General features: G+C 41.1%; 3 long non-coding RNA genes and 1 pseudogene across 3 annotated transcripts; 2 read left to right on the top strand and 2 right to left on the bottom strand.

Annotated features, from left to right (window-relative positions):
- The first annotated feature begins 16,314 nt into the window (after nucleotides 1–16,314).
- LOC106098424 (uncharacterized) lies at nucleotides 16,315–25,895 on the top strand. The gene is made up of 3 exons (XR_002063459.2): nucleotides 16,315–17,007; nucleotides 21,591–21,794; nucleotides 21,884–25,895. It is a non-coding gene; the product is annotated as an uncharacterized LOC106098424 (long non-coding RNA).
- A 7,225-nt stretch (nucleotides 25,896–33,120) lies between these two features.
- LOC109203040 (piggyBac transposable element-derived protein 4-like) lies at nucleotides 33,121–33,945 on the bottom strand (annotated as a pseudogene).
- A 9,100-nt stretch (nucleotides 33,946–43,045) lies between these two features.
- LOC109203693 (uncharacterized) lies at nucleotides 43,046–46,097 on the bottom strand. The gene is made up of 4 exons (XR_002063458.2): nucleotides 45,999–46,097; nucleotides 45,546–45,907; nucleotides 43,311–43,480; nucleotides 43,046–43,163 (listed from the first exon to the last, which is right to left on the bottom strand). It is a non-coding gene; the product is annotated as an uncharacterized LOC109203693 (long non-coding RNA).
- LOC102079788 (uncharacterized) lies at nucleotides 43,392–47,827 on the top strand. The gene is made up of 3 exons (XR_266356.4): nucleotides 43,392–43,539; nucleotides 46,024–46,187; nucleotides 47,015–47,827. It is a non-coding gene; the product is annotated as an uncharacterized LOC102079788 (long non-coding RNA).
- The last annotated feature ends 24,262 nt before the right edge of the window (nucleotides 47,828–72,089 follow it).

Raw genomic sequence — 72,089 nt, 5'->3', positions numbered from 1 at the left:
ATTCATCTTTGAACTTGGCTTTATTTTGATCTCGGCTGCAAGCTTGTAAAGTTTCCTGCAGGGTTGTCTGTCCACTGACAGCCTTATATAAAAAACAAACAAAGTGCTGCTTCAAAATAAACCCCACCACAAAGCTTTTTATTGAAGTAGCAGGTAAGCACGTCCGCGGCCTTCACTATAATTATTATTCCAGCTAACACTGCCACCACCGCTGCGTCCCCAGAGGAAAGTACTCCAGTGTTTTGTTTTTCCGCCTACACAGTGAGCTCGGAGCTCAGAGGTCGGGAGCGCTGTGCTGGTGGGAATCTCTGCGTTGCTCAAGGACACTTTAGTGAGTGGCAGGATGGTTGGTGTCAGTGCATTATCTCCTCCCATCAGGGTGACAAACCCAGCGAGTCTGCGGCTGCTGTTTCCGAACAAACTGCGGCGACACACAGCCTCGCTCTTTGATGAATCATTGGGAACAAAAAGGCCAAATCTGATCTCCTTTCATCTCTCCGCCTCCCTCTTCTTCTCTCTTTCCATCTTTCCACAAGTGTTTTCCCAACACGAAATAATTGGCACAGCTCAGCATCCCGTGGGAACAAGCTCATTTATATTCTCCCACATAAACACACAATCACACTGGGCGTCCCCACTCAGTACCCAAAAAAGCCTTCCCCTTCTTCGTCTTCTCTGTCTTCTTCTTCTTTTCCCAGAGAAACTTCCTTTCGACCTTGCCGTCAGCAGCTGGCCACCAACCCTCAGAGCACTGGAAAAATATCTGAACATTTTTTCCCATAATTCTCTTCTCCCAAGAGCATTCTGGGATCATTCCCAGCAGGTTGCAGCTCCTGGAGGTCCCATTGCTCATCATGGATCTCTTTTGTTCTTCACGCTAAAAAAGAAACGCCTCCCAGATGGCCTCTTGTAAAGGAAGTGTACTGGCAGCGCAGAGTCACATGTCTGCTTCTACACTGCAAAAATAAAAAGGCAGAAAAGTTTAATCTTCTCTGGAACATTCACTGTAGCTGCACAATAACCCATCGTGAGGCTGGGACTGATTTCACAGTATAAAAGGTGGGATTTTAACAGTTCATGATGGTCATGAAAAATACATTTGTTCCTGTTGTGGATTCCTTTCAGAGTTTGTAAATCCTACCTCAGACCATCATCCAGGGCTCAAAAAAAGAGCGATGAAGTGCCAAAGAATCCAGCTGTCACTCTTTAGCACAGGTGGCTGTAGCAGCTAGCTGTTGAAGTCACTCACTGGGGGAACAAATCAAAGATGTTTGAGGTACGTTTTAGAGGAAGCAGACATGGTCCCATACAGGGCTGTTTTGTTGTGGGTGTAGCTGCTGAAGAGCTCTTCATTCTAACACTCACTGCCTCAGCTCATTCCTCTGGGCCTCCAGATCTCACCAGCCTGTAAGACTTAATCCAGGGTGGATTCCCTCAGTGGAGGCTGCCTGTACGCGACTTTGTTTCACATGGAGAAATCAAGGTCAAGAACCAAGTGGTATGGAGGCTACTTTGAGGTCTTGTTTGGAAACCTTAGTACAATGGGTAACCTACCAGATCTTGGGATCTCAAGGCCATGCAAGCTTCTCCACAAAACAAGGCGACAATCCACAGAGAAGATGAAATGATATTCAGCTACTGTGTGAGGACTGGAGGTGGCTGTTGATTTTATGTCTATCCTCAGCTAAACACTCTATCCCGCTCTCTTGGTGGCCACAGTACCAGGATGCCACAGCATCCTCAGGATGAGAAGGAGACAGATGTTAATGTCGAGTCCAAAATCAATGGATGACATCACCATGGCCACATGTCGGATACAGTAGGCTGTGAAGCCTGAAGCTCAGCATCTTTTGGCATTTCACCATCTTTGCTGTTCAAAACTAGATGAGTGTGCGTCGGATGTGACTGTGGAACCGAGAGACATCCACCCAGCATACTCTGCTTTATCAGACTATAATTTCCAAAGTGAACATTCAGGTTATATTCAGTGTGTACTGAGCTCATAGCTCAGTGAACTGTAGGATTTGTTTACAACCAGAGGAGTCGCCCTCCTGGGCTTACAAAAAAGATGAAGTTTCCATATCGGCTTCATTAGAACCTACTTCCATCCTTTTTATGCAGTCTATTGGAGGCACCTGCAGGTCTGAGGTGATGAAATGATTTTTGATTCAAGTAATCATAAATCACACAATTCCAACAGGGAACATTTGTGAGCTGCTTTTTCTTCTCTTTTCAATTTTCCAGGTTTTTCTTGTGATGGCAGAAAGAAGCAGCGGTCGGCTGCAGAGACAGATGATCAGCTCCGTTCGTCCTGTCTGAGGCTCCTGAACGCCTCATGGGAATGAATGCCTCATTCATGAACTGCGAGCAGGAAAGCCCAGGTGGTGATATCGAAAAATAAAAACAACTGTGACTAACGAAGGAAACTTTTCACCTGTGTCGACGGGCCTCCTGAGCGCCGAGCGCCATCCATCCAGAGCGGGACGTTACCGGGACAAATAAGACGGAGAGGCATGCTTCAGCTGCTGCGTGACAAGCATGGCTCAGGACGGACGAGTGGACGCTCTGCACATCCAGATTCTCATTTTTACCCCTGACAAACACAACCTGCTCTCCTCTGTTTCTGCAGCGGCGGCGGATGTAATTCATTGGAAAACATTACAAAAAGTTGCTGAGGAAAGTTGTCAGAGTGTGAAGCGCCGCAGGAATTACTCTTCTACCTTTTTGCGCACAGGGTTTTTTGAGCTGCCAGTCGAGACAGAGCTGCAGGTGTTTGGTTTGTATCCAACACAAACAACAACACCTCTCCATACATCCAAGTGCGTCTCTGGGGAAACGGAGCTGGGTGCCGGAGCCCTTCGGCCCCATGAAGAAACAAACGCTGAATCAACATTCGCAGGACACACAAAACCAGATTTGAGACTCTCTGAAGTCCCCGTGTGCCTCCCCCTGCAGGTGTTTACATCCTGGATCACAGGCTGTGGTTGTGGGTATAAGGAAGCTGCATTGAGCTGTTTTCTTACCTGCAGATGTCTGTCTTTACATCAGTGTGTGCACCAACTGTTTCTCTATGAGTCAATCATGGAAACAAGTTGCTTTGCTCGTCTTTTTTTAAGATCTTATTTTCCTGCTTTCACACTATAGAAAACAACAACAGCAGCTGCCACCGCAGGATTTAACAAACAGCAAGTTTTTACCGTTACTCTGAGAGTTTCTGTGGAAACAAATGTTTTTCCTTTCACATCTACACATCCAACAGATCAGCAGCAGCTCGTCTACAGTCAGGCTGCCGGTGCTCCAGCAGTGGATGTGCTTTAATAAACATGAAGTTTAAAATAATCAGCTCGGTGTTCGTAAATATCTCCATCAACTTTAGATATTCCACCATTCCATCACACTCAAACATACATTCACAGCCAAAAGCTTCTCCTTGTTCACCTGCTCTTGACCTCAGAGTTTTGGTTGGATTGAGATGGGCGAGTTTGCTGGCCATGGATCCAAATGTTACTTTGGTCATCCTCAAGCTACAAAATGTTTCATGGTGCGCCATCATAATGGGAAATGTACAGATTATCACCAAATTGCTCCTGGATTGTTGGAAAGAGTTGGTCTTTAACATTTCAGTTCTTAAAAAGCAAACGACAAATAGAAGTCCACAAACTGATCAAGTTGGATAGCGGGGAATGATCGCCATCCATCAGGATTTAGAAGCTGCAAATACCAACTGGTTTATTTGCTAGTAAAAGTATTTGAAACTTATTCTGATGACTGTTCTTCACTATATCACAGAAACATTTAAAATTATCTGCACAAATTACAAAAACTTTTAGCCACAATATAAACAAGCTAAACTCATACAGATTAGCGTTCGGGTTTGGGTGAAAATACAGCACAAATTGCTTTAAGTCTGTTAAAGCTTTGCTACCTTTGTTGCCATGGTGAGACCTACCCATATTCTCTGGACGAGAACATCTGCTGCAGACACGGAATAAACTTCTTGTTGTGCTAAAAAATACATTATACTTAATATTATATAATACATTACTTGTAAATTCATCCCCTGACACAAAAACACTTGACAGTTTGTGTCCATGAACATGAAAACATGGACTGCTTTTCATGACTATTTCACTGCTGTGAGACTGGGCTGTGTCTTTAGCGCTCTCATGTACATTACCTTGTCATGAGTTTCGCCACAGCTTCGTACATGACCGTGTCCTGTCTACTTGCTTTGACTTTTTGCAGTGAGAATCTCCTTTTCATTAAAATATACAGCACTGCAGTACTGAACTATTTGTAACTTTTTTATTTCTCATTGTGTGTATGTTACTCCATGTGAGCCTCTGGACACTCAGATCCACACAGAACCATTAGTGTTAAGTCTTTAGATTGAGCACATTTATTGTCTCAAATAAACATTTTTCCAGCTCTTATCCTGCTCTCGAAGGATAAGAGTCCATGATCACTTTTTATGTCTGTAATAGACGTAAATGAGTCTGATTCTATGGGAAATACTGTAGTTATATATGCTAAAAGTGAATCTATTCAATTCAATTCAATTCAATTTTATTTATAAAGCGCCCAATCACAACAAAAGTTGCCTCAAGGCGCTTTATGTATACATATATATATATATATATATTACATATATATATATATGTATATGTATAGTTTAGTTTCTTTATTCCCTGCCATATATTTGATGATGTTCATGTTAAATATGACAGAAGTTGCTAATACTGAGGCCAGCGTATGTTTAATGATTCTTTTGAGCCAAAAGCTCAGAATGCAGACTCATCAAAACCCTCAGTTTACCACAGTTTTTCCACTCTTGGATCTGTATGATGTCACAGAGAGAGGTCCAATATGGTCATGTTAGGCACAGAAGCTCCACCCACCTGCTTCTGTTTGAGAGGGAGAGCCAATCAGAAAAAAAGAAAGACAGCTTGCTTCATGCAGATGAAATGGGGGAGTGGACCAAAGCCGAGAACAAGCCAAAGAAGGATTATTGTGATGTGCAATTCATGCAAAGCTACTCTAGCAAAGTCCAGGAATATAAAAATACTTGGATCTAGAGCAGGGCGATATGACCAAAAATATTTATCACGATATACATTTGAAAATTTGCGATAACGATATAACTGACGATATAATTGACACTAGACAAAATACTTTACAACTCCACAACTTTATTAGTGCAAAAAACCCCATCAATGTATTTTCACTTAAACAAGCAGCTGTTTTTTATGTGCATTAAAGTTATATAAAAATTCAACAGTGCAAATTCCTTGCTGACAGTTTAACCAAAAGGCATTTCCAGTGGAAACTGGCCGACATATCCTCAGCATAACCATGTATAATATCCACAAAACTTAAAAAGAGGTTATACACACACAATACGGTAATATTATGTTGAAGCACAGTACGTATCACTCCGCGAGGTGCCTGCCTACGATAGCTGTAATGCTCTGACAATCCATCAAGCGGTGCAGGTTCGTAGCTTAGCAAAGTCATACTAAAACGTTTGACAGATTTTCGGGTGCCGTGTACCACATAAAATCGTTTCGAGGTCAGTAAACACAACCAGAATTCATACATAAGGCACGCGGGATTATAAGGGGCACTGTCGATTTTCAGAAAAATCAAAGGATTGATTTTAAGTGTGCCGTATTTTCCAAACAACACGGTAATGACGACGGCCCGCTAGCATGGGCTACCAAAAATAGTGCTTTGTTGTGTATCTGACGGACGAAAGCTAAACCATTTCCACACCACTGAAGTTGCAGCATTTTTACAAACCAATTCTGGTTCATCCGTTTCATTTAACGATCCGCTTTCGTCCTTCTCATTCTGCGTCGCCGCCATGTGCGTATGTAAACATAGGTTTACATACGTAAAATGCGCATGCGCGTTTTACCCATATTCTATCACGATATTTCATTTTCCTATCGTTGCCCAAAATTACACCGGTATTACCGTGAACGGTATGATATAGCCCAGCCCTACTTGGATCCCCTTTAACTTTAACTAATCTCTGTCTCAGGTACCACAGCAACACCACTAACAACTCTCATTTCTATTTACAATAATGTACAGTATCACTTTTATTCCCAACTATACTTTTTTGACAAAGTTTTTAACATTACGTCGATTCTTTCTGTTTATTTCTCCAGGTTGAACTGCATTAGCTGTCCACCACCCAATCAGACTGTAGTTTATTTACTTATAGTCTTTTAGAATCCAGTAATGCTCCTGTACAATTCACCAAGTCCCAGGTGTGAGCCTTGAAACTTCACCACAGAAGCCTGCAGCTTAGAAACTCTTTTATTGATGGTCTGTTGTGTTTGAAGATGCAGTTGAGAACAATAAGTTTTATTTTTGCAGATGGCGCAAAAAGAAAGAAAGAAAACCTTCTCACACACACACACACACACACACACACACACACACACACACACACACACACAGGTAAAGCAGAAAAGTGCTTGCTGCCATTGTTTCACCTTCAGCTTGTCACGGTCTCATCACGCCTCATTGTGTGGAAGACAAAACCATCGAGCCCATTGATCGGTAAATCAGATTTCTGTACCGCACGCCACAAACACAGATCCATTGTTTGTTGGAACAATATGGCAGTGAATGATGAGCTGTGTTACTGATAGCAACAGCACTGATAAACAACAGTCTGCATAACAATGGCCTCGCAGTCACAGCAGATTTAATAAAAAATAAAAGCTCCTCAGTCACATAACAAAAATGCTGGAAAGTTTCTGAGCAGAAATTAGCAGTCAGAGTGCAACATCATAATTAACTAAATACTCCGAGGCCATAAAAATTCCATTCTCAACCTCTGCAAAAATAATTGCGGTATTATTTTCAGCCTTAATTAAGTGGCTCAGGCTTCTTACAAGTGTAAAAATTTAATCCCTTTTCGAAATCCTATATAATTTAATGTGAGTGAAATCAAATAAATAAGAAGCTGCAGCTCTTCTGTGAGAGGGTTTGATATGGGTGATTAGGTGAGCGCGGCGTGAAGAAGCCCATTAGGATTGTATGGTGTCATCATAGCAGCTCCGGGCGGTGGCCCTAATCCACTCCTCAACCCACACCACCACCGCTGCCGCCGCAATGCCGTTGCTGCTGCCACCGCTCGCCATTTTCTCTCCAACTGCAGCAGCAGCAGCAGCGCTGCAGAGACAAGCGCCCATTGATTGATTCTTATCCCGTTAAGGAGACGGGAGGCAGATAAATGGGGAGGTAATGAGAGGCAATTATGAGCCATGAAGAGCTTTATTATAGAGTGAAAGTGTCCTCATGTCAGGGACACGACAGTGAGAGCAGAAAAGCTGAGCGAGTTTTTGGGATAATGAGCGATCGTGGTGTGACTGTACAGGTCAGGCCTCATAAATATATTTACTGTTAAGAAACGCCGCTGCAGAGTGGGTGCACAGTGTTTCCAGCGTTAATGAACATTAGCACTGATGAAAGTTTCAGCTGGGGGGCAATGAGGCGAGTTTTTCTGTTGTTGGTAGCAGGCGGCGTCACAAGTATGCTTCGTTAACTTCTTACGTTCCTCGAATTCAGATAGTGACAGCTCCACAGCTGTGAAGCCAAAGATGGCAACCTTTAAGTGTGAGAGCGATAATCCCATGATCCTTATGGGAATTTTTCATTTTAGCCTCAGTCGTTGCTCGAAAACTCAAACTGTCAGTTTGTGAAAGTGAAAATACCCACAAGGTGTCTGTCACTGTCGATGTCGTAACCCGCCAGGTTTACGGCTATGTCTTTTAAATTTAGGACAGAGAGTGGACGAGAAGCAGACTTGAAGCCACACTCCTGCGGTTTTTGGCCCGTTGTTTACCTGTTTAACCAGGTGAGCTGTCGCTGCTCCTCACATCAGATTTAAACACTGCTGCAGTTCCTTAAATGTCCACCGGAGGCCAGCTCTGCAAGTGAGTCAGGGATATTGGTTTGTAATATCGCTGCTTATTTGAAACTTTTTTGTTTGTAGTGAAGTTTGTCTTAGCTCCTCTTAGTTTTTATGTCTCACGTTTTCCAGAGCAGCTTTGCATGATTCAGAGTTTAAAATAATCTTTCTTTTTCTGATACTGGACCCTGATGCCACCTTTCAGTTCATCCTGAGAGACTGAAACAAGCTGTTTAACCCCTCCCCCTTAAGCCAACTTTCTTGTGATTGGCTGTGTCTGTGAGTACCGTAAAATAATATCCTCTTTCTATGATTTCATGCAGAGTGTGTGGATGTTTAGAGCAGCCTCAGCTGTGCATACACTGACCTCAGGAACAGCAGATATGTGACAGGAAATAAGGAAAAGTTTCGCTTTGCTTCAATTATTAAAAATTTAGCCCAAAGAGCAAAAAAAAAAACCAGAACAAAAACCTAAAAATACAAACGCAAAGATGCTTTAATTTGCATCCTAAAAGTATAAGAATTTATATTTAAGTTTGACTTTTTTTTTTTTTTCACAAAGAAGCTCATCTCAATTACTGGAAGGCCACAGTAAACATGAAGACTTGGAGCTCTGGTTTAAATGAGCTGGCAGCTTCAGCAGACCCCTGGTATTCACAACCTGAGGAGCACAGGAAATAAAAGCTGCTTAGTTCTGATCCTTAGATGACCCGAGGGGCCTGGATGCTTTGAAATGCACAAGAAAGCAGGGATTTGTTTCAGTCAGGACTTCTATAGTCAAAAGAAGATTGATAATTCCATCTGCAGTCACTTATATGTAGCTGCATACCTCCCAGCACCTTTTATAGTGACACGAAGAAGGTGGAAAGAGAGACAAATACGACATTGGGTCATAAAGAACCCTAAAAAGAGGAGATGGAGTGGAGGTGGGTTGTAAAGTGGCTTGCAGAGATGTAACTTTAGGAGACCAGAGGAGCTTAAATACTGGAACCTGTATAAGAATGAAGCAGTTTAAACACAAACTACAGTAACTACAGTAACTACCAGCTCATGCTGGCTAGCTCTGTGAGAAGCTGCATCCATTGAGTGTACAGGTGCATCATAACACAGGAGGACAGAAATGCATAGACGTGGAGACAAACTCAGAAGACCTGAAAGTGAAAGTTTATTAAATGTTTAAAAAAGTCCAAAATGGGAAAATGGAAAACTACAGAACCAAAAAAGTGGAAAAACACACTGAGGCAAGAGGAAGACCCAAAGGTCTGATGAGAGAACAGAACTATATAAACCCACAGGAGGAAAATCAGGAAAGTGGAAACAGTTGGAGAGACACAGCTGAACTAAATCACAGATGATGAGACTCGGCATGCAAAACTAAAAGCAAAGCAAGGAACAACTAACTATCAAAATAATACAAAATAAGAGAGGAATCACTGCATTACTTTTAAGAAAAGCAACAAAAGTTTAATATATTACTTTGTTGAGTACTGATGCGCCTTTGGAGCCTCAAGTGGATGTTAGAGGAACTGCAATTGTTGGTATTTTTGACATGGCTTTATTTTCTGGCCTGTGAGGTAGTTAAGAAGTGATTTTGTCCAATCAAATCTTTTAGTTTAAACTGTTTTATAACTGAAGAAGAACATGTTTGGTTGGGTTTTTATCTTAAAATCAGCTTTACACAGAATAAAATATCTAGAACACATTTTTTATGAGGGCGCTTCAACTTTATTTCTCAGCTTGTGCACGTTGGAGTTCTCCGCCTTTGCAGGGCAGCACTGATCTATGTATTCATTCAGGCCGGGTATTTCCACAGCACTCCCCACTGACGCTGTGTTTGTAAGCCTCGTCTCTGGAGCGGCTCACTCTTTGGACCGCCTGCAGCTGTGCACACAGACAGCAGTCGGTGCAGCTGCTGGGATGTACATACTGCTTTTACTGTTATCTGATTCCCTCGGGAGACAAGGCAGAAAAAAATAAAATCTTGAAAAGATTCCTTAGCGTGCGCGCGTCACGGCGCCGCCGAAATCTCTAAAGCACTTTTGATCAGACGGTTAAAAGTTTGATCAGACATCTGATGAGCCGGGGAAAGAGAGCAACAGAACATTTTGATCAAATGAAATAAAGGTGGGTGATAAATAAAGGAACTGCTTCTCTGTGCAGAATGAAAGAGGAATCTGAAGTTTAGGCTGTTTTTTTAAAAAAAAATTTATGCAATAACTCCAGGTATTACCCTGGAATGTGAATAAATGAATAAATCAGGTTCCTCTTTGAGGTAGAACACATCTCAGACTAGACAGGAGGAGTGGAAATGGCAGCTTTAATTGGCACATCCCACTGTTTTTGTTCTGGATTGGCAGTCAAGCCTGATGGAGTAGAAACTGTCTGACATGATGATCAGTTGATGTGAAGGCAGCAGCAGTCAGACTGGGAGCTCGGTCCATTACTGCTGCAGCCTGCTCCGCTCAGTTTGGAGACAAACTGCTGCTGTCAGGTGAACAAAAAAACCTGCCCACATCAATCCCGTTCTCAGAAAGCTTCACCCAGTTCATGGTTTTGACTGCTGGTTTATAAAACTCCTAATGGGCTGACGGTGTTGTGTACATCTGAGGAGAAGTGTGTTTGGTCGGAGGCGACTCGTCTTCCTCAGTTCAGTGCAGACGTTTGACTGGACGCTCACTTACCTTTAACTTTCCTTTGAGTTAGAAAACGTCGTTTTTTTCCACACTGGATTCTGCGTATCCACGCCTCATCTAACACATCATTTCACATAAAATTCTCTCACCTGCTTTCTTCGAGTCAAAACAGCAAACATAGGACTGCCTGTAATAACAGCAGTGTGGTGAGTTTACTGTCAGATGGAAAGCCCAGCGTCTGTGGATGGAGAGGAATGCAGAACTGGAAAAAAAATGAACTGGTTAACATGACAAACTCATAAAAAACAGACCAGAGCCTCCTCAGATTGCTTCCTGGATGAATCGGCAGCCTCTATGACGACACACGGGGCCTCGGTTCGGTTCAGTTTTTTCATTTCTCTAGTTGAACGATAATGCTAACTTCAGGCTTCAGGTAGCTCTGAAAGCTCAAGTGCCATCATCATCTTGGGCTAAAGTCCCTCTCTCATCGTTTTTGGTGTGACACTTTATTCTCATTGGCTAACGACTTCTCATATCCAGCAGAATCCTCAGTGAATACTTAAAATGACCAAAATTTACAAAACTGACAAAATATTTTAAAATAATTAATTTAAAATAATTTTAACCAATATGACCTGAAATGAGCGACTGAGCCCATACACAGGTTTTTTTTCAAGACTTCAGCTACAGGTAACTACGGTTATTACCCCCTGGTGGCTAATAAAAAGAATGCAGGTTTAATGCACTTTGTCTTGGTCTTATCTTCCAGGTCTGAAAAGTGAAGCCAATACCAAAAAGCTGAAAGTTTGCTCTCTGCAGCTCAGGGTGAAACATCTCAGTCCAGAGGTGCACAAGAAGACGATCTTGAAGGGAAGATCAGCCAAAATGAAAACACTTAAAAAATGCTTAGATCTTCTTAGTTTCCTGTTTATGCATTAAAACCACAACAAACTGTTATTTTTTTGTCTTTTTTGCATCATTACGGTTAAGACATTTTTGCAGGACATGCAAATAGGCTGAGACTGAAGGACACTCACACAGTAATATCTGTAACAAAACAATTCCTAATCTGTTTTATGAGCTATAAAAGGCATTAAGATAATAAAAGAGCATTTAAAAATGTAAAATATGACTCTTAACATAAGAAAAGAGCAAAAACAGTTACTTGCAGTTTAAAAATAATAAAGCAGAAAAATGCAGAATGAAAAGAAATAAAAGTAGTAGCAAACACTTCAGCTCCGCCCTGAAGGAGCTCCTTTTTTAACCTCTTTCTTTACCCAATACATAAATAAATATCTTGCTGTAGTCATGAAGACTTTAAACAAGCAACTGAGATCATAAACTCATCAGGACAGAGAACAGAAGGGTCGTTTTTTCCCCCAGACTCACAACCAGAGGAGTCGCCCCCTGCTGGACATAAGAAACACTGGGCGTCCCTCTTAGTTTTCGTTCATTAACTCTGTTCTATACATTTTGTGACTCTTTCACAAACTGAAACTGTGTTGTGTGAGAAAAACATAAATGACTTCAGGCAGCGTTCAGAGGAGCCGCTCTGAAGACGCAACGCCTTTTAACAAACTGATGAAACTACCGTCCACTCGGCGCGGTCTCATTTACTCCTTCTTCTTCCTGACATGTTTAAACTTTGTGTGTGTGTGTGTGTGTGTGTGTGTGTGCATAAACTCAGATATAAGGCACTTTGAAAATTTGTTCAAAATTGAACTTTACAAATAAACTTGAAATTGAACTCGAACACCTCATATCTGCAAAAGGACCCGCTCCTTTGTTGTTTTGCTGAGCCGAGGAACACAGCAGCTATTTTCTCTCATATGTATTTTGGAAGTGATACAGGGGCAAAATGATTGGGTGTCAAAAAAGTGATTCAACAGTGGAACAACAACAACCGAGCTTTTCACCGAGGAGAAAAGGAAAAAACTGAGACATGCAGGTGTGTGTGTGTGTGTGTTTGCTCTGTTTTGTTTTCCTGCTCTGATGCTTTATACGTTTTCATCCACCGCTGATCCAGACTCAAGGTGATAAACATGGAAATAAAGACCTGCCTTTGTATGTTTTCATTTCCTGTTTAGAAGCAGCGCAGGTCCTTCTCTGCGAGCGCTCGCACAGCTGAACACCAAGGGCACGTCGCACAATACTCCAGCAGCTGAAAGTCTATCTGACATCCTGCTAATGGCTAGAAAACATCCGTTATTCACTCAAATTTTAATAAACCTGTAATGGGAGGAGTTTGAAATGAAAAGAACCTTGAGAAGGTCTCACCTTGTTCTGCATTTTCATTTCAAACCGCTGCCTTCAAACTTCAAACTGAAAATTAAAAGTGCAATTAAAAGCAGCAGTTGAAAAGTTTGCAGATGCCGTTAAAGAGAAGCAACCTTTAGGATCTGCAGCCAGGCTGCTACTACTCAGTGTGTGTGAATGTGTGTGTGTGTGTGTGTGTGTGTGTGTGAGTGAACACACCTGTCTTACCTGTCGCATCCTTGACTGACGGCTCGACTGAGAGTCTCGCAAACTTTCACTCAAAGCGAAACGAGTGATTTGATGCTTCCGACAGACAGAAACGGCTCAGGGATTCGACATCCTTCACTTTACTGCGCGTTACGCCGCAGTCCCAAAAGTATGTGGACACCTGAGCAGCACACCTGTGAAAGTGCTTTTAAATAAAAAGCAGAATCCCTGTGGAATAAAATAAGAGCCTGAAAAGCTGCCAGAAAAATTCATATGGTAGGAATATTATTGTGACATCTGTGGAACAACTGAAGGAAAAAGTAAAAACAATAATGCTGTCAGTCAAATTAAACACAGCGTTGTTTACTTTGTGCTGTTTTTTCTTTTTGGTTACTTTGTCAGGATGAGCACGAAGACTGGACAGTGAAACACACACACTGGTCATGTCCAAATTCATGGGCTGCATCCTCCTGAGGCCGCATTTGTAGACCGATTACGTCACAGCGACGCGCCGAAGGCTGTCCAAATTCGTAGACTCCTCCGAATGCAGCCGACAAATGCGTCCTCCTTTTCCCCGATTTTGAAGGATGGGTCGGGTGTGTCCTTCGTGCCCCACCATATCCCAGAATTCATAGCGCGGCCCAGCCAAACTCCAGTTTCCAACAATGGCGGCCGCTACTAAGTTTTAAAATTACTCTTACTAATCTTTCTGAGTCACAAAATAAACTTTTAACATATTTTCAGGCGAGAATGTAGCTGTGTAAACATCAAATATCTGCTCGGTTTATCAAGATATCACATATTTGCAAAAGTGCTTCGACCAGCTTGATAGCTACCCGGGAGCTCGAGGGTCACTGAAGCCGCCGAGAACGGTACAACTCCCGGCACATCATTTTCAGATTCGCTACTCAGGTTAAACGTAATATATAAGTCACTTAGACAACCTAAAAATGTTATTGTTTGGCTTTTTTCAGTGTTTTGTTTGTTCGTGAGTAAATCGGTTTGGCTGAGATTAAAGTTATTAGATTAGATTAGATAAAATAAAACTTTATTAATCCCCCGGGTGGGTTCCTCCAGGATTTTCACACAGCTGAATAAACGTCAAACAGAAAACTGATTAAAAAGAAGTGTGAGACGGTCGAGAATTTACGCCAGTGTCCTGTTATATTTTAGATAGCAAGGAGCAGACGGCCGAGTTTATTAAACTCCACCGAGACAGCGGTGACGCCAATCAGAAGGCTAGACCGTCCAATTCCACAGCCGTTTACTTCCGGCCTAGCTGAGGACCCGTTCCTCAGGAGGATGCAGCCCATGAATTTGGACACGACCACTGCTTCCAGGTCTGAGTGGCTTAAATCTGCATTCTTTCTAATGGCCACCAGGGAGTGATTCCTCTGACAAATTTATGTTATCATATTTTAGATTATGGTATAACGTTAAGAGTCAGAAAGAATGATTTTCCACAGACACCTCTGTTCCTGTCATAGATTTAAAACAACACGAGTCGACTGAAAGTGCTAACACAAAATCTTGGAAAACACAAAATAAAGACACAAAACTCACATAAACATCATGATCACAATGAAAAGCAAAAGCAATAAAGTTATAAGGAAAATTTTATTAACAATTAAATGGAATAAATAATGACCAAACCAAATAAATAAATAAATAAACAATGTACAAATGGAAACAGCTGACTGAAAGAAAACGAGAAGGCAGCACAGTGTAGTGATCACGTTTAACAAACATACGCAGCAAAAATTAGGCCCAAAATCTTTTAGTTTTTGCTATTTGCTGAATTTTTAAAAACTTCTAACCTGGAAAAAAAACATGAAAAATCATCTCTCTTTTCTTAAAATGAATTTTTAATTTGATGACGTCAAACTGTGTCTGTTCTTTGCAAACAGATAAAGAGTCACTTGTAAATTATGAAACTTTTGATAAAAACCTTTGTATGGACGTGATCACAGTCGCGCATCACAGGCTAACATTAGCGTCAATGAGGCGTAAGCTTTGCTAGCTGACCGGTGCCAGAAAGAGATTCCTGAGGTTTGCGTGTTTTATGTGCAAAAGATTCATTGCAGGGTTTCATTTAAAGTGAAGAAATGGTTTGTTTTGCAAGCATCTGTAACTAATCCAGTAGCTTTTGGTAACTTAAAATATCTTTATTGAACTGTGATGTCGTGTTTGTTGCAATTTGCAAAAACTGACTGGAACTTCTACCTCATGACAGAAATCTTCCTTCTGGCTGATGTTTGACAGATCATAGACCCGTAGCTAAACAGGGTTCCGTTTACTGCACTTTACAGTATAAATGACATTTTTCAAAGAAGTGAAGTTAAGACAACAAACAGCGGAAAGCCCGGCTCTTTGTGTGTTGCTGCTTTTTAAGGTCCTGTTAAAAACTACCAACATTTCTTATGATAAAAAACACTGTAAGAGCGCACATACACGGTGTAGACGTGTGGCTGAGGTCATAAATGTCACGTAAAAGCACACCTTGAACCTGGGATGTAAAATAACAACCACATGAGCTTGCAGAGAAACGCAGTCACGACTCACAAAGTCTGTGAGCTGTGACTACTACAGTGCACTGAGGAGGAGAGATGTTTTCTTAAGGTGGATTAATGAATTCAACACCCACTGGAGTCACTAATTGGAGCTAATTAGAGTCACTGAACTGGACCTCTCCACTGTGTTTGTGCTCCAGTTTTCTGAGGAAAAATGGTATTTTATTAGTCACTTAGCACTAATTAGCAGGTATCTGTGTGATGCACCCCAGCAGTCTGTGGATGCAGTTGGATGGACGTGTGTAACCTGCACATTCAGACACATTCGATCACAAAACGATTCAAATCGCTGTGAATAAAATGCAGCTGTGCCTCCTGATGCAGACACGAACGGTCCGTGGATGAACCTCAGCCTGATTCCTTCCCCACATCTTTCTAGTCGGGCTTTTCACGTGGCGGTGTAATGCAGTCGCCGCCCCGCAGTAACACACTGTATTAAATAAAAAAATAACACCCAGATGGAGAGATGGGCAGGCGGAGAGACAGCCGGTTCATTTCCAGCGTCCAGCTGAGCAGCAGCCGCTCTGTCTTCCAGCTCCTCTCACATTATTTTATGGCACTCGGCTCAGCGGGGAGCAGAAAGCCTCTGAGCCAAACTGTACCTACTGCTGGATGAATTTCCAGCTCTGAAAATATTACATTTCCTTTGTGCAGAGATGGAAATCAGTATTCTAACCCAAAGCAAAAATATGATTAATTGCTCCCTGCCTGAGTCCAGGCATGAGGGTAATAAGCCCGACTGAAGGAGTTTCGCTTTTCAATTCAGCACTGCTTGCGTATGTGCAAATACATTTTTTAATGCATGCAGTACATTAGAAATATCCACAGAAAATTGAATTTAGATAGTTACATGTGTAAGTACCAAACTCATTTCAGATGAGGCTAAATGAGATGAGAAAGAAAAGGGGAAAGAGTGTGCAGCTCTTTGATACAGCGAACAAATAGCAGCGCTGAAAGATCCCATTTTTCTTTGACTTTTTTACACGCAGGCTCAAATGCCGAAGTCAGGGAATCTTTTCATTAGCTTTGGCCTGAGACGCACGCCGAAATAAATGCACCTTTTTCTCTTTTTTCACTGTAATGTGTGTTAAATATTTCAGAGATTTCCAGATCCTTTCACAGAGCGCGAGAGAGGAGGGTGGCGGTGGAGGAATGAGGAGCGGCGCGTCAAACAAGAAAAGAAAATGCTGAGGCGAGAGGTTGATGTGCTCCACTGAATATTTTTCTCATTGTGTTATCAGAAAGCAGATAATGTGTCGGTGTGTTTGGCTGTCAGCGAAGCCACGGAGCTGCGTGTTCGGGCCTCCCGAAGGCAGATTACACTGAAGGAAACAGCGCTCTGACACCGGCAGCCGCTTTGGGTCAAAGGAAGGAAACATCTGATGACGCCGTTTGTGAGCTGGGACTTTGGAAGGTGAGTGAACTTGGCTGTTTTAAGCAGCAATGTCTGAGCCGGTCTCTGGGAGCAGCTTATTATTAAGCGGAGGAATTATCTTTGCGCTCAGGCAGGTTAAACTCTAAACCCGAATACTCAAAGTAGATAAACAGTAAACTTAATATTCTTAAAAAAGTTCTCGGTAATCAAAAAATTTGAGCTCCTTTGACATTTTATTCCTGTCTGAGTTATTTAAACTTTAATTATTATGCAACTTAAGTAAAAACAATTTTTATTTTATTTATTTAACCTTTACTTAACCAGAAAAATCCCAATGAGATTAGAAAAACTTCTTTTTCAAGGGAGACCCTCAAGTGACTGAAATACCTTTTTAAACATATGTTTGTGTTTCTGACACCCAGTGTTGGGCAAGTTACTTTGAAAAAGTAATTCAATTATAGTTACTAGTTACTTCTTCAAAAAAGTAACTGAGTTAGTAACTGAGTTACAAGATTCTAAAAGTAATTAATTACTTGGAAAAGTAACTATTGCGTTACTTAAAAAAAAAAACAAAGAACGTTTAACCCTCTGGCGTCCAGGGTATAATTGGCCATTTTTTTACTACTCTTGATTTTCTCTCCACATTTTACCTTTAAAAACTATTTGCTTTGCCTTGTTTGGTATCATTCTTTTAAGCACAACCTCGCGTGCCTGAATTTACAGTCATGTTCTCATTTTGTCATACTGTATAACCAGAATTGATCTAAAATCAGACAAAAAACATAAAATCAGAGTAGAAAAAGTTATATTTTTACTGCAACAACCACAAACATGTTTAATGAATCATATTTCATAACTTCAAATGCAAATATTAATTGTCAATTTTAAAATCCTATGCACAAGTTTTGCAAACAACAAATTTATTGGCAGCCATTTACCTTTTACCCTTTTTTAAACAACCATTTCAAACTATTTACAGAACAATCAGCTGTTCTTCAATAAGATGCCACACAAATTATTTGTGCCACTCCAAAAAAATAATTTCTGTCCACTATAAAGGAGAACATCACAGCCTGATACCTGCAGGTCTGACAGCAGCAGGTGTATCACTGCTGTTTCTACCTGGAGACAGCAGTCGCCTCATTGTTCTGACACACAACACAAAACTATCCACAACACTACACACTAACTACACAAGACAACACATTAACTACACACTCCAAACACGCTAAACGTCACAAATCTCTCACATCTCAAAACTCGCTCTCTCTCTTTTTCTGCTCTCTCTCTCTCTCGCCGTCACTCCTAAAACTTCCCTTGTTTTGTTTTGTTTTTTTGCTCATAAGCAGAGAGTGCTTGCTAGCGCTAACGTGGTGAAACTATTGAGGAAAAAACGCCGCGTATATCTTGTTTATCACGACTCTGGTTTTACGTGGCCTATCGACACAATTTAAAAACTGGTATATATCACCGTGTTGCTTTGTCTTTAAGTGGTCATGTGATTGACTTACCACGACTACTTTATTCTTCCTCAGTCAAACAGCAGCACTCGATTGTTTTGCCCCCTGAGCTCCAGGTGTGGTGCAAGACAGTGATCGTGATTACCGTCCGCGGGAGCGCGCAGCTGCGTAAAGCTGTAGCGCCCACATTACTTACATAGACAGCTACTTCCGTGCAACTGATATAAGATACGGTAAGCTGAACACAGCTTCAACCGTCTGTTTGTTGAAAAATAGTAACGGACCACGTTTCCTTGTTAGTAACTGTAACGCCGTTGTAACGATAGGAATAGTAATTAGTTAGATTACTCGTTACTGAAAAAAGTAACGCCGTTAGTAACGCCGTTACTTGTAACGCCGTTATTCCCATCACTGCTGACACCTATAATGATTCTTTCATATCGCCTTTAACATTTAATATCTTTTATAAATTCTTTATTTTAACATGCCTTGAACATTAATAGCACAGTGGGTTACTGGAAGATGCCAAGACAATACTGCTGAACCAAAGAAAAAATTTATTTTAGCAGAACTCAGTGTTACTGCGACTATTGGCTACTTTAGTTTTATCAAGTTTTACATTTCATGTTTTTGAGTTTTCCAAAGTTCTGATGTTTGATTTTTGTTTAACTAAGAATGATTAAGAAAGTGAAGAATAAAGCTGATGTTTAACCCTTTAAGACCTACCATAGAGCCAAGTCCGCCAGAGCTTATCTTTATATTTTTGCATGCTGTAGTGCCATTTTTGGGAGCATTTCAAGTTGCTTTACATCAATACAACCATTATATCCAAAATTTTAATAATATGTATGCATTAAGTCCATAGTAACTACATAAATTGCAAAAAAGTGCAAAAAACTACAAAAAAATTGAAAATCATTTTAGTTTGTTTTACACTCAAAACTGTAAATGCAAAAAAGTCGCACAAAATAGTTTCCCATCACAGGAAATTTATTTTGAGTGTCTTCATAGTTTTATTTTTGAGATACACCAATTTTTATATACCGCAGGAAAACCGAAAATAAATATTATAATGCAAATTTGCAAAAAAAACCAAAAAACCAGCATGCGCATCAAAATAAACTATTTCCAGCAGTGCAATTTGAGTTCTAAGCCAGAAACTATACAGAAAAGCATGAAGTCAAACATGACTTTTAAAAACACCAGTATAGGCTTATAAGGCCCTGAAAGTAAAAAACTACATTTTCCGCAAAAATGACGTCACTTCCGGTTTTGGGCAGGTAATGGCGGATATACGATAGTTCGTGCTAATGTCTGTTCCAACGTAGGAAGTGTTATGAACAGCTGATCGGATTGGCAAAGCGTGTTTCTGGAATATAATGTTTTTGTCGCTGCAAATGCTTTTTACGAAATTTTTGCAAGGCCATATGTGGAAGGAAACCATGACTTAGGACAAGCTGATGGCATAAAATTTAAGTACAACTTCTCCAGTTTCATATGCAAAAAAATTTATTGCGCTAGCTTATGTGGTTGCAGTTCTATAGGGATTTAAAAATAGTTACGCAAAATGGAGCGTGCCTGCTCCAACCGGTCTTAAAGGGTTAAAGTTTCCAGTTTACTAAAACTCGGTACTTAAAGTTCATCAACATAAAAAAATTAAGGCAACCCGTTGCCTTAATTTTTTTATGTTTTACTAATGTCTTCAGGTTTACAGAGCAGGAAAAATAAAAAGTATATCGTTCTATTGCAATGAAGTCTTTTAGAGTCACCTTATGTATAAAGAACTTTTCCCGCCATGTTCATCATCGCTTCGAATCAACACGCTCCCGCCAAAACATCCATTTGAACTTACATTGTTTTTTTTTCATTTTTCTATGAATATGTTTACATACAAAAGATTGTTTTTTTTAGTGCACAATCCCACCAAAGACTCCAAACAAAAAAAATTCTGACTTTAATTTGATTACATGTAATTTTGTTAAAATGTGACATTTAAGTATTTCGTAAGTGAAACTTACTTGATTGGTATACATTGAGTTTATACCAAACACATTTTCTTTGATCATTTATTATTTTAATTAAAAAAACCTTTGATCCTATATATTTTCATATATTTTACTGAAAAATTACTGCTTCATGTTCACTGGAGAATTATTTTTTCAGTGTGTTATCTACCTCAAAGCTTCTGTACCAGGAAGTGGAAAATTACCATTGATTAAATTAAAACATATAATGTGAAAAACACATACATACATAAATACATTCCACACAATTTTCAACTAAGAAACATTTTATGATTAAACCTTTGTTGTCGAGCTTCTCGTCATTTTGCATTTAAATCTTTGTTTTGATGCAACTACGTTGTTGTTCCTGGAGGAATTTCTGAAATGATGTTTTAAATCTATGAGTTTCTGCCTAGACTCTAAACGGAAGTAGTTATTTTGATTTTTTTTGTATGAAGATGACAACGGATCTACTATTTTCTGTGATTTATTAGTGTTAATCACCACTGGATTGCCAACAGATTGCATTATATTTACCAACTTGTCCCCAGCCAATCACAGACCGATAGCTGTCTCCTGTCTTATTGCTGTTTCATCACTGTCTTGATGCTGCAGTCGGTCCCCGACTTTGAAGCAACCATTTAAAAGGCAATGACACTGCAAGTTTTTTGTACACGTTTGCAATAATTTTGGATGTGCTGTGGTCTCCAACTACTGTTTCCCTTTATGTGAGCACATGAGGGGAAATATTTTATGTGAGCACAAAACATTAGGCATTAGGTTTTGTCATGCCAAAGCATTCAGTGTTTATTGATAATTTTCTTAGGCTGTGGCTGTTTAACATGTTAGATCAACAGAGCTGTGACACCACGAGTGCAGTGAGTTGATGGCTGTTGTGTAAACATAAAGGTAACTTCAGACTGTCTCTGTTCTCAGACTGCCTCCTAGCAAATAATTGTTGTAATATAAGAGTAAAACAAGAGTGAAGTGTTTACTCAGAGTGATCCAATGTTTAAAATATGAAAACTAATGCGTGGCAAACTCGTTCCAACCATTTGTAAGATTTTATTTTTGTGCTTTGGGTTTGGTTTTATTTTTCATCCTGCAGACTGTCTACATATTTATAAATGGAAAACTTTTTTTTCTCTGCATTTGAAAGAGAAGCTGGAAGCTCCTGGATATCAGCCATCAGGCCGGCTCTCGGTGCAGCGCTGGATTATTCACACATTCGACCTCCAACCCAGAACAACAACAAACAGCTCAGCACTCGGCGCTCACTCCGCCCGGCGCTCGGCAGATTGGACGATTACGGGTCATGACACTGAAGGTTCGGCAGCAACGTTCATCTCCCATCTCCTCTGAGGTCAGAAATAGACTCCTCCGTCTCAGTTATTCCTCCCATATCCAGAATATTTGACATTTCCCTCTCACACGTTCTCTCTCTTTCTTTAGAATTACTTTTTATCACATAGTAAAGAGCATGGAGTGACCTGAGTGCCTGAAAGCAGAGAAAAATAACACCTACGGGGTAAAACTGAAGGTTTCTTTATATTTACTGTGAAAGATTATGTGTCTTTTCATTCTGAATGTGAATGACTGAGAAACGTGGCCTGTATGTGTTGTATCAAAATGTTTCAGTGTATTAGTCTGAGCTCACGTAGCGATTCACTGTCTTCTAAAGAGGTCGCATAAAAGTAAGTTCCTCTATTACTTAATGACGAAAATGTCCAGTTTACAGGAGTTTAAAGGTTAAATGAGGAGTGGATAATGAAGAAAGGGGTGAAGAGGGGAAGTGGGTGCGTGTGCCGGTCGCCTGATTAGGTGGGTGGCGAAAAAGAGGAGACCATCTCACCTCATGTTTTTGCCACAGTTGAATTTGAAAAGTGTCTAAAAAGAAGGAAGAAAGGATGAGAAAGATATTATCTAGGTCCCCGTAATGCCGCCAAAATACCTCCACCTCATTGTCAGTCCTTCAGTCCCAGCTGGTCAAATATGCTGGTTCCACATAAGAGGGACCTGAAAGCTGAAGGCTCTGCCTCACATTCTATTTTGAAATACTCTATGAACAACAAGTAAGCCTGCAGTCTGATAGTGAAGTGCTCTAATGGGGCGATATGGTACATATGGTACATTAAGATAAGATGGGGCCTGATTACTGATCAAATACAATAATCTTGGTTTTTCTGAATTTACAAGTAAATTACAAGTCAATCAGGCTTTACCACCTTTAAGGCATGCCTGGAGTTTAACTCCATCATCTCCCTTCATGGGTAAATAAAGCTGGGTGTCATCTGCATAGCAATGAAATGTATGCAATATTTTCTAATAATGTTAGCTAAGAGAAGCATGTATTAGTCCCAACATAGAGCCCTGTGGAACTCCATGACTGACTTTTGTGTATGAGGAAGACTCCTCGTTCATATCGTAGTCAAAAAAGACCCCAAGGATCCTCACAGTGGTGCAGCGTCAGATCACTCAACTCGCCTCCCTACAAAAATCAGACCTACAGCTGGCAAACAGTTTCTGTTTAAACTGATTTGAAGATTTAAATGTGGCTTTGCTCAAAGAGGAAAAGCAGAGTTCGTTTACAGAGGAAGACACTGACTCTGTGGTTACTGAACCAACACGCCGCAGAAGCTGCAGCGTTTTAACACATGTGCAAATGTTTGCCGAACAGTTTAAACACTTTAAAACGTGCAGACAGAAAGACTAACCCCTGCTCCTGTAAAGAGCTGACGACGGTTTTTCCACACAGAAAAAGAGTGGGGGGATTTATGTGTGTAAAGTGGAGGTTAAGCAGGATTTTTGCAGCGTCTGTGAGCTCAAACTCTGCTCGCTGTGCACAAACACAAACTTCAACACGGCGAAGAAGAGACAGGATCAAAGCGACCGAGCGTTTCGACGGCGTCAACCGGGAAGTGCTCCAAGAACATCGACATCAAATGAAGAGCAGGAAAACATCTGAGGAGGGATGGGGGAGCACCTCAAAGTACATCCATCACCCAACACCTCCCCTCAACACACACACAGACACACACATACATGCGTTCTGTCTTGACTCTCACAGTGTTTGTGTGCAGTTCAGGTGTTCATCGTTTGAAAAACACCCAACTTCACAGTCAATAATTCAGTTTCTGAGCAGTAAAAAGGATTTTTTAAAACTTATGTAATACAAGAAAATGACATGATGTTATGGTATCCCTGTGGTTTTCAATCATTTTTATGCAAGAAGAAGTAAAAACAACCATAAATGCATGAACTGGACATGTTGGATGTTTGATGATAGTTACAATGAAGTTATAAAAACATTGCTTTCAAACTGAGTTTGAACAAGAAAGTGTGCAATATTTCAAATATTTTCATCGTCACTTGGGGCTTAAAGTTTCTGCTTTAAGGTTGTCAAAGCTGTAAAGCTTCCTCAATGGTTCAACCTAAAAATCAAGTAAATACGAGTAAAAAATTACACAAAAAATCAAAATCTACAATACAGCTTACCCACCCAACTCTTGTAAAAAGTCATTTTAGAAGTAAGTTCATCTCAGTAGAAAACAGGTAAGAGTAAATATATAATTTGGTTTCATTCACCAGATCAATTATACACTGTGTGTCCTGCATATGAGACAAACATATTACAACATAAGCACTTTGTATTCTTTGAAAATCGCCTCGTCACACAGTGTATTTTCACAGGATTTGAAAGTGAATCTCAGTAATACACAGCAGCCTTATGAAGACAGTTTAATCTCCTACATATGCCAAACCTACCACTCGCAACCCTCGCCATCTGAGAGATTTAAAACCAGCTGGGAAAACGAACTTGGCTTTCAAATACAAAAAGATGTGAGAAGAAAGTCTTAAACATACACAAACGTGTTCAAGCTAAGAAAGTGTACAGACTCCAAAGTAAAAATACACAGCATACTGTATATCCTGATGTTTCAGCTGCCTGTCATCGACACCACTCCTCAGAAAATATACTTTTTTATCTTCTTTAACCTCACAAGAGCCGGAAAATAAATGAATTATCATCAGAGTTTTGAGGCTTCAAGAAGAAACATTTTTCTGTTTGATTATAAAAGAACCAAAAAAACTACACTTCTTAACTCCAAAACAGGACTTCCTGATCCAACCAGTACTTTAACACTTGGAAAGGATAATAGCAAACTTGCATTAATGTCTAAAACTTTCATTATGATCATCGTTATTATTTATATTTCTGGCACTGCTCTGAGTTGCTTATCGTTCAATAAATTCAGCTTTGGTGCTAAGTGTGTTTCACGTGAGGTTAAATGGTGACATTTTGTTTTGGGAAATTGGAGTTTTGGAAGTCTTAGTCACGGCGAGTGTGCTCGGAGTGAAGCTTCTACTGGAGCTGCAGAGGAGTCTTCAGGGTTTCAGAGGTAAGTGGGGAGGTGAGAGGAGGAAACACAGCCCGAGTGTTCGATCAAAGTAAAACAGGAAGTTTAAAAAAAAAACCTGGACACAGAACTACTGAAGAAACCCAATGATTCAAAACTCAGAGAACAAATAAAACCATGACAAAATGTCTTGCTTTCATGTGCTAATTTTACTGTTCTCATTGTTCATCTGGTTATTGTGCCATCGAACAAGACTAGATGGACACTGACACTGTGGTTAAAGCAGTTAAATAATGGCAGCTATTTTCACCATCATTGTTTAACCAGATCACAAACACTGACTTTCTTTTAGATTTGATCTCCAATTTAAGCAAAAGGTTTGGTGGCTCGGTTTAGCCTGTCGTGGAGCTTCAGTGTCTGCATTAGGAGAATGGAGGGGTTGCAGTTATTTATCTTATTATTATTTACCTTTACTTGGTGATTTATTTTACGCACTTAAAACTACTTTGTTAGGTTCAGGAAAAGCTTGTGTTTTGGATTTTGAATGGTACTCCAAGACTTTAACACCTCGACAGTCATGTGCATGTGGTCATTTGGGAATGAAGGCTCCGTCTCTCTATGGGACCTATCCAGTGTGTGAGGCATGACAAAGACGGTGGCCTGAATATCTGTCTGCCAGCGGTGCGTCCGTGTGACCTGCTGAGGGAAGTCGTCGTCCTTGTTGTTTGAACCCGGTTTGAATGGACTCTCTGATTGGATTCCTCCATCGGGTGAAGCAGAGGTGACCTCCTAACCTGGATAACCTGGCCCAGCGTCTGCAGCTGATTCAGCCCAGCTTCCACGAGGACAGAGACACATCATCTCATCCCACTGGGCCTGTACTGATGTGATTTTACTTATTAAGCTCCTCATGCTAAAGGAGCCATGTTAAATAAAAAAAAAAAAAGCTCAATAAATGAAGAGTAAGTATAATAGAATAAATATTTCTCTACGTTTCTGAGCTGTTTTGTTTTGTGATATTTGATTTATTTTATTGACCTAAGTTTTTCATGTTTTGGCTGCTGCGGTGTGTTACCTTTTTGGGATAAATAAAATATCATCTTTTCTTCTCATTCTTCTGGTTATTGTGCTTCTCTTTGATGTTTCCTTTCTATAGGACACAATTTAATGTTATATTCTCTCTGTACGATTTGTGTATTCCGTCCTTCGGCTCAGTAAGTGGTTGGTAATCTATACGCAGATTTATCAGTTGTGGACATTTTATTTCAGTCATTTTAGTTCACATGTGATGCTGGAAATGATGAATACTCTCCGTAATCATACCCACCCACTTTGTGTTTCATTGTGTCTCCGTCCTCTCTCTCTCTGTGCCTTATCAGCTCTCCACCAGGTTATTAGTTCCCTTGCCATTGCCATGGCAACAAAGCGCTGCGCCTGCCTCACCACTATCCATTATGTTTGAGGAGAGAGAGAGGGTGAGCGAGGGTGAGACACATAGAAACGCAGAGAGAGAGAGTGATGTAGTGGAGTGGAGGATCAAAGCTGCTCGGTCACTGCAGCGACGGACGAGGATGAAACCAGCCGAGTCTCTTTCTACTCCAAACCATAGTGGACCCCCTCTGTGTGTGTGTGTGTGTGTGTGTGGGAGTGTGTGTGTGTGAGTGAGAGTCCATAAAAATGCGACTCAAACGTGTTGTTGTGTCTAAATCTTGTAGCAGTTGTGACTCATTAAGGCCTAAATTTACACATCAGCTGATTCAGATACAGACATGCTCTATAGTCAAAAGTATGTGGACACTGCTGTCCTGGCTGTCAGTGCTACAGCAGCAGTTCGTTTGGACTGTGATCTTCTCTGTTTTTACGTTACAGTCCTCGTTCCTGCTCCAAACCAAAAATTAGAAACACGATGGAGGGAAAAGCAGTTTGCCATTACATGCTACAAAAGAAGGAAAAATTCACTTCATGTTCCCATTGGCAGGATCTGACACAGGTAACAAGTTACCAGCCAGTGAGCACACAGTGGATAAAAGCCTCCTTTTTGGCTCTGATAATGACCAGACTTTAGGAAATTAGCTTCACATTTTATTTAGTGTGACCTGAAACCATGAAGTCTTCAGGAAACTGTTTAACTGAGGTCACAAAGCCAAACTTCCCTCCATCTATTTATCCCGTTCATGGCTGCGGTTGGACTGGAGCCTATCCCAGCAGCCACAGAACGAGAGGTCGGCCCAGTTCCTGGGCTAACACAGTGAGACAGGAAAAAAAAATCACATTTATGGCCAGTTTAGGATAACCAGTTACCCTAACCTCATCAAACCACGATGACCATTAAAAGAATGCAGATTATGGCACTTCCCAGCTGGATTGACTTATCAGACTTAGCTTTTAAATATTTTACATTGTTGATGCTTTGGCCAGTCTGCGCACTTCAATCACTCATTCGAGCATTTATTTTGATGCTTTAGTTGATCAATTTCAACCTCAATAGCCACTAGAACACGAAAACCGCACACGCAGAAAAAAAAAAGGTTTTGTTTCATTCTCTGTACAGTGTTAAATCACACTGGACGTGTTTCAGAAGGATGCTTTGGGTCTTTTACTTTGAAATGTGATTATGTTGTTCCTGTTCCCTACTTCCTGTCATCCTCATCCTTCCCCTCTGTCTGTGGTCAGTTTCAAAATACACTAAAGCTATTCATTACCCTTAAAACATAAAGTTGACCAGATGCCATTGTTAGACTGCCTTTCTATCAGATGGCATTTCCAGTGTAAGCAAACCGTGTATTCTGCCTTGGTTTAGCCAGGTGTGGAGCTCCAGTGTTTGCATGAGAAGGGTGGAGGAGTTGCAGTTATTCATTTACTTTTAATATTTACTTTGACGTTTACTTGCTGGTTTGTTTTAGGCACTGGAAACTACATTGTTAGGTTCAGGAAAGCTTGTGGTTTGGATTAAAATGTCCCTTTATAATTTTAAACCTGCACATTGGGCAGACCAAATACAACACCGAGCGTCCAAACATCTCCATGAGGTCATTTTGGGATGAAGAATCCATCTTACTGTGGTTTATACCCAGCATGTAAGGCACAAATACAAAAAGACATCCGAGGGCGACCACGGCTTTGACAAAACAGCACGTTTTTGTGCGTGAGAGCGAGCTGACATGTTTTCTGCAGCCGCTGAGACTTTTTATCATGTCCTGCGTGTGTCAGAGCTGATTTATCGCCACAAACATGAAAAAACAAGGGAAATAATAAGCACATTCTACGGAAAGCAATTTAATTAGGAAACTGAAAGGAGGACAAAACTATTACATTTCCACGTTTTTGCTGCCCCATCATATGGACCACTTTAAATAGAAGACTTAATGTTCAGTCATTATTCATTTCAATTAAATTAAGGACACGTAGTGTTTTATGTCAGAACTCTGGAGTGCCCATTTCAGATTGGTGATGTGTCTTGGCTGCACACTCCACTTCATATGTGCCATTAAAATGCTCAATAATCCACTTTTGTCTCCGTAAAAGTACAAAGAGCGAAACCACAAATCCAATTCACCCTCTCTTTGATGCAGATGCTGCTGCTGATGGTCTCGGCCTGCATGTGCCTGGCCTTTCCTATTATTTGCTCTTACTGCATATAGATTTTATGATGATGTGTGTGGGCTACTCACATCCTGTGAACTGCAGGATGTATTTTAATGCATCAACCAAAAGCTGCCTCCTCCTCCTCACCAGGCTGTGTAACATCCTGTGGAGCTCTGTGACACTTCATTTTCTGGACCACAATTTCCACAAAGTTATTATTTGAAAAGGATAAAATCAAGTTCCCATCGACAGAAACGAATCACAGAGCCAGGAAATGAAGCAGTGTTGTAGATATAACTAGAAAATCCACTCATGGTCATCGGATTTGACCCGGGCGATTGTCAAGTTCATGAATTGAGCTTGTTGTCAAAATGCTGTTACTCAGCTGAGTGTTCAAAGAGGGTTTCCAGGGCTGTGGTGGAGAGCTGCACCCGCTAATGTGCTAAAGCTGGATTCCTGCATTCGGTTTCTTTTGTAGATGATAGAATCGCTCATTTTCTGCTCATGTAAAAACTGCTGGAGCCCATTTCAGAGGAGTGAATCAGATATTATGTGAAACTGCATGCAGTGCGTCGCATAAAAGTTACAAAGACACAGAGCTACGGGAACAACGAAGCTGATAAAAAAAGAGTTTTGGTCTGAAGTGCATTGCAGATATACAGCTAATGAATATAAATCCCTATTTTTATCCCCTCCCAGCTGTTTTGGTCACACTTGTCTGAGAGCACAAAAATATAAAAACTTTAAATTGATTAGATTGGCTAATCTAAGGGGAAGTAATGTATCTACTCAGTTGAGTATTAACTAACTGTAGTTTTAATTGTATCACTGATTTTTGCAAGATTTTTATTAAAAAAAACTTGTTTTGATTAGCCTTTTTAAATAGCTAGCTACATCACATTGTTGCTTTAAATATATCTAGCTCAGTAAGACGTGGTGTTTTTAAAGTAATAGCTAATATAAAGATACAGCTAGGTTAGCAGGAGGAGATTTGCAAATAAAGTAGCCCTACATTAGTTAGTTAGTAAACTTACAGCCCAGTTAAACTTTAAAGCCACTGATGTATGTTTTTGTCCTTGTCTCATCATGGCCATGCAAACGTTACCCTTTATTCTTAGTGTTTAAAATAAGCTAGGCTGGCTTAAGAGACTACTACTAACATGGTGTGGTGTCGGTCTTCCTATCCAAGTCAGCAAAGTAACCCTGAAAGTAAACTGCACAGAAATTGTTGTAGTTAATCTATGATTGCCATAACTGGATATGGAACGACTTAGCTGCTGCATAACATCAAGTTTTCCTGAAAGATGTGTTTTATTATTTGTCCTGTAACTGAATGTTGTGGAGACAGGATCCAAATCCAGACTAAAAATGTATTTTCAAAGCAAGAACATAAATAACATTATTTAAAAAACTAATAAACCAGTGGATCATCTAAGATGGGACAGCCTCATGGGCCGGTGTCCTGCAGGTTTAAATGTGTCCTTGATACAACACAGCTGATTTAAATGGCTAAATTACCTCCTCAACATGTCCTCAAGGCCTGGTAATGAACTAATCATTTGTTTTAGGTGTGCTGACCCAGGGTGATATCTAAAACCTGCAGTACACCGGCCCTTGAGGCCTGGAGTTCCCCACACATGGTCTAAGACAACAAAACACTAAAACTGGCTAACAGGTAAATAACAGAGAGGAAGGGCGGAAGGAGAAAAACAAACCATCTAACAGTGAAAACACAGTTGGATGATTATGTAACAAGACACAGGTGGTAACAAAGCACAGGTGGAGACAATCAGCAACAGCTGAAAGTGTCTAAGGAGAAACTAAAACAGGAAGTATAACCAAAATAAGACACACGACAAAACAAATTTTCAAAATAAAACAGAAAATGACAAAAACATTAACTAACATGGAGACATGGAGGCTAACATCAGGGTCACCAGCTGACCACCTCAGGCTATATGACCCGTCAGATAAACTGATATCTTTGTCTTCAGAGACATCAGTATCCACACGGTGTCTTCTGTGACTCTTGGAGTGGACCTTGAAAATTTGCTTGTTTTTAATCAGAGCTTAAATATATTTTCCAGCATTAAAAATTCCATGTTTATATTTCCTGTAGTCATAGAGTTATGTCAGGTCAAAATTTTGGAAACACAACACCAATTGAAAGCATCAAATTTGAATCCACAATGTTTAACATGCTGCAAGGCTTCATTAAATGTTCCAAAGTTACTGTGCCAAAAAAATACAGCAGCTGATTCTGAAGGGGGTCAGGCTGGAAGTTTTTCCAGATTTGACTGATTTCATATGGATTAACCCACTAAACACGATTACAGAAGGCAGGGGAACAGAGAAGGCATGGGGAGAAAATAGCAGTGGAAGCAGCTGAAAACCGTGGGGAGCGTGACAGACTCACTGTTGTGGCTCTGCAAAGGACAACCTTTAATCCAGTTTGTTGCCTAAAGGAAGCAGAGCCTACAAAATAAAAACCCCTGAATCTTGCTGATAAAACACATAAAACTAGCTGTGCTCTGGTACCAATTAAAGGTGAATTAGCAGAATTTTTAAACTGAAGAAGAATATTAATGAAGAAATCTCTTATGCATATAATGCAGCATTATCCACCCAAGTGTCTGGTAAAGCACTGGGAGCGAGGTGGGCCCCCGTCTGCCCTGCACCTCTGCGTGGCGTGAGATAATGACGCTGTAAATTGATGCGCTCTCTGAAGAGTTTTCAGCAAATTTCAGCGAGAGGAAGAAACAGATCAGTAAGCAACATTAAAAAAATATATCAAGCATGTGAAACGTGTCAGTTAGGGAGGGAGTGGAGGGAGAAACCTGGAAAGCTACTCAGAGTGAAGCTGTGGCACTTAGGCCCAATTAGAATGCATATTTTAAGTGGAGTTAAACCCGCTGAAATATTCATGATGTGCCCCACTGCTGCTGCAAGAGGAGAAGAAAAAGGAGGAGGAGGTGGTGGCGGCGGTGACGAGGCGGCAGGACCGGCCTCTTGGGGGCGCCATGCTCACATGGAGTGGCTTAAAGAGGACATCACGGCTGTCCACGCAGAAGGAGCAGAGAGGAGGAGAGGATGGGGAGAAGAGACGGCAGGTATGATGGACAGACGGACGGACAGAGAGGGAGAGGAGGGACGGGGAGCTGATGCTCTCATCCTCGCTGATTTATTGTACAGAGCAGCAAAAGCGGCTTCGGCTCCTCCATCAACACACAGAGGCTCTGCTCGGTGTAGCGGCAGCACAGACACAGTCATCTTGTCTGAAGCAGGTTTTGTTCAGGGCGACACAACAGGGGATGCTTGAGTGTCAGCTCCCATCAGCGACCCGAGCTGACGGAGCCAGACTACACTGAGCCACAGAGATGGGAATTATTACGCTCAAGCAGAAATCTGATTTTTAGTTATTTTAGCACAGTTACAGTAATTTCAGCCCAAACCTTGTGTTCATCGAATATCCAGCCTTGTAATTTTGGCTTTACAGCAGATATAGCCTGAGGTGAAGGCTTGTATAAGGAATGCAGTTATATTTAGTCTTTATGCTAAAGACAATTACTCTATAATAGGTTGTGAATCACAAGGAAGTACCTTAGGAACAAACTGAGGCTGCACTAAAAGAAGACATTAAACTAAAGTGAACCAACAGTTTTGTCCAGATATAGTCATTAAAAGGAGGCACCATAAATGTGACATCTCTTCTCCTGCTCTGCTCAGACTTTTCATGTGTGGCAGCTGATACAGACATATAAACCTATTCTGCTTTAGATCTCCTCCAGTGACCGATCTTCATATTACATACTGCCAAAGTTTCAAATAATGAGGTAAGCAGTAAACCCACAGGAAGCTAGACTGCCGTTAGCTCACTTGCATCTACAACTACAACCTACATATATAAAGGCTATTTTAATTTTTCAACTATTTTACTGTAGCTTAGAGAAAACCTTGACAAATCATCAACAACCTGGAGCATCAGGAGGTCAGACCAGCTTTTCATGCTTGGACTAAATGCACATTAGGCTGTGTTTAACTTTTAGGTGATTATCACAGAGCCTTTGCTTTGTAAAAATAACTATCGGTGCTTTTATTAACCCTTGTATTATGTTGAAAAAAAATCACATTGATTATGTTGTGTGTAAATCCACTCAGAATTGTCAAAAAACTGCAATAAAACAATAGCAACTTTATTTTCCATTAGAAAAACATTTAGAACACAGACATACAACACAGTTTGAATTACCATAACTCTTTTTAAGAACAATTTAGTAAAAGTTTCCCCTTCTTTACAAACACATTTCTTTTTAACTTGCCCGATTTTCTCAGTTTTTCAGTGTTTTCAATTTTGTCGCTTGTGTGCTTTCTGCAGATGTACTTTTTGCATTTCTCACAAATAGTGCTTGTTTTAATGTCTTCTCGTGAGGGACAGACCTGGCATCTTTTCCGTTTCTTTACACCTGGATCCACTGAACCCACTGCAGATTGGTTGGATGGTGCACACTCGACCTTTTCAATGACAGCTGCTGCTGCTGGGGATCGAGCTGGTCTGACTCGCATCTGGATCATGGGAGTGACAAGACTTTTTCCCAGTTCTTCCAGGAAAAGCCGACGTCGGTACAATTTGCTGGCATTCCAATGTTGGTTGATTTCAGTCCACAGAACATAGGCATTGTAAGCAGACACATCCAAAATGTTGTAGAAAATTACCAAGGGCCAACGAGCTGTCTTCCACTGGCAGCTTTATGTCGCTGTGACTCTGTCAAGATTGTCTACTCCTCCTTTGGTGGAGTTGTAGTCTAGGATCATTTGTGGTTTTTTGTCTTCTCTTATGCTCAGAGATGCATCTGTGTGCATTGCGCTCATGACAAGAACATTCTTGTTTTTCTTTGGGCAATATGAAACAACTGTTGCTTTCTCAGTGAAAACAAATAATGAGGAATGCAGAGATCTTCCCTGCATCTTCAGAATTTCACTGCGAAGTTCTGGCTTATTTCTTCTGATTGTTCCCAACATAGTCAGCTTTCTCTTCTGAAGTTCCTCTCCAAGCCAGTAGGATGTAAAGAAATTGTCACAGGTGATGTTATGCCCTTGCAGCCCTTCACTCATCTGCATCACCACACGCGCCCCCTGATTCTTCTCAGATGCTCCTCCAGGTAGCTTTCCAGTGTACACTTGCATATTCCATGCATAGCTAGATTTTGCATCACAGGCTGCCCATATTTTGATGCCATACTTGGCCGGCTTGTTGGGCATATACTGTCAGAAAGGACAGCGACCCCTGAATGGGACAAGGCGCTTATCAACAGTAACGTGGGGACCAGGGTTGTACAACAAAGGTAGAATTTCCACCCATTTAGCCCATACATCTCTGATTGCAGCAAGTTTGTCTCTTTCACGTCGACCGGCTCTGGTTTCACGGTTGTCAAATCTGATCACACGAGATATCTTGAGAAATGTCTCCAAAGACATTGTTGCTCGAAAGATTGGCCTTCCATTCTCTTCATTCCATAGACTTGCAGTTGCTTCTCCCTTGGACCTGTATGCTCCAGCTAATATCAGAATTCCAATATAAGCATGCAAGTCAGTCTGATCCAGTGGCTTCCACTTCTCTGCAGAGTTGAAATGCTGATTGAATATCATCAACTCGTGTGACGGCTAATCTTGTAGGACCAGGAGTCATTTTGATGACATTAGAAGATGACAGCCTGCCTTGACTTCGGTGTGGTGATAATAACCATTTTATATTACCATCTTTAGATGTCCATGTCTCCTCTGTGGATGATGATTGCTGCATTCCTTGGTTTTCATTTGATGTAGAGATGGCGGCACACTCGCCCTCAGAATCCTCCTCCTCGTCTGAAAATTGATAGTCTGGATCATCAATAACATTGTCCTTGGCCTCTGAAAGATCCTCAGTCTCTGAAACGTCTTCTTCTTCATCACTATCCAAGTTGAAAAGCAGTGATAAAGCTTCTTCAGTCGTCAACCTCCTGGAGCTCATTTTTGGTGTGTTGAAATGACACGAGAACAGTGACAAGAACAGGGGAGAGAAAGTTTCTCGCATACACACCTGGGTCTGAATGTATATTCAGAAGCAGTCAAAACAAAGTACATCAAAGAGAAATGTTTATTTTGGATCTGAACAACTTTTTACTTACATAAAAGTGTCTGGGTCAAAATGACCCGCAACATCATCTTTGTATACAAACACTGCAGAGACATTCCAGGACACATCAAAGTGTCCATATTTTACACACCAGTTCATGACCCCAGATAAGGAAAAGTCATAAACCTTCATGAAGAAAAAGAAAGGATGACCAGTACTTTGGTCAACACAAAAACTGGAATGGGTCAAATTGACCCTTAACATAATAAGAAGGTTAAGAATCTTAGGAATCTGGTTTTCTGAAAGGAAAGTACTGAGCTGCTGTTGTCATCAGATCACTGCTGGCTTTCATGGTGTTAATAACATGTGACACAGTGAGTGCTGGACCAGTGCACCAGTTGGAAATTCTGGACACTGTCCTGGTCTCGGCACAATCGAGCATTAATAAAGAGAGATCACCAGTGCCTCCACTTCTTGCATCACACTAGGAAAGCTCACTCCCTCCAACACATCCTCACCACTTTCTACATTAGGCATTATAGAGAGCTTAGTGCCCACATCCATGCGGTAAGACCCTTCAGAGATGTGTGAGGACAGTGAAGAGTATCACTGTGACTCCACTGCCTGCATGCAGGACTTTGCACTAGAACGCTGTCTGACCACAGCAAACAAAACCTCCTGGGAAGAGCTTCTGCAGCTTCTGGAACAGCTTCACCCCTGGCCGTCATGTTGCTGAGTGCTCAATAAGACCCCCCCGCCTCCAACCCCATGCACACCGACACCAGCACTAACATAAATATAAACACACTCACAGTGGACTGCAGACAGCACAACTTCAGTCAAACTTCAGACTGCTGTAAACACTCAACTTATTACACTTTTTTCTACTCTTCAATCTGGATGACATCATGGAGAGGGGATATCCATATGCTCATCTGAGGCACAGAAGCTCCTCCTACCTGGGGCAAGGGGGCAGAGCCAAAACAGCTGGATCGTGAACTGAGAGGCTGTGCAGAGGGCCTGGATAAGATAAGGATTATTTTCAATCATAAATCATACAAAACTGTTCTATTTAAGCTGAGAATCAGCATGTGTGATGAATGCTGGAAGATGCTGATTTCTCGCATGCTTTCTCTTCAAGAGCAGCATCGCTTTAGTTGTATATATTGAGCATTGTGCTCATGTATGCTCTTTGAACATATGGACAGATCTAAAGACTTGAAATGGACTGTAGACAGATTTTACATGGGTTACATTTAGAGATGGCACGATACCACTTTTTTATGTCCGATACCGATATCATAAATTTGGATATCTGCCGATACCGATATGAATCCGATATAGTGTGTTTTTTAATCAATAAAACTTTTTTTTAATATCTTGCTGCTTTTTGTACAAGTTCATACTCAAGTTAAAAAAACCCCCCCAAAAAACACTAAAGCTATTCTGTTATACCTGTACGCAAAAAATACACTGCACCCAAAATATTTCATAGTTCAGCAACACTGATCAATCTAATAAACTTGAACCTACTCCATCCTCCCTATTCTGGTATTTTAAAGAGTAAGCAACCTAACTAATAGGGTTCTAAAACTCCCAGCAAAAAAAAAAAAAAAAAAAAAATGGGGAACCACCCCCCACCCTCCACCTCGTGATGCTTAATTGACGTAATCAACTTTAATTTGATGCAGGGTGAAAAAAATGCACAGAAATCAATTATTTTTCAAGAATAATTAAATAGATTCAACATCTTTCTTCAACAGAATTGCAGACTGCACAGATGGTATCTTCCCAAAGGAAAAAGTACTATAGCTTACTAGGGTATATTAGACTTAATAGTTACTATATATAATAATGGACTTCTATACATTTTACATCAGATTAAAACTTTGGGTGTAAGATTAAGATAATTATTTATTAAAAGCTAGACATTTTAAATGAGAATAAGAAAGAAAAGTATGTCTTTGTGCCCCCTTTTCCCTGTTCATGCCCTATCGCCCCCCCGGCTAAACTTTGCTAGATCCGCCCCTGTACAGTTACCAGCCGTCAGCTACGTAGAAAAGGATCCTGGTGTAGAAAGTAATATTAAATAAATTCTAACAACAGCTTATCAACCTTAAACGTGCTGCTGTTGTTCAGCCGCTGGTTTCCTCTTTCTGGTGCGAAGTGGGCAATAAACAAACAAGAGAGACGGACTCACGACAGAAAAGCCGATCAGCTGATCATTGATCAGTTTCATGATTGAAGCAGCAACAAGAGAGGGAGGGAGAGAGAAGAGGCAGTCGCTCCATATATCAGTTGTTAAGATTAACGCTGGAATGCTTTATAAACATTCAGAGATGAACTTACACACTTGCTTTACTTCTCTCTGGGATAACTTTCTCGGAGATGAAATGCTGGATTGCTAGCGAGGCTACAAATACACACAGCCGCTCTATCACGTGATAAATACTGCTCCGACGTGCTACGGTTATGAGCTGAGTTAGGCCATGTCGCAAGTTTTTTGAGGTGCTTTTTTGATATTTAATGGATCGGATTACATTTTTTATTTCCCTCCGATATCCGATCCAGTAATTTACGTCAGTATCGGACCGATACGTAATATCGGATCGATCCATCTCTAGTTACATTACAAGTTTGTTATTATGGGCGTGGCCTCTTTGACTGACAGGTGGATAACTAACAGACCATAAAGTAGTTATCTGTGGAGTTGAGAAACTAGTGTGTGATGTCCGTCTTTTATATACAGTCTATAAATAAGGTTGTGGAGGACTTGATTTAAATCCTGGAGAACTTCAGTTCTCACCCTTGCTTGTGATCATGTGTATTTTGCTGAACATGTTCCTTTCACCTGAGCTGAGCGCACTCTCTGATCAGTCTTGGTCACGGTCTGCTGTTTAGGCCTGCACTGAGCACGCTCTCTGAAGCCTCTTTGTGTTTCTGCTTGAGGGTTTTGATGGCGTGGAGGCTGCTGGGGGCGTTGACCTTGCAGTGGCAGGTGTCTTCTGTGGTCTGAGCAAACACTCAGCTCAGACAAGGGCAAAGTCATGAAAAAAAATGTAAAAAAAAAAAAACCTCCTCATGCGTTCTGAGAACTTTTCAAGGTTCCCTGTTAAGTGTTTATTTCACTCTCATATTAAGACTGCTAACCAGTGCGTCCTTGGCCGCCTTCTGTGCAGGAAGCAGCAGCCTGTATAGAAACCTCCGGACTGTCAGAGCAGTTAGACATGACTTTGCTCTGAAACCTCTGAAGGCAAAAAAGGGTATTTCTTTACCAGTTTCACACCATTTAGGGTTTTATTAAAACTTTTTCTTCAGCACAATTTAACTAGAGACATCCAAACTTAAGAGTCTAGCAGCTTCTTTTTACCTGAAGTTCAACATCAGAGACTCACAGACTTTACCACCTCATTCACGTTTCCTCTTGTTCCCAGGTCTGACCCAAATCAATGATTTCAGTAAAACGCAAACAGCTTATATGTTTAACACATACTTGCTTCTTCCATGTAAACACAGTGCATCCTAATGCTGAGGTTTTAGTCACAGAGTCAGAGTATGAGGACTGAAAGGTCCAGTGGGCCGTTTGGCTGACCTCACTCTGCTGTTTCATTAAAAATAATAAAGATAATCTACGACAGCCGTACTGTTGATCTCATGCTGAGGTTATAATTAAGGAGCAATGATGAGAAAGACACCAGCAGTACATATGCAGTTAGCTGCTCTCTCTGAGGGGTTGCTGGAGGTTGTCAAGTGAACTTGGTGACAAAGAGGGCGCTGCACCAAAAACCTCCTCGTGATTGGTTTGGTTTGTCTGCAAACGCTCACCAACGACGTGCTGAGTTTTACTGAAACTGGAAAAACTGTGACAAAAGTGGAAACTGAGAACGTTCACCTTCAAAGTGACAGTGTTGCCATGGTTACCTTAAAAAATACACATTTCTGAAGCCGCAGGTTTTATTTTGTGGGCGTAAGGTCTGTGTCTGCAGCTTGTGTCACGCTCTTCACAGCTTCCACAGCGCTGAGCGAGGAGTTGGTGGGCGTTCGCAGGCTGGTCAGCGTCTTCCACACAATTTAGAAGCAACGTCGACGATCTGCTGCCGATCAAAGCAATCACAGCAAAGTTTCTGTTGATTTCTGTTGGAGAACCCTCACTCTTTCCTAATGACCGATGGTTATCAGGCGGTCGGCAGGTTGGTTTCAGTGCCTGTGTGACTGCAGCTACTAATAACCAGATGCTGTTGTGACATATGTGGGTATAACAAACTGTATGAGCTAATTTTACCTATAAGAAAGCTGAGAGGGTACACAGAGGGTACTTCACTTTTAGAAGTAGTTTGTGGTTAAGCATTTTTTTTTATTTCCTACTGAGTGAAGTGAGCTTGAAGTCTCTGCAGCCACAATAAGAGCGGGTTGAATTCAGTGCTTCAGCGCTTCCTTTATTGCCTCCTTTAGCAGAGGATACACTGGAGCATCCTTTATGAAACCGCCCCACAATGCAAAGCAATGCACCATCAGATGGTTAATGAAAACAGGCAATAAACTGACTGACAATTGATTACTGCTAGATTACTGCTGTGTTTCCATCTTAAAGCATAATGTGCTCACTGCATTAGTTCTAGCAGCTGTTTCTATTTGTGGAAAAGTGTCCTTAAACAGGGGAAATAGTAAAGATGAGTGAAGTTAGTCATCTGTTATCCTTCTTTTCTCTTCCAACGATGCAAATGGTATTTTAGTCGGTGCAAAACTCAAACTGGAACACGAGGTAAATGTGAACTTTTAACTCGTGTGCTTTTGCCAGCACCTTGAATTCTCTCGAAATAATGTTTCAAGAAATTCTCTCAGTAACAAACTTTAATGCAAACAATGGCAGAATAACTATATGGTTACAGTCACCACATCATATGGTCTCACAAGATGATACAGTGAGACAACAGCAACCCCGAGCTCACGTCTGAAACTCCTCAACATAACAAAGAGTCCAGAATTCCACTTTTTCTCTCACACTGAACACAGATAAACCAGCGCGAGGCTCTCGCGAAAGAGAAAAAAGAACGATGCCCCCTACTGGAGCTCTGAGACGTAACCAGTGGGTCAACACACGATCAACCCAGCGTTTCTGCTCTTTACATTCTGACTGCGTGTCCCTACATGTACAGCACCAACTTCAGCAGCAAAATAACAATGAAGTGACGTTCTGGGATTTAGGGAACCGAAAACATAACTCTGAAATTTCTCATCTACCACATAAATAATACCTCAGCTTGGGCAAAGAATATGTTTAGGTAGCTGTACACTTGTGGCTTGTGTCTAAAAGAAAAATCATAACACTTCAAAATTCCCACACTTTGGTGTTTGAGGCAGTCTAAGTCTGGACAAGTGGTTTACACTCTGATCCCTGTTTGGGAATACTTTCATCTGTGACAGTTGAACTGAAGAGGAACTAAAAAGCCTCATGAAGAAACTTATTATTAAACTCATTATGTTGTTTGTACATAATTTAAAGTGGGAAAATAGTGAGTTGACATAAAAGTACATGTAGTTCTGTCACCGTGCTTTAGTTGTCAAGTTTATTTATATAGCACATTTCCAACAGTCCATGCTGCACAAAGTGCTTAACTATGTAAAATACCACTAAAATAAATAAAATGCACCACAATGATGTGTCTGGAGCACAAGTAAATAGCTGTACTGCAGTATTTGAATGAGCTGATTCTCTGATTTTCACAGGAGTACATGAATTTATTAATTAACTGATAGTTGATTAAAGCTGTGTTCCCCATTTTCAGGCCTTCATCTTCATCAATGCTTCATCTTAAACATGTTAAACCATCAATATCTTTTCTCAAAAACAGGAACTGCTCCATGGGTGTGGTGAGGAAACACATGGTTGTTTTTTTACATTATTTATTTGACAGTAATTGTTTGGAATGATTTTATAAATAGATACCTCATTTTCACTTCATTAATCTGAATATTTTCAGTGTTTCTGTGTAAAATATTTGAAATATTTCATGTTGTGTTTCAGCAGATATTTCTTCAATTTTAGTTTGAAGTGTGATGTGACTTCACTGTAATATGTTAAAATTATATAGATTATTCACATTAGCAATAATCAGTGTTGGGCAAGTTACTTTGAAAAAGTAATTAATTATAGTTACTAGTTACGTCTTCAAAAAAGTAACTGAGTTAGTAACTGAGTTACAAGATTCTAAAAGTAATTAATTACTTGAAAAGTAACTATTGCTTTACTTTAAAAAAAAATGTTTAACCCTCTGGGGTCCAGGGTATAATTGGCCATTTTTGACTACTTTTGATGTTTCCTCTACATTTCACCTTTAAAAACTATTTACTTTGCCTTGTTTGGTATCATCCTTTTCAGCACAACCTCACGTGTTATAGTCATGTTTTCATTTTGACATACTGTATTAACACAATTGATCTATAATCAGACAAAAAACATAAAATCCGAGTAGAAAAAATTACATTTTTTACTGCAACAACCACAAATATGTTTAATGAATCATATTTCATAATTTTAAATGCAAATATAAATTGTCAGTTTTAAAATCCTATGCACAAGTTTTGCAAACAACAAAGTTATTTGCAGCCATTTACCTTTTACCTTGATTTTTTAAATAACCATTTCAAACTATTTACATAACAATCAGCTGTTCTGCATTCAATAAGATACCACACAAATTATTTGTGCCACTCCAAAATTTTCTGTCCATTATAAAGGAGAACATCACAGCCTGATACCTGCAGGTCTGACAGCAGCAGGTGTATCACTGCTGTTTCTACCTGGAGACAGCAGTCGCCTCATTGTTCTGACACACAACACAAAACTATCCACAACACTACACACTAACTACACAAGACAACACATTAACTACACACCCCAAACACGCTAAATCTCAAAACTCTCTCTCTCTCTTTTTCAGCTGTCTTTCTCTCTCTCTCTCTCGCTGTCACTCCTAAAACTTCCCCCTCTTCCGAAACAACCAAATGTCATGTTGCCATATCATTTTTGATTGGTTGACATGGTGCATTTTTCCACCAAAATGAACGGGCTGTTTTCTGTTTTTTTGTTTTATTTTTTTTTGCTCATAAGCAGAGAGTGCTTGCTAGCACTGTCCTTAGACAGTAAACGTGATGAAACTATTGAGGAAAAAACGCCGCATATATATTGTTTATCATGACTCTGGTTTTACGTGGCCTATCAACACAATTTAAAAACTGGTATATATCACCTTGTTGCTTTGTCTTTAAGTGGTCATGTGACTGGCTTACCATGACTAGTTTATTCTTCCTCAGTCAAACAGCAGCACTCATGCAATCGTTTTGCCCCCTTAGCTCCAGGTGTTGTGCCAAAAAGTGTTCGTCTGCCAGAAAGTGATTGCCGTCCGCGGGAGCGCGCGCAGCTGCTTAAAGCTGTAGCGCCCACATTACTTACATAGACAGCTACTTCCATGCAACTGATATAAGATGCAGTAAGCTGAAGACAGCTTCAACCGTCTGTTTGTTGAAAAATAGTAACGCAACCGCACCGCATTTTGTTGTTAGTAACGGTAACGGCGTTGTAATGATAGAAATAGTAATTAGTTATATAATTTTGGTTAAATTTTGGTTATATTAAAATGAAGAAATATTTTGTAAAAAGTAAGAAGTTAAAGTAGGGTGGCTGTAGCTCAGGAAATAGAGCAGCTCATCTACTGATCAGAAGGTTAGTGGTTCGATCCCTGGCTCCTCTAGTCTGCATGCCAAATATCCTTGGGCAAGATACTAACCCCAAATTGCTCTCCAATGCATCCATCAGAGTATGAGTGAGGAAGCACTGAAAGATTAGAAGACTGTCATTGGGTGAATGTTGTATAGAGCACTTTGAGTACTCTGGGAGTGTAGAAAAGCGCTATATAAGAATCAGTCCATTTAAAATTGTATAAATATATTAGTGTTGGTATAATTTGTGTCTTTTAAAACTTTCTTGGATAAAAATGATTAATTAGGTGTATATTAGTCATCATTAGTCAGGTGATTTGTTACTGATAAAGATAAACGAAGACATTAAAAAAATTATTCTTGTATTAACATGGCGGTGTCACGAATGATTCGATCACTCTTAGACTTCAGGGCTAAACATGCGATTTTACCAGATGGAAAAAGTCTGACTGAAGACCGCTCAGAGAGTTTTATGACCAACTTCCCGCAAATTTTGCCTGCGACACTGAAAAGTTGTTTTGGTGCGTTAGCTGCTTTTATTTTTTTTGGTTGTTTAATGGGGCTATGATCTGTGGAAAGCTGTTTTGTTGCTGTGCCTGTGATTTCAGGGTAGATCAGCTGCTCAATCAGGGAGAGTGAGAACAGGTTTGCATCATTATGTCCTCTCAGCGGTGAGGAGAGCAGCCCCGAGGAGAGCTTATTGTGACCCAGATATACGCAAATGTCTAACAGAGTTTTATGATAAGTTGTGGTGTCCTTGCTGTCCTAAGGCCACCCTTCACTTACCTGAGCAGGTGTTAGGCTCGTGTAAGATAAAGCAGAGAACGTAAACACCACTGATTAAAGTGTTTTTTCTTTGTGGAACACATTTATTTTTGTTTTGTCTGCTCATGAACACCTCCATGCAAAATTTGCAGCCAGAGCTGTGCTAGGGGTATCTTCTTTCCATGACATCATACTGAAACAACAGTAAAAAAAACTATGTGAAACTTTCAGCTCAGGTAAAAGCACCCGAGAGCTTTTGCTTTTGGCACACTGAGGGAGATGTGAGCCAGAGGAGAAGCGAGGTACGTACTCAAGGAAAAGAACAAATGAGACCACACACCTGAGTCCGTGCTTGTTGCCACTTGAGAAGCTTCAATGATCTGGCGGTGAGCGCACAACTGAGCCGATCTTTAAAAGGCGGAAGGAAGACGAGCTGATGGGAAGCAGGTGTGCCAATGGGAGCAGGAGCAGGGACACGCCTCCCACAGGTCCTCACAGGAACAGTAACACCTGTCAACATTGGGAGGAAGAGGGCCAAGGAAAAAGACGGAGGACACGTATGACAGAAAGTAGGGAAAAGAAAAATACTTGTCCTTTAATAAACCACTTTCATCCTTTCTGCTGCTTCTCAAACATTATCCTCCTTTAGCATCTGGTAACATCAGATATGTTCAGATGGTCCACTGTCATGTCTCTCCTCACGTCACTGCTCTTTCCCGTGCTTGGAACTTAACAAAGCTCACTGTGCGCTTCGAGGTTCATGATCTTGTAAAATTTGTGGCTCAGTTGGAGTAATTTTAGGAAGTGGTGACACTTGTCCTGTCTCATCTCTCACAAATTTAATATTTCCTCACAGGAGCTCTGCCTTGACCTCAGGAGACTGTTACTGAGGCTGTAAAGTGATCTCTAGTTGTGTTTGTAAAGCTTGTTTAACAGCAACATTCAGCTGAGCTTCTCTGGAGAAGATTTTGTGCTCTTTGCATGAAAATCATAGCTAAAATAAATTTTTATGATCAAACTTTACCAATACTCACAGCACCTGAGTTTTCTTTGCCACGTTTCAGGATACAAAAAACGTATTCAACAACAAGAAAAACCCCCAAAACAGGTTTTGCATGTCTGACTGAAAGCTGAAAGAAATGTGTTAAAGCTCCTCTGACCGGGACATCAGGACAGACGTGCTGTAAACTCCTCACAGGCTGTGAGCGCGCTCGGCTGCCAAGAACAGAAAGACTCTCTGCAGGTGAAACAGCTGACAGTTTAGAGCTGAGCGAACACAACAGAAACAGGCCACTCAGAACAAATGCAAACATGTTGTGTTCGGAGGACGACCCGGACCTTTACACTCAGGCGGCGGGAGCCGAGAGAGACTTCAGCGTTCACACTGGCGTTAGATTATCAGAGCTTTAAGACGAGCTGGCAGGCGGGGACGCCTCGTGGAAACAGATTTGTATGGAACACGCCGGACCGGTGAACGCAGCCAGGGCGCTGCATTTTTCAGGAGTGTGCAGAAATGAATGGACCTGCAGGATTGTACCCACAGTGTGACGTGAACAAAGCCACACCACAGACATATTTATTTGTTTATTTATTCATTCTTGTTTGATATGATAGACTCGTCTGCTTGTAAAAGCACCTTTACTAGGAGCAACTTGAAATAATGCTTTTCGGTGTGCAGTCAGTCGTTTGTGTCACTGTGGAGGAATCTTGGCCCATTCTTCTTAACAACGGTCCTTCAGTTCATTGAGATTCACTGACCTTCATTCATGCAGAGCTCTCTGAAGGTCCCACCACAGCATCTCAGTCGGGTTTAGGTCTGGACTTTGACTGGACCATTGCAGCACACACTTCTGGGCTTTAGTCTCGCCAACAAAGATTAACAAGCGGTGAACTTTGACCTCTAACGTGCTAACTCAGGCCTGTAGAGTCTGAGATGGAGCTGCACAGTCTGAGCTTGCAGTGAATTTGCTGAGATGCACACTCTTGGATGGACTGGTGACTGTCTTTTCCACTAATAACAATCTTTCTCACTGTAGAAGAAATGACATTATAACTGTTCCCAAACTGATGAGCAGCAACAGTTACTTTGCTGCCTTACTTCCTGTTGCCCGTCCCCGTTGCTTCCTCCCACCTCGCTCTGTCTCAGCTCTTGTAGGTTTTAGTTGTTCGGATGTGTTTTCCTCGCTCTGTCTTTGCTGTGTTTCTGACTCTTGCTGATCTAATGGATGTCTGCTGTGATACTGCTGCTGCCTGTTTTCTTAATGTCTCTCTCTCTGCAGCTCTTCATGCGTTACATTCACGTTTTTCACTCGTCCGCCTGAAGCACTTCTGATACAGACATGCTTCACCTGACACACCTGTGCGGATACTCTACGTAATGGTTGCTTTTCTGTCCTGCTTTCCGCAGATAGTCGCGACCTACACATTATTAATATTTCAAGTCTATTTTCATCTTTTTCTCTGCCTGTAGCTACAGAGACTGTGTTTGATTCTGAGTGCTGCTTTTAGCTCACAGCTATGATTGAACACAGACACTGGCTGAGGCCGAGAGCTGAATGTGGAATTCCTTACTTACTTTTCTGAATGTCCTCTCTTCTTAGTTCTATTTTGGCTGCCTGTATGTCATAGATTCCTCCATAAAGACAGCTGCACCGTCAGTTGCCTGGAAGAAAGTCTGGTTTATTTTAAATGATAAAACATAAAATCAGTAAATACCCCACCTCTGAATTCTGAAGCCATCACATGCCCTCTTACATGTGTGAGTAGAATAAAACAACAATTAGAATAGAATGTGCTTAGATAAAAGGGGGCGGCTGCAGATCAGAAGAACAGGAAATGATTCTGCATTTTGAAGCTTCAGTGTTAAAATTCCTGATGCAACCCTGTTAATGTCATGGATCCAGAAGTGACCATATTTGGATGATGCCCACAAAAATCCTGATAAAACACATCAGAAGTGAGACATTAACTGAACAGCTAAAAGGAAACATGTTTATTATATGATTCATGCCATTAAAACACTCATTACCTCACATCTTTCTCTCCCTTAAAAGATGAAGTCAGTGTCGAGTGATGATGAGCTGGTCCTGATGCTCGTAAACAAGAAAAGGAAGAAATGAAGATTCTGGGTTTATCTGATCTTCAGGCAGCAGCAGGGAGACTTTCATTGTTCGATCCAGGAGCCGGACCCAGAGTAGCATCTCGCTGTGTGTTGGAGGTAAAGAGGATCATCATTTACTATTTCTATATCATTATATACTCAGTACTGGTGCGTGTTTTGATCCATGAGCACACTTGTTACCAAATACAGTGGTCTAATTGGTCACATCTTTTTATTCTGATCCAAAAAATCTGCAAAATCAGTTTGAAAGGATAAATGCCACAAATTCATCCAGCAAAATAATCAGAAGAGAAAAAAAAATACACATATATATATATATTTATAAAAACTGTACAGTTTTGTAATAAATCAAAGTTTGATACTAAGCAGCATGTTTGTCTCAGAGATAAAAAGTGAAAAAAAGTTAAAGCTCGATGAAAGCTCGTTGCATTTCCACCCCTTGTTTCTCAGCTCTGGAGCTCGCTCCTCAGTTAGACTGTGGTGAAAATGTGAGAATGGGTCCTTATCTTACAATAAAAGACCTCAAGCCGACCATTGGCCACCCTCTCATCTACAAACTAAGGTGTGATGTCACTGTATCTACATCCACCTGCCTTCAAAATTTATTGTAGCTCTTTATAAGACATTTATATCTGATTGTGGTCGAACAAACAGACGAGCAGCAAAAGCTGGAAATTGGCAGGTGATTCAAGAGTACACCAGAAAGTGAAGGAGGCAGGAAGGAAGAGCAGACTGCTAATGTGACAGCTTCACAGGGCCAATGAGAAAAAGTAAACAGAGGCAACATGGAGTGTAACAAAGTTTAAGCGAAGGCATACAGGAAGTTACGAGGAGGGGTAAGACAGTCAGTCGGGCAGACAGGCAGGCAGCCATGGCGGCTCCACATGTTAGCTAGAAGAGACCATTTAATCATGTTTCTGCAGCAGTTGGTGGAGAGCAAGCAGCAGATGCCTCGCCATCCGATGGCGATTAATCCTCCCACCGGCCATCAGCCGCCGGCCCCGAGCCTCTGCCATCATCACGCCGGCAACGTAAGGAACACACGGCCGAGGTGAAGGTGGGACGGAGGAGCGAGGAGCGGTCGCTGCACCGGAGGGTGTCTCCCTCTGTTTCCCCCACCGCTCGTCTGTTTTCCACTCGTAGACCTCTCTCTGCAGACGACAGGACGACCAGCTGGGGCCCGCTGTCTCCACGGTGTGTGTGTGTGTGTGTGTGCGTGTCTGGAGCCATGTTCGATATAATGTTGGGAATCATTATTAAACCTGTGAGCTCAGGGAAACATTTGCACAGAACTTTTTTCCAGGTTGTTCTGTTGTAGCTCCAATTGAAAAATAGCCCCTAAACGCACCACATCCAGGCACCCAGATTGCAGATTTGAACATAGGACAGCAAAGGCCACACTGACTGCATGTGTGAGTGGGATTGTGTTTGTATATAATGTGGCTGTGCACAGTGGCCTGCCTGCAGTTTTCTCAAGAGCCGCTCATCCCAGAACAACGACTGAGACTCACGTCTCACAGGAAACTAAGACAAAAAAAAGGTAGGAAAATCTATTATTTTAGTCCTTCTTAGTCACAGAATTTTTTAAAAGCCAAACATTTGCTTGCAGCCTGTTTTTCATCTTCCCAACTTCCCTTCAAGTTCCTCTCTGAGTGTTTTATAACAACATGGAAGTGCAGTGCCTATAATGTCCACTAGAGGCTCCCTCCAGCAGTGAGTCAGTGCCTATAGACTCCCAGCAGAAATAAACACCTTTACATCCTGATACCTAAACCAGTTGGCTTTGGCCTATTATGTCTTTAACTATAATTGCCATTAAGTAGTAATTTCACACTCCTACTGTTGCTGTAAAAGGGCACCTCATTATGTTGTAGACAGCCCAAATTTGGAATTCGGCGTCACTGTTTAGGTTTAGGTTGGAAAAGGCATTATCGTTCTCACCGCGACCGTCAAACCAACGTGCCAGCACGGACGTTTGCTCCTTCTACACACAGAGTGTGGTCAGCAGCAGCCACTCAGTGGGAAACACTGACAAACAGCAACACACCTGCCAAGTTTGAAGAGGATCAGAAACAGCTGTCGAGTTAGGTGATGAACAGATGGATGGGCATGCAGAGATTTGTCAAACTATTAGTAAGATCTGCTGATGTGAAACTTTAAAGAAGTTTTCTGGAAAAAGCTTTGAAATTATAAACCTGGCAGCTTCGTTCATGAGGAAATGATGGAGCAGTAATAATAATTTGATAGTCCAATTCAGTTGCTTCTGTGAGTTTTACTCATTTACCCCCAAATATTTAACTTTATTAAAAAAAAAAAGCAACACAAGGGTTTCAGTTTTTCACGCTGGAGACCCCATTTGTCTCCACTTTAATAATATGATTTGTAAAATATTTATACAAAGGGAGCCTTCCGATCCAGAGCGTCTTCCACAGACACTTGCTTGAAGAAGAGTTTTTGAAAATTTGTCTTTTTAATAAATATTTTAAGACTCAAACTGAAGCCAAATTGCATGCAGATATTCCAGGAATCCTCTCAAATCATCCTCTAATGCTGAAGTGATGAAATGATGGCTTTCTCCATCTGACGGTGTTTCTGCGACTTCCTCCTCCTCCTCCTCCTGTGATCTCTGTGTAAAAGCATATTTGTGTCGTGGCCAGCAGTCGGCATCCTGTGGCTCAGCTGGATGCTAACAGTGTCCTGGCAGCAGCGGGGCTCCTGGCTGGAGAGGCTGCTCCTCACACGCTGTCAGTCATTTGATGCATGCTCCGGTCGGCTGCCATGTAATGTGAAGCAGAACAAGGCGGAGTGCGAATACCCGACGTGCGCTAAGACAAATTCACACAGCTGATCATGTTGCATGTGATTCTGGTGGCAGCAGCATCTGGAGTGTTGCAGAGGTGGTAATCTGAGGGCATACATATGTATGGACGGATATTCATAAGGTCTCGGCGCCGGGGAGAAGCAGCTGCTGTCTGACTGTTGCTGTTAATTCACTTCCTCGATGCCAGACAGCACAGATTCTGCTCGCACCATCCACGAGGTCAGAGTGGAGCATGCTGGGACATTTTTATTGAGTTTTAGGCTGTGTTCATACCTAACCTGCATGGTGGGGTTAAATGAACACCGCTGTGTTTGTCCATTCAGCCCGGTTCATTCAGGTGATAAATGGGTTCGAGTGGGTGAAGAAAAACAGAACCCTGTATGTCTCTGAAAAATATGGCGGCCATTATTTCTGGTTCAGACTTCATAGAAAAACAAACGTCTGCAAATATCCGTCCAAGGCTGCTGCTGATTGTCTTATCAGGGAAATATTTTCATTTAAAAAAAACAAACTTCCATCACTAATTACCAAATTCTTCCTTTCAGAAGAGAACGGCCCTGGAGAAAGAATGTAGCTGAATAGATTCTCTTTTAACCCTTTCAGACTGAAAGAACAACATATGTCTTGATAAAGGTTTTATAACAGAAACAGTACTAATACATTCAAATTGAAGGGTTTTTGGTAAATGATTAACACTTAAAATACGGGTAAGCGGCACAGGAAACACATGGAAATGAAGGCAAAGAAAAGACGAAGAAAGCAAAGATGGGCAAGTGAAAACACAGGTGAGGCCGGGGAAGAGCAGGTATCAAAACAAGGAAACACAAGAAATAAAATCAAACACACAATACAAGAAGCCAAGAACATGGTACCAACGATGGATGGACATATGTTAGGTAATGCTAACGTATGCTGACTAAAAAGGTGGATCCTTGGAAGGAGATAGAGATTACAAGCTCTGTGGTACTTAGTATTACACAGAAGCTTGTTTCCACCATGTATTATTAACATTTATTCATATCCATGAGTTGAAGCTTTGAGTAATTATCTCAAAACTTTTTAAATTGATTTTCTTAACCCTATAATGCCCTTTGTATCATATTTGATACCTGAGTTTCTGAGACCTCTGTCTCATCAACATGATCAATACTTGCCATAATTTCAAAATGTTGTGGACAAAACTCTTTTTTTGTCTGTAACAAAAAAAGTTGTTAACAAAAAGTTGCCAAAAACGCCCAATGTATCAAATGCAGTACAAAAAATATATAATAAATATGTAATACAAATATATCCTAAAATCCCATCCTAAAAATTTTTGTGGATTTTGTTATAAGGGTTATTAAACATCTCAGTTAAAAAAAAAAAAATCAGAATTTTCTGGCTATTTTTTGATGGTTTGGGTCTTACAGATTTAATTTTGAGTTAATAAGGGGAAATTTCAGTTGATAACCTAAAATTTTAACTGATGGATGATCTCTGCAACCCAAGGGATCAATCATTCATTAGTCCACTTTCAGTATTATTAGTAGTGTCTTCTTCTGGTATGTTTCTAGTACATTATTTTTCTGCATTAAACTGCTACTTTGTATCAGTGTATAGAAGAAGCACTTGGTGACAGTGGGAAGGAAAAACTCTCTTTTAACAGGAAGAAACCTCCGGCGGCGCCAGGCTCAGGCAGAAGCTGTTGGGGGATGAGGGGGCGGTGAAACTTGGTCAAATAAAACAGGAAGTGAGCAGACCTTTGGGCATTTAATTTTAACTCCATCCTCCTCCTTACTTTTAATTCTGGCATTGATTCTGGATTCTAATTCTGGCGTGGACGCTGTAATGAGACCATTCATGCTACGAGTGAGCTGTACCAGAGGCATCTGTCAGATCATCCCTCCTTGTTATTTGTTGTTGGTCAGCTTATTGGAAATGCTCATTGTCCCTGTCATCCCTTTTACCTCCATTTTGGTCCCCAGAAACTCATGTAAAAAAACACCTGTGTGTTCACATGCTGGATGGTCTACTTTCTTTGAAACCATCTCATGTTTGCTGAGCAGGTAGTGCTCAAAAGAGCTTGTTTGGTCAGGGAAATGTGTTGTAAGTACAGAAATATCCAGAGGACGCTTACAATGAAACTGTGAGGGGAAAAAAACAGTTTAAATGCACAAACAGCAACGTGTGGCTCTTGAAGAGGTTTCTTTGTCACAAATGCCTGCTTTATAAAAGAACAGTGGCACGCACTGTTACTCGTTCGAACACACACACACACACACACACACACTAAAAAGGTGTAATTCAGCAGCAGACTCTGAAAACGAATTCACCTCTGGGCTCTTCATGTGTGTTTTTTAAAGATTCAATTACCCAGCGATCCCATTGGCTGTTGATCCTTAAAGCGCCATTCATTCAGTTTAGGATGAGAGTGCTCAGGATCAATACTGAATAGGAGCTCCCCATTCAGCTGCAGAATGAACACTCGTCTCCCTGTGTATGTGAGAGAGAGTGTGTGTGTCTAAATAATGCTCAGTATGCTACAGTCTTCAGATCTACTCCCAAAAAGAGCATCAAACATCAGAATTCTGTTTTTGACCTCAGTGAGTGGGCATTTCTGCCACTTCTGCCTATCGACTGCAGGTACTTTGATTTCTTTGACTGTTTTTCCTTGAAAGACCAATTCAGAGGTTGTTAAAGGTCAAACTGTAACTGAACTTTGGTTTCATCGAGATCTAGAGGTGTCCTCATAACAGAGAGGTATGTTATTGTCTCACTGTTGCTGGATAATCCAGTCCAGCCCAAGCTGAATGGGGCAGGAGTCTAAGCGTTATCCAGCTATTGTTTCTGCAGCAGCAGATGGTATTTGGCAGGTGGGGGGAAACCTATGATTGGGGGACAGCTCCCGTATTTTCTTCTTGTGCAGATGCTGCAATCAGCTGACTCCAATATTGACTGCCCTTTGCAATTTTAGCCAAATGTTACATAAGCTGTTACAGCCAGTTTCCAACCCCAAGACACTACAAAGCTGGTATGAAATGTGGAATTTGTTGAGTGAATCAGCATTAACTGCTACCCTTGATGTTACCTAATACTGACCATGAACACTACAGCTGCTCTGCACGAGTGCAGCATAGTAAACTTCATCACAGAAAGGAACACATTTTTGCTTGTTCCTCTTCTAAAGTGCTGGCTAGTTTCTGAAGACTGCACCATGAATGCATCACAGGGGCGAAGAGGAAAAGAGGATGTGTTGCAGGTGTGGGAGGTTATTCCTTTCTTATTACTGAGCACGTATCTCCATGCCATCAGCTGTAAGGAACGCCAGACTGCAACACATTAAAAATGAACTAATTTGACAGTAATACGCATTAATCCGCCTGTGATTAACTGAAGGTGCCAGAACACAATTCCGGATCATTCTTTCACACTTTAGAAACCATTCGACAAGCACAAAACATCCCATGTTTTTGGCAGATGCTTGACACACCTCAACCTGCTCATTTCGAGATGGAGGAGCAGCAGCTTGACTTAGCCTCCTCACGGCATCCCTTAGCCAGAGAATCCGTATGTTAGCCGTGATCTTATTCTTTCAGTCACTACCCAGAGCTCGTGGCCACAGGTGAGGGTAGGATCGACCCGGAAGTGAGCATAAAGCCCTGAAATAATGATACTATTGTCTGTAAACTCTTGTGGTTTAATATATGATATCCTCTCTTTATGACATCACATGGCGCCAAGAAGACTGAAACTGGGTGTTCAGAGCAGTCTGCACGTTGACCTCTCAGCTCACAGGGTTTTCTTGTATGTCTTTTATCCTGTCTTTCTTCTCTCTCCCCAACTGGTCTCGGCAGATGGCCGCCCCTCCCTGAACCTGATTCTGCTGGAGGTTTCTTCCTGTTAAAAGGGAGTTTTTCCTTCCCACTGTCGCCAAAGTGCTTGCTCATAGGGGGTCATATGATTGTTGGGTTTTTCTCTGTATGTATTATTGTAGGGTCTACCTTACAATATAAAGCACCTTGAGGCGACTGTTATTGTGGTTTGGAGCTGTATAAATAAAACTGAACTGAATTGAATTGTACATACACTGACCTCATTGTTGGAAACTGTGACCATGTTTAACATGATTATCCACCATTAGAGATTACGGATTTATGAAATCAGAAAGCGTACTGAAAACGATCGTGTTCGAAGAGCAGAAACTGTAAGCTGGATGGATGGATATGTTGACCAGGATGTTTCTGAATGGGAAGAATTAAGACTTTGTATCCTTATAGACTGAGTGAGTGAATGAGTCAAGTTATGGTGTGTTACCACTGTTATGATATGAGCACATTAAGTCACTCTTTTGAGATAGCTAGTTCCAATGTTGGCGTGTCCACTTACTTTCAACCATGCTCTTTATTAAACAGATAAAAATTTCCAGCCTCTTAAAAGTGGAGGAAAGGGAGATGAAGTATTTATATTCCAGCATTAAGACACTTTTTGGCCTGTTCACCTATGCTGTGTAAGCTGCTTTGCAACCCACCTGCAGCCCTTCTCCTGCCCTGAAAGTTCTATCTGAATATCATTGTCATAACTGCTGTGATTAATGTTCTCTGCTGCTTTCTTGCCCAAAATATTTTTAAACTTACAGACTAAAATTCTCAGGCTGTACGTGTCTGAAGGGTTTGTGTATTTGTGTTTGTTTAGTGGTGAGTGCTGGGCTGATGTGATGGAGCTGAGCAGGCAGTCTGCTGCTGCTGCATCCTCCTCCTCCAGCACATTCAGCAGCTAACCAGGTTAAGTCTGAATCAGATTATCAATTTATGGGCTAAGTTGAAATCTACAGATTGCGGGCAGAAGCGGGAGTGACGGGCTAAGGAGCGCGCTGTCAGGTCAGATTGATGGAGCTGCTCATTCACAGCGACACTGGGCCCATTTATAAAGCAGTAATTGCTGCTGTGATATCGACACTCTTCCTGCTTCAACCTTAACCCCTGCTGTCCTCCTCCTCTTCTTCTGGCTCCATGCATTCACACGCTCATCCACATCACATATTGGGTTCATCTCATCCAAAAGCTGCATTTTATAAGTAAAATGATTTTCTTTCTCCGTTTGAAGGATCCCACAGCTGCTTGTTTGTCCGCACAGCTAAAAATGTCCAGATTAATGGCTCAGTTTGTCCATTATTGAGCCCTTAAAGTTAAATAAATAAAAAAATATTTCAGCCGGGGGTTTGAGGGCGATTCTTCTGGTGCCCAATCATTACACCAGAACAGAGACAGAAACAGATGCCACCAAACATTTAGCCTTTAATTGTAAATTTAAACTTTGCATGAAACTACGAAAGTGTATACAGTACAGCTCCCGAAAAACAAATGGGATTTACTGTCTTATGAGACGTTTACTTTTGGCTAACAGCAAAGAAACTGAAACACATCAAAACGTCCCTGAAAGCTATTTGATTTTAAAGATTTTTTTTATAAAGAAAACAATTCAGTGATACTCGTCACTACATCCAATCTGCCCATATAATTTTTACATTGGCAGATTTTTTTTAAATTTTTTTTTATTTTTAAAGAAATACAGGCTAAGACCTCTTAAAAATTCCCCCCAGCATGAATGATTCACAGTGTAAAACAGGGGTCTCCAACTCCAGGCCTCGAGGGCCGGTGTCCTGCAGGTTTTAGATTTCACCCTGGGTCTACACACCTGAATCAAATGATTAATTCATCACCAGGCCTCTGGAGAACTTCAGGACATGTTGAGGAGGTAATTTAGCCATTTGAATCAGCTGTGTTGGATCAAGGACACATCTAAAAACTGCAGGACTCCGGCCCTCGAGGCCTGGAGTTGGGGACCCCTGGTGTAAAACAACCCTGCTTTATCTCACACTAGGTCTTGGTGCATCTTCATCACCCTCAGTCTCCCCTCCCCCTTTAAGACATCTTTCTTTTGATTGGCTGCCCATCATAAAGAGCTGGTGGGTGGGGCTTCTCTTGTCTTCTGGGTTCATGTCTTCTTCTTTTTTTGTTGTTTATGTTGCTTCTCATTCTTAAACCTCCTGATTTAATTTCTCTTTGGTTTCTTAACTTTAATTTTTTTCATTAAATTTTTCTTTACTAGTCGTATTTAGTTTGATATGTGTTTCATGCTTTTTGTTTGGATTATTGTCTTATTTTTGTATATTTTGTGATTTGCTTTTTCATGTTTTTGTGGTCTTGGCTACTTTTGTGTTTTTTAGTCCTTGTTCAGGTTGCAGTTTCTCTGCTTCCCTTACTTGTGCTCCCTGTGATGTGCTCAGTTTGTTGCCTCTGTGTTTTGTCAGTTGCTTTCTGCTTTTTTTGTGGTCAGTTTTCTCCTGCGTTGATCTATATTCAGAACATGTTACGGTGCTCATTTTTTCTCCTGCCTTTTTTTCACCTGTGACCTTTTGTTACTTGGCTCTGGACTTTTGTTATAAGGACTTTCAGCCCAATTTCAGCCTCTTTGTTTTGTGGAGCTCTGCAGTTGGGTCCTCTCACACCTCATCTTTGTCATTATCTTTAGATCCAAGAGTAGAAAAACTGTGATAAACTGAGTGTTTGGAGGTTTCGGCTCACAGAGATTGCTGTACACTCACCTTATTATTACAAATTTTAATATGAACATCCACCATCTGAGCATCTGCTGCTCACAATAAAAGGTACAAAAAAAAAAAGAGAAGGTCCACTTTAACATCAGACTCATTCGATTACAGGTGGCACCATCTCCGTCTTCTCTCAGTACACTGATGACTGATAATCACCTTTATATTTTCTCATAATCTTTTCATAATTATGAGATAAGGTCTCCATTTTTTTTCTTATATTTGTGACTGAATATGTTTCAGTTGTAGTTAATATGAAGTGTGATGCGGTCACATTCTGCTTCATGTCTACAATTTCCTTTCATATCTTCATTAATTAACGATGGCACAATGTCACCTGCACATCAAGGACAAGTAGAAGTATTTACCCTTACCTTTCTTATATTTATTTAGTAACATTTTATAATTATTATTTACCATTAGTAAAAAGCTTTTTGAATTTCCTTCGTGTTTGAGAGACACTTCATAACTGAACGCATCACTGTGGTGCAGAAAAAGGTGAAGCGACTTGAGGCTGTGCAGTTCATTGATCCCTAATCAATAATAAATATAAAGATCCACTTGTGCTTTGTTTCCTTAAAGTGACAAATTGGTTCCATTAGGTACCACTGGATAATAAAGTGACACAGAAGCACGACTGTTTTGATTCACGGTGCACAAAAAGCCGTGTGGCTGCTGCTGCTGCTGATGAAATAAAGCAAAGGCATCAAGCCTCACCCGTATTTGACCCCCTCAATAAGTTTTGCATAGTCCCATAGAAAATGTCTCTTTTTACAGCTCAATAAAAGCCTGAATGGTTAAAATGGCCAATTTTTTGTGGTGTGTTTGAAGGAGCTGATGAGATGAGAGTGCGAGGCGGAGGGAGGAGGGGGAAGGAGTGGGGCGAGGAGGGAGGTGAGAGATTACCTAGCATGGGTTGGCAGCGCTCTGCTGATCCTCGGAGCGACACACAGACTCACACATTTAGTATTCTGACTCCACGCCGGCTCAGATCAGATGTGTTATCACACGCTGGAGTGCTGGAGATGGGATGCTAATTTAAACCTGCAGCAGGAGGAGAAAGAGGAGGAGGAGGAGGAGGATAGGAGTGCAGCGGGCAGCCATTACAAAAAGCCAGCCAACATGAATGACAATCCAGCGCAATTTCTCATGCGATAATTTATCTTTTCAAAGAATGAAAAGGGGAATTATAGCTGGGGAAAAATATGAGCTGAGATTATAATTAATTCAGAAATATGTGTTGGTATTTTAGTTTTTAAATGCGCACTTACTTTTTAAATTATTTTTAAAAATTGCAGTTGTTCACTTAACATTGTCACTGCATTTGTAGTCCTAGTAAATCTCCTCGATTCACACACTAAATCAGGCTTTCTGTGACAAACCTGATAGCTGCTCCCTCATGCCATATTTAATCAGCAAAACAACACACATCCTCTCTGTGGTTGTGATGGGACGCCAGTTAGGTCTTAATCCAAGTTTCAGCTCAGGCAGTTCATGGCTGTGCGCACACATAGGGCCATATTTACTTACTCCAGTAGAAAAAGGTGTAGCCAAAGTGCAGGTAAGCATATAAAGTTCACTGTGTCAGTTTAAGAACGCAAATTCAGTCAGTTCATTTCAATAATGACCAACACGCTATAATAAAAAGTAGATTAAAAACATGAGAAATTGCAAACAAGCTGACGTGATGAGGGTTTAAAACAATCTACCACCAGCACAGCCGCTCCCTCTAACCTGCCAGAAGAATCCAGTCAAAGTGGAGGTTTTGCACATGTGTTTCTCTCAGTATTTCACACCAAGAAGTGACACAGAAGGAAGCGATGTCCTGATGTTAAAGGCTGTGTGGGGACTGAATCCTGATTCATTCAGAGAAGGTGATTTATTCCCCAAAAATCTGCAACTGGCACGACTAACATCAGCAATCAGGATACGCGGTCACACAAAGATGGTTATCAGCTTGATACGTTAAACCAGCGTTGAAAGCATCTGACCAATCGCAAACACGGACAGGTGTGCTGACAGCAGGGTGACTGATTTTGCAGAGGAAGTGTTTCCTGAAAAACACTCGATTGGTCTGATCAGGCTGTACTTGTGAGCTGATGTAACGCTGTGGACGATAGTTTGAAGTCATTTTCTGATTATGGGCTTTTTATTTGTCTCTAAATTGAGTTTTAACTAGTTTTGATACTTGCATACTTATATATCGTGTAACACACAGTGTATTTCAGCTTGAACTTTAAAGGTTTCATATTGTGATTCTTTTAAAGCAGTAACACAAAATGATAACATTTTCTTCTCAGAACCTGGAAGCTCCAAGTTCACCGTAGCGATTTACTGCTCTTCCCCTGAGTCTGACTGAACCGGTGGAGTGTTTCTGAAAAGAAAGAAACATCCTACCTAAACCTGCCTGACCCCACCTTCCATTCAGTCTAATTTTGAGAAGAAAAAAGGGGGGTTGGGGGGGGATTCTGGAGTAAATATTTGAAAATGACTACATCTGGTCCCCTCTTCTGTAGTTTAGTGTCTAATTTGGGGTTTTTCTGTCTCCTCTTCTCTTTCCTTTCAGCTGTGCCTAGTGAGCCGGGCTGCCAGTTTTCATCCTCTTTCATTACTCCCTCCCATTATTCCCTAATTTCTTTCCCCTCGCTCTTCGGGCACCTTTTGCACAAAGCAATCAGCCAGCAGTTAATGGCTGGGACTATCCCGCTCTCGGTGTCTGGTTTCCCTTCCTTTCTATCTTTCTTTTTTTCTGAGGAAATGAAAGGAGACAAAAGCAGAAGCTGCTCGTGCTACCTTGGCCCTCATCCTCACTATGATCGTGCAGAAATGAGTCTGTCGAGTGGACGGTTTAGTTGGAGTTGTTTTATCGAGCTCACAGAGTAATGAGTGTGTTTGTCTTCCTGGAGAGCCGTAGTGCTCAATTTCGCCTCTCTCAGCGTTTGAATCACTCCCTCCGCTGCAGACAGGAAGTGGCAGGTGGTCAGCATCACCATCCAGGGATGAGCACATGAAATATAATTTATGCAAAGGATAAATTTGAAGTTGTTCAGGGATTCAGTTCCAGCTAAAGATCATGTGCTGTTCCAAATTTTAAAGTACAATCTGCAGGTGCACTGCAGGTAACCATGGCAATAGCAATCATGCGTCAAGCTATGAGACATAATAGACTCCCTATTACGGAAAATCATAATAAAGCCTCAGTGAAGTGTAGAGGATCAAGTCATCAGGGCTGGTTTTAATGGAAAGCACAAAATAAATCAAGACTAAAATAACAGTAATAGAAAATGAATGTGATGAGCGTTCATGCACTCCAATCAGATTTAGGCTTGATTTGCATTCTTTTTACTTTTTTATTCTTGATGGTAGAGAGGTAGCAAAAGTAGGTGAAGCCTTATTCATTCATAACGAGGGATCTGATAGGTACAGTGAACAAAAACATGGCTTTTGCGTCTTTATTCGACATTCCTGGTGCTGCCGTTTGAAGATAAATGTATTAACCTGAGGAACATTCCATATCTCAAACTGATTCCCCAGAACTTTTGTTGTCAAAGACACCAAAGAAGAAGCCACCATGACGTCATCCATTGGCTGGTTTGGTTTTAAGTTTAGAGTTTAGACGGCCAACATATGGGTTTTTTGGGCCATGAAATAATCGGTGCAGTGGGGGTGGTGACAGGTGAGCAGGAAGGCAGAGCTTTGACTGCAAGCTGGTCACTTGCAGACTTTCAAGGCTCTGGTTGCCTTGGTAATCAACTAAAGCATTTACTAATAGGTCATGTCAATAAGCATAGGTGCTTCAGTCATTCAGCTGGAAGTTGAGAAAGATCAATTTTGGGTGCTGTCTACTTTGCTTTGGCCTATTTTGCTTATAGTTTATTTAAGTCATCAAATTTCATTCACTTTATATATCTTCTGTTGGCTACATTGCTTACAGAGTGCAGCTGAAGGTCACAAGCGGACATCCGGACTGAGCTTGGAATAGACGGAGTGGAGTAGCAGCTGGTCCTTCATGTTGGAAGCAGCCAGTTGAGGGAAGACAACCAATTAGGAGACACAAAAAAAGAAAAATTATATATGTTATCTGGCCTGGGAATGCCCCAAGATACCCTAGAAGGAACTGGAAAGTGTTGATGGGAAAAAGAATGTCTAGTGCCAGTGTTGCCAAACTTTCTTTAAGAGGAAGATGATGGATGGATGGAGCTTTATCAGCTGGAAAGCTTGGTTAACAAGTTTTAGCCATTAAAGTGCACAGTCTGTTATCCATCCATCCATCCGTCCATCCTCTTCAGCTTATCCTAATAAGGGTTGCAGGGGTTGGTGGGTGGACTGGAGCCTGTCCCAGCTACCATACTGCAAGAGGCAGGGCTAACACACAACTCATTCACACCTATGGGCAATTTGGAATCACAACTTAACCTAACCCCACTAACTGCATGTCTTTGGACTGTGGGAGGAAGCCGAAGTATCCAGAGAGAACCCACGCAAACACGGGGAGAACATGCAAACTCCACACAGAAAGAAACGGTAATTAGCACCGTGTCTGATAAAGCTCTAGAATTTGACAAAATCTGGTGCTCAGACTTCTTGGACAATTTGTTAGTATAATTAACTGCACAGCAGCCATTTTATTGGTCAGATAACTGCATTAATTTCATGGTCCACAGGTTCCATTCAAGGACTCCAATTAGCTGATGGGAAGCCTTGCAGATAGCTATCGGCTACAGCCACCTGTGTCAAAGAGGCCACGCCCCAATAATGCACTTTAAGCCTTTACGTTGGACACAGGAGTCTACAGGGGCTGACTCACAGCTGGAGCCTCTAGTGGCCATCAGTGGAACTGCAATTTTTACCACATCTGCACTGGGCTTCATTTTCCAGCCCAGAAATGAGGAACTTTCCAATCATTTGGCCTTTTTATACCCGCTGACCTGGAAGATCACATCATGTCTTCCTCATGGTCATGATGAAGATGGTGTTGGCAGAGCTGCTTCTTGCTCTGCTTCGTCTGATCGCAGCAGAGCACTGCCGTTTCCAGGTCAGCTGCTTTAAATTTGAAACTGTTGTCTCATCTGACCTGGTGATCCGAGCAGACTGGGTCAAAACGCTTCGTTTTTGTCATCACCTGAGGAAGAAGCTGTATTAACCTCTGAGGAATCCCAATCACACGGGATCTAATTACCACAGGCATTTGTCATTATTGTCTCTCTCTTTTCACTTCCTTCTTCTGAAGCTCCCCCTCTCTTCTCACACACTCGCGTTTTAATCCTCCGCGTTATTGTCGGCACATTTTCATTATCTTTGAGAGGCTCCGCGCTCACTATGCTTTGATGAGTTTATGAACAGTGGCACCTCTAATCCGAAGGAAGATGCTCTCGAGAACGCAGTGATCAGCGCACATCACAGCGGCGGCGGCAGCCAGGGGACGAGCTGATGTAATTTTACATTTGTAATAATAATCTGGGAAGTCTTTAATGCGATTCAAAGACAGGCTTGTCAAAAATAATACTGCGGCGTTAATATGAGGTGAGGGAGAGCAGAGGGAGGGAGGAGGTCTGCTGCTGCTTTTGGAGTTGGAGAAATGTGCGCGGGTTGATTGGAAGTGTGCGGGCAGTAATTGAGGGCTTTGTTGTTGCCTTGTCCACAAATGGATTTCTCATTACAGTGAATGCAGCAGCATGTTCTCTGCAGTAAATGGTTGCCATAGGAGCTGTAATAACACGTAATGCTGCGTGACCCTCGGCTGGTCGCCGGCACTTTTGAGAGCTGTCACGGGGCGTGCACAATTAGGCCGCCATTTGCAATACAGATACTAATATGAGTATCTGTGCACATCAAAAATAAACACACTGCTGCGCTCGCACTCTACTTTTTTCCCTGTCATGAGGACAAAAAGGATTTCTTCTTTCTCCCACTGCAAAACCGGAATATTAATCGCCATTAAATAGCTGAATAAACAGAAGCCAGACAACGCCAGCCCTTAGCTTTCCTGCAACGCTTTCATCAGTTCTTTCACTTTCCTGCTCTGTAAACACTTTCCCCACAAATTGTACCACACAATCAAATAAGTGTGGTGTTGTAATCAAAGCTGAAAAGGAAAGAACAGGGACCTCTTTTCTGGTCTGCACATCTTATCTGCTGGCGCTTGGGGCCCGATAATCTCTGCTCGCTCTCCGGTGGTACGGGCTGCGTTCTACGTGCCGGCTCATCCTCCTGTTTTCCTGCTTTTGTTGCCATCTGTCCTCTTAACATTTCATGAGCAATTTCTACAGGCTGAGTGCAGAGAGGAGGGAAAAAAGGGAGAGCTCGCAGAAATCTATAATTCACATCTTCCCAATTTGTCCTGACGAGCTGCCGTAGCGTGCTCTCCCTCCTCCTGCTTCCTCTCACAATTACAGAACAAACGCTCTTTGAATGTCTCCCTGTCTCTGGTTGCTTATTCATCCCTCTGGTTTTTTCCGTCTCCTTTTTGTTTCTTCGCTGGGTGCAGCTGTTTGCGCTGACTGTTGGTGGGCCGACTACAGTAATTAAGCGCCAATTAGCCCACCTTCAGAGCTGTATTAACGAGCCTCGACAGCTCGCGGCCGGGGCAACAGGCTATAATCACCCGCTGGCCCCTCGGCAGGATAATGGTACGACCGTGAACTGCTACTTACCCACTCGAGCGAGCGCCATCTCTTGAGCTGCGTGACTTTCAGCACATTGTTGATGTTCTTACCTCCGGTCAGACCATCGAAGCGCGCTGACTCCTCCATAAATAAGCTCTTTGATCCTCTTTCTGTTGTGTGGTTGTGCTTTTTTTTTTTTTTCCTCTGGCGGCCCATAATTAGCTCTGAATGTGGCGCTGGATGCTAGTGCTTTTGTGATGATGCAAAAGAAGCTTGCAGTAAACTGAGAGTGAAGAGTTTGCAGCTTTTTAGATCAAACTTTCACCAAACATTCCTTCTTTTAAATTGATTCCAGGCAAAATGTTTCACAAAGTATTTCTGTTTTGCAGTATTAACTCTTTAACCAGCAGCAACATGTTGAGTCTTCGTTAGAGGACAAAGAGGTAAGGAGCGAGCAAAAGACAGCAAAACACTTCAATGACCAACTACAAGTGCATCAGTGAAGTTTTGATGGGCTCATTCTAAAGATCTGCTCTGAAAATGGTGGAGCACTGGGGTTATTCATCATGCTGTGTTAGCTTATCAGTTTTGTCAAATCAAGGTTGATGAGGCAACAAAAACAGCCCAGACATCTCTGTTCACCACAGCTTTCATCCCAGGAGACGCTCCATCACAGCTGGAACATTTCCAGTAAATCCTGGGCATCCAAAAACATGTAATAAAAAGCCTCAGTTAGAGCAGAAAAGCGCTATATAAGAACTATTTGCATAACTTCCTTCTAATTCAGCAGAAAAACAAACAATATTTCCATATCTTAAGTCGTAAGTACTCGCCACTCTATTTTGGAGTGGCTTAATTTTGCCCCACTTTGGAGTATTTTACAGGAAATGAGAGACACATTGTACTTAATGTAGTTTTAAGTACATCATAAGTAATAATAAATAACAAAAAATATGCACATCAACAAAATAAAGACGTTGTGTGGCTGTAGCTCAGGAAGTAGAGCAGACCATCTACTAATTGGAAGGTTGGTGTTATCAGCTGCCGCCTGCTGGTCATTAGTAAGAAACCAATTATAATATACAGACTAAAATACTGGGACTCCAGGAAACCTCCTAATCAGGTGATTGAATTACCTCACTCAGCTCCTGCTGATGCTGAGCAGCACCCTTTGTTGTCTCGTGTCCTCTGCACTGCAGCTTGATCTGTAAACTTTGTGCTCTTACAAGCTGCCTGAAGGACTTTAAAGTGTTGTCTCGCAAGTTCCTCAACATGTAATTTAAAGGATCATTTATCTTCCAAACCGCAGGTCGAGTTATTTGTGGATGAAACCTGTTCGGTCTGCGGGCCGCCTCAGACGCTGTGACAGACGCAGATTTGCTCCCGGTGAAAAGTGCGAGGAGGTCGGCGCCGAAATGCTGAGCCGTCCACCTGCTCTGGTCGCCGGGCAGGAAACAAGAGCTCCAAGGAGAGAAAGCAAAGAAGCTTTCACTGGCTCTGAGGTGCAGGTGACCGAGGCCCGCCTCTGACAGCCAGGCGGCGTCTGTTTATGGAAGCTTCAACCTCCGACCCAGCAGATTGCACGCTTTCTGTGAGCAATTATTTGCCGATGGAGACACGCTTTTACATTCCCCCTGCCACAGTCGGCCGGGAGGACAGACAGCAGCTGACAGACGGGGTCGACCCCGGCTGCTGAAATGATGCAGTCCTGGAGAGATAATTGGTGAGCAGCGGGGTCATGTTTGATGGAAACACACTTTGCAAATTTATCTCGGGGCTGCGGTGTCAGAGCGGCAGCCGTGTCGCAGTCAAACACTGTATTTAGAGCTTTCTTTCTTGTCTCTTCCTCTTTTCTCTGCTGAGGCCTGATATGCCGAAGCAGAACAAATCCCCTGCTTTGATTACGACAGCGCTCTGAAAATTCTCCACCACACTCACTGAAGATATTATTCAGTCCACATTAAAGAGCATATAGTCAGTGCTTCGAAGCACACAGCTTAAATACAACACATCGCCCACTTTTTTCTTTCCTTTGGTGACTGTGAGACCAGGCTTTTCTGTTCAGCATGGCACCACTCCTCTGTTCTCAGAGCCATCAGCTGCATGCACAACTTTCCATGAAAGTGCAGCCTTAGACTTTGACTTTGATTGTGTCTCAAGATCATTATTTTTGATTAAAGTTAAAATTCTGGCCGCATCATTTTGACTTTAGTGCAGTCATAGTGCGAACCGACACAACCTCAGGGTGTCCGCGGTCCACTGCTCAGAAGTATGCCCAACATGACCTCTGGCGAGATCACGGTCCTCTTTTAACCTTGTACCTTAGGCCACTGGTTACCCACTTAGAGTCAGGTTGGGTTTAGTTTAAAGCAGCATGGTAAAGAAGCACATTTACATAAAGTGTTAAAGAAAAGCCTCCTGTTATAAGAAGAGAACCTACTAATTGCATGTCTTCAGACTGTCGTCAGTTAACAGTTCTCTTAGTTATGATTTCCAGTGTTCTTGTAATTATTCTTTTGATCATGTGTTGAAGTTCTACCTTCTTAAGTTTCAGTTATTTGCTTTACTCTTGCTGCATGGTGGCGTAGTGGTTAGCACTGTTGGCCGGGGCCTTTCTGTGTGGAGTTTACATGTTCTCCCCGTGTTGGCGTGGGTTCTCCAGCTTCCTCCCACAGTCCAAAAACTGTAAGCTTTTAGGGTTAGATTTGGAAGGTGACCTGTCCATGGTAGCTTGGATAGGCTTCAGGCCACAGATGACCCTGATGGGGATAAGTTGTTTTTCTTAGCCTTCCCTGTGTTTCCCGTGTCCAGTTCTTAATTTTCCTCCGGTGTGCGTGTTCTCATGCTTTGTTACTCCCTGTCTTGTTTTGCCAGCCCCTTGTCTCATGTGCTTTGTGTTTTCAGTCTCGATTCTCATTTTCCACAGCTGTGCCCTAACTACCTTGTGTATATTTAAGCCGTCAGCGTTCCTTGGGTTCTTCCTTGTGCTGTGTGCTCCTTTGTTTCTTAGTTTCTCTTTTGCCTCCAAGTTTTGCACTTCAGGCTTTAGCCCAGCCTTGTTTTGTATTTTGCATCTTTTTTCTGAGAGTTGCAGCAATAAAGGAATTTAAGGTTATCTCCTGTTGTCCGAGTCCTGGATCTTGGATCCAAAACCTGCCTGCTGTCACAGAATCGTGACAAACGTGAATCCTGACCTCAGACAGGTTTCCTGCAGCCTGGTTAGTGTTTGTATTCTGTTTTGTGTTAACCAAGCATTCTGAAATATGATACTTATGTCATGATGCCTAAACCCTTATTTAAAAATAACTCTTCTGATAACTCGTTTGAAATGTAATAACTTTAGTTTTCTGACCAGTTACCAGTGACAGTTAGAAAATTAAAGCAGCCTTGTGGCTTTAGTTAAATGGCTACATACAGCACAATTTATTTCACTGGTTCAAACAATGAAATTCATACATAACCACCTATAAGATAATAAAATAAATAGTAAAAAAATTTCCTTTTCTTTTACTGTAACTGTTATGAGCCATCTATTTTTAAAACAGATACACAGACTGAGCTTTGTTTGCAGCTCACAGTGAATTTTCAAACCCTTCATGTGTAGAGCTTTTCCAGTACTGATAATGATAATTTAATCTTTTTACTGTATGAAATCTAGAGACACTTCAAACTTTCCATGCAGTTCTACACCTATGTTCATCAGATGAGGAACAGCAATGATTTTAATGAAAACTGTAATTATTCATGACTCCTCTGCAATTTTCATACATTGTAAAACCATCCAGAAGCCTGGTTTGGAAAGCAATATTGATCTGTGTGATTTTTGGTCCCCGCTGAAGCCAGACAGCATATCTGTTGCTTTAGTCTGGAGTGTTGAAGGCAGTATTGCTTTTCAGCTTTCAAACGTCATGTCAGTTTTATTTTTAAAAAGCCCAGAATCACAGTCCAGGATTACTCTTTAATTGGCTCAGCATGGAACTCAACTACTTGAGGAGTAAGACAAATTTTAGAGGTTTTAAGGTTAAGATGTTGGCATTTGGGAAAATCAGACCATATCATCGAGTCAAATGAAGACAGAATATCCTACTAACAAGTAAGATCAATAAGACCAGTGAATATGGATTAATCTGCTGCTGATGATAGAGGATTTGTTTGAGACGCTCATCCACAGGCAGAAGTCACTGTTTTTTTTTTCTTTTTTTAAAATGAGAATTTTTGAGCAGAAATAGAAACTAAAGCTTTTTCTTTTTATTGCTGTTTTTTTAAAGTCCGTGTTGGCAGATAAAAGTAGAGTTGAAGGTTCATGTAGCTGAACATTTCACTGAAGCCATCATCAGATTTTATCACATCGATATTCAGGAAGTGCTCGGTGGAGATTTGGCGTCCTTCCTGTTGAGGTGAGAGGCAGCTTGGATGCACAGATTAAAGATCGCGCTCCCTCTCGACCTCGAGGCCGAGTCTGTTCACCGAGCTTTTTTATGAGAGCTTTGCTTTTTTCTGGGTTTAGCTCAAAGTTTGACCTTTAGGGTTTTCTGTGTGAGGGAAAAAAAGGAAACAGGAACAGTTTAGTTTTTTTCATGATCCTAAGCACTTGGACACGCAGGAAAGTGGGGCGATATCATGTTAAAGTGCATACGTTTCGGTTGCTCGTGGATACATCTTTCCAAATTATAAATTTTTCTCTTCTCTTAAATAGTTGTGCTGCTTGTTATCTCGGGCAGCTGGGCTGATGGCCCTGATATGGAGCACCTACAGCTGGGCGACTGCTCTGTTTCCCTCCGCAGATGAAGTGCAGAGCTGTCACCACTTAAAACATATTGAACATCATAATTTAAGAATACGAAAAAGGAGTAAAAATTAAGCAGTATTGTATATTTAACATGGATGCAACTAATGCAACTTTATCTTCTGAACTTTGTCGTTTTAGTTTTCTGAAACTGGATCACTTCCTGCTTGATCGTTATTTGTGACTAATGGGATCATAACATCCACAGTAATATATTTTTTAAATTCAATAAGACTCCAAACTGGCGTCTGAAACCATAAACTGATCAGAAAATTGTTTACTCGGCTCAGAGATCAGGTGAGCAGTAGGCTCATTTTTCTGTGCAGTGAGACAGTTTTAGCAACCATAGATGTCGCAGCCTGCTGGACATTAAAAGTTTTATGCATTTCAGTGTTGGCCTTTTTATACTTGCAAGCTCCTCCAACCTCTTTAACGAGCTCCTCTTGGTGCTGAGGAGTAACGACTTGGCTCGAAGTCTCCATCAATCAGACCCAAAAGCTACGCCACTCTGTCACACAGCAAATTCAAAAGTGTAAAATGTTTTGGTGTTAGTAGACTTTTTGCAAAAGTAGAGTTAATTATACTCTAAGTAGAGTCACATTCTTTTAATGTAACTCTGAGGTGTAAAATGATAGTAGTTAAAATCGAGTGTTAAAAATGAGTGTTTCTATGTCAAATCTGGAGGTGTTACAATGGAAACAGTAACTCTTGACCTCTTAACTCTGAACTGGCTATGACACTAAGAGTAAATTCACAGACTCCGCCCCCAGCACCATAGGCTCCAATCGAAGCTGAAGTGAAGCGTTTCAGAACCTTTTGCTCTACATATTTGAGTTGTTTGCCATGCTTGGTAAGTCATTTTTTTCTGAGATTGTTTCAATTATTATTATTAGCTTTTACTTCTGTGGTTTTTTGGAGTTGAGACAAAGCTTTGTGAAAGGCATTAGCCATATTTCTCAGTGACAGCATAATAATCGGTTTAGCTAGCTGAAATGCATTGTTTACGGGCAAATACTACAGCCTTGAAAAAAAAGCTTGCATATGAATTTTCAGTCAAATCTTTGGTTAACTTAAATACACCTAAAACAATGTCTAGATTGTGAACTGTTGGTATAATGGTGCTACTTGAAGCCTGAAAAGTATCTCCCACAAAAAAACAAGCAAACAGAGTAGCAGATGTCCTGACTGGGTTCTACGTTAACATTTAGATCCCTCCAGAGTTTTGTACACATGGTTTAGGTAAAAATGAAAAAGACTGAGGTTTTAAATTTAGTTCGGCATTAACTGTTGTCTGTGTTCTTCAGGTGTTTGACAGAGGACCATTTTAACAAACATGTTCGGGTAGAATATTGCCTTTAAAGATGGGCATTGGATTTGTATCTGGAATTGTCTTTTGGGAAAATATTTTACACAAGTTATGGCTCAAAAATGATTTTTTTTTTTTTTTTTTTTTTTAAACTGTGCTGCAGTTGATTACAAGATTATTTGTGCAATTAATTAGTGCACAACTAATTTTTATTGAATCTCCACTCAAGATATGCTTGTGAAGGTGGAATATGGGGGAGAGCAGAAGTGCGTTGAAGTTCCACAAAGTGATAAATGGAAGACATGCATATTGTATTGAAGAAAAGAGTAACGAACATGCTGTTATTTGCATTTACCAGCTCACTTATGTCACACATTTTGATAAACAATATTCTAATGAAAGTGAGAACATGTACATTGCTCCATATTGTTACATGTTTCAGAAAATGTTTTGAAATTGTGGTGCACAGTTCAAAATAAATGTTTTTCAAAAACCATTGCCTCTTTTTAATAAAAGTTTATTTCCAAAGGAATTTCTGTAAGTTCACAACAGTAAAATTCACACTTTTGAGAATTAATTAGAAGATAACTCTTATGTAGTTAAACTAAAATACTCTGTGAGAGTTAATATATAAACTCTTGACACCTAGTTAGCATTAATGAATGATAATTAAGTGTTAAATTAGCAACTCCAGACAGATTTGGTATTTAACACTAAGTCAGAGTTAACGTACCAACTCTCCAAAAAGAGTTAAATTAACTCTCTCTGGTGTGGACACATATAGACACTTTAATAGAGTTGAAATCAAATCTGACAGTGTTAATTTGGACATGCTGGATTTGCTGTCCATGCTTATAACAGCTCCTGTCCTGTGCTTTTTTTTCTTCCTTTGAGAAATTTTCATATTTAAAAGTAAAATTGATATTTTATTTTTGAAGAATTTCCAGTTAAATGCACACTTTAAAATATATTTGCAAATTCTTGCTTTCTGTTTTTTTAATTTGCAGCACTCACCTCTTTAAATTGCATTTACTTCTCAATCCTGAACATCTGCTGATTGGAGCATTCTGGTTAAACGGTTCCTAAAATGTCTTTGAGTCTTCTCCGTGCAGCCACAAAAGCAAATATGTTTGAAAAAATAAATGAGTAATGTGTGGGATTTGTCCTTAAAGCCTGTAAATCTTCAGTCTGTGTTTCAGCTGCTGCTGCTGCTTGTTAAATATCTGTTCTCACCATTTCCATTCACACTCTGTGGTTTCCACTGAAGTAGGGAATCCATTCCCATATTCTGGTGTTGTGTCATTGTGCTAGATGAATATAAATTGCATCAATTTTCAGTGATAAATTCAGAGACATTGTGCTGTGGATGCAGCATTAGTGAATAATGGGAAGGAAATGTCAGGGACACATTACAATATGCAACAGTATACTAATGTGTTTATGTCTTGGTATTCTGTCAGAGGCTGGATGCTGCTTCATGCTGATGGTGTGATACAGGAAAACACCGCCTGGGCTGCAAAATATCACAACATGGACACTTTTTCATTCTGCTGAAATCTTGATTTTTATTTTTTTTTATAAGGCTGAACATCTGATGATCGACAGCCTAATTCTTCACTCAGACATCAGCACAAACTCTATCCTGCTCCCGACTAGACTAAAACAGCACAATCCAGGCTTTAACTGGAGTTTATACGCCACAATTGGTTTAAGGTGCAGATTTGTGGGTCATTGTTGGTATCTTGTGCATGTGTGTGAGGGTGTTAGTGTCACAGCAAGCTGTAGAGTTAGAGACACCCAGTCTGCAGTCGAAGTCGGTTTTATCATTGCATTCAGTGACCTGCTGATATGGTCTGAACCATAGCTGAACTCTGAACATCACTCCTCTGTGAAGAACCTATGTTTGTCCAAAAAAAAAAGCTGAGGAACATGCAGTGTCAAGGGCTAAAACCACAAGGCTCCAGCAGTGAGTCAGTTAAATGTTAAATTTCCCCCTTCACAGCAGCTGTACAGAGGATCATTATTACTATTATTATTATTATTTTTATAGCTGTTTAGACTTGGCCTAAAATTCACATCACTGAACTGTAATGAATCGAGGCATTTCTGACCATCATCAGGTGTTTTTGAGACAGAGGGAACTAAGAAAGTAAAAGTCTGAAACGTGGTGTTATCTCAGCTTCACCAAGTGGCCAGCTAACAGGAAGTAGAAGGAAATTCAAGTTTAAAAGTAAAGTAAAGACGAATGATAAATGACAAAGCAGCAGCTTCTATGATTGAAAAAAAAAAAAATAGAGCCTGGTGTGGCTGCTCAAGGTTGCCTCCAAAAGCAAGTTAGTGATTTTTCCTTTAGAACGACTCCATTTAATAGTAACAAGACGTTTGCACTATTGGGAGGTGTGGCCTCTTTGACTGACAGGTGGGTGGCACAGGTTGGAGCCTTTTGGAGCATTTTTAATGACATTATCTGAACAGTCTGTGGACAGTTCTAGCAGACAGGGAAAAGGTGACATTTTAGTACTTTATTAGTTAGTTAGTTGTCTATCACTAATTACAGGTTGTGTGTGTCTGTGCTTGCACCCATACAGTTTATGAGCAGCTGGCTTTTCCCAGCAGACTATCATTATCAAACTATGAGACAGACCACCACAGAATTCATGTCTACACCTATGATCCTTTTAGAATTAACTTCTTAAAACTCAACAGGTCAACAGTCGCCTTTCTGGGGTCATTTTCCATCCCTTTTATCAAATTCTCACATTTGGAAAAAGCTTTTAAGAGAAACTGTTAAAGTGAAAGTGTCAGACATTTGAAAAGCAACGTACTCCAGTTTGTAAAAATTTTCTTATTTGAATAAACAACATATGCCATCAGTTTATTTATGTTAAATGTACCATCTACAAAGCAGCTGGTGTCGTTGTTTTTGTCATTGTGGACTATTTTCAGTGGCAGATTAATCCACATTTGGAGCTCCCGTGAGCTCTTATGGCCTTGGGGAATACAATATATCAAACATTAAAACACACACAGTACTTAGAATACATTCAGTGTTGTTTCACTCCCACCCCTGGGGTTTATTGACTAGAGGAAAAGCGATGCATTATTCTGGTTTTCCATTTCCGGTTTGAAGCAGGCTTTTCAGTACACACGGCTCACTGTATGTAATCTGACTTGTTATTCCAAACCCCACATGAATTGTTTCTGTATGTCTGTGTGGGAGTAAAAAGTGATAACCTTTAATCATGGTGTTGCAATTACCAGAGAAAGAACTGGGAGAATTTCCCCACTGGGAGGGAGGTTTAGGCTCTACATTAAAGGTCCCCTCCAGTCGTGCAATCTCACATTTAAAATGACTCTGTGTTGAAAAATAAATTGTCTCATAAGCCCGCAGGCCTGCTCAAGACAATTCGCTTCGTGCAGCTGGCTGTTTCACCTTATGTCGTTCATCATTTTGTGCACATTTTATCCAAATAAAGCCTGACAAGAAAGCGTTAACAAAAAAGACGGCGGCTTGTTGTTTAAAGCCAGAACAACAATGTTTACAGAGACCCAACAAGTCCTTCCAGTAGCTACATTAATTATGACGGATCTCTCTATAGCAAAAGAGTATTCTGCTATGTGCACGAGCAACAAAACAGCTTCTAAAGGGAAATTTGCACATGGAACTTGCTTTCTTGTTTCCCGCCCATAGACTGTATATGTAAGATGTTGTCCGCCATTTTCTCGACACTGTATTATATTAATATTTTGGCCATACCACGCTGACCTTTTGGACCCTGAAGATTACACTGTAGAGGGGCGTGGGTGCAGTGCTACATTTATCAGCTAAGGCAATGAGTCTAGCAGATACCACCCAAATACAATCCTTTCATTTCACTTTTAAAAACTGGA

The sequence above is a fragment of the Oreochromis niloticus genome, linkage group LG2 (assembly GCF_001858045.2).
Source record: "Oreochromis niloticus isolate F11D_XX linkage group LG2, O_niloticus_UMD_NMBU, whole genome shotgun sequence".
Taxonomy (NCBI): Eukaryota; Metazoa; Chordata; class Actinopteri; order Cichliformes; family Cichlidae; genus Oreochromis; species Oreochromis niloticus.
The sequence above is the reverse complement of the archived record's forward strand: the minus strand, read 5'-3'. Positions and strand labels throughout refer to the sequence as shown.